Genomic DNA, 72089 nt, shown 5'->3' on the forward strand with positions numbered 1-72089 from the left:
AGTTCCCCCTTGGTCCAAGAATTTTGCCAACTGATGATCGTATTCTGACGTACAAATGCGAAAAATTCATTAAAGGCAATTAGTCTTTCATAAATATCTCCGTTTGTTGCGCCCACCTTAGCCAAAGAGTCCGCTTTCTCATTACCCGGTATCGAGCAGTGAGAAGGGACCCACGCTAAGGTAATCTGATACGATTTTTCGGATAAAGCACTCAGATGCTCCCGTATTTTCTCCAGGAAATACGGAGAGTGCTTAACATCTTTCATCGATCGGAGAGCCTCAATGGAACTGAGACTGTCCGTAAAGATGAAATAATGGTCCGTGGGCAATTTTTCGATAATCCCTAGGGTGTACAGAATTGCAGCTAATTCTGCGACGTAAACAGAAGCAGGATTATCGAGCTTATGGGAGACGGTTAAATTGTTATTGAAGATACCGAAGCCAGTGGACCCATCAAGAAGTGATCCGTCAGTGTAGTACATATTGTCGCAGTTGATGTTTCGATATTTATTGAAAAAAATCACAGGAGGGTTGTGTGCAAAGCCACGACCGCAAGGTTGAAGTAGAATACTTTTACAAGAAAGATAACCCGGCTGCTTGCGTGTCAGTCATTTTTTTTTTCTAGTAAATAATTGTTGACTAATCAAATCAATCGAATTTTGCGCTTCAACAAGGATTGACCATTTTCAATATAATAGTAAGTTGCTTGTCATGATTGGGGCTTGACATTTTTTAAATTTTGGTTGCGCGAAAAAATAATTTTTATGCAGATAATGAAAATTTTTTGGATGCTGTGCTCATGACTGAAGGAAAAGATAATTGAGTACGTCCTGTGATCAGAGTTGATATTTGTTGACACTCTTGAGTGAAAGTGAAAAAAAGCATCCATAAACGTTATTTTTTTACAATCCTTTCAGAGTTCTCCCTTCCCGCTTTTTGCATGGAAGTGAACTGTCAAAACACCTCATTATATTTCATGCGATGAAAGCAAGACAACAAAATCAGTTTATCAGTTAACGAAGATTGTCAAGGCATCGGTCAGTGTCAGTGAAAAAGTGTTTCGGTAAGGTTCATTTTGGTTGAGTGGACTGTTTGTTTTTCTTTTTCGCTTTGAAGTGAAGATCATTTGGTTGGATTTGTCGTCAAATTTTATTCCGTAATCATTGGAAGTGAAAATCGAAAATGATTGGCTATAATTTTCGAAGAATTTCGCTGGGGAAAATGACTTTTATCAGCACTGCCTGTGACACGGAGATAAAGTAAAATTTATAGCTATTACAAATTTGAAAATGTAAATTAACTCAAGAGAAAATATTAACTCTTCATGCGCTTTTTCTCATCCTGAAAAGGACAATTTGTTGTTCAATTCACTATCGGGTAAGATACCGATCACATCTTGGCGTTATCCCTGACAGTGCGAATTCAGTATTTCTTGTGATGAAATAAACAGTGAAAAGCAGATTTGACACTCAAAATTAGACGGCTCACGTATTGTCAAAATGAGTCAAATCTCCATAGAATGCATTTACTAGTGTCCGCTTTCGCACAGAGACTGTATTTCACTAAAGTGCCTCACTGCATCAGCTGCTATCGATGCTGATACCCGCTGCAACTGCTACGCTATCCGTAGCCATGCTACAGTTGTGGCCAGCGTTGCCAACCCTCCAGTTTTTCCTGGATATCTCCAGTTTTTTTTGAAGATCGCCAGCGAAACAGCTGAGGGTTGAATATTTCCAGTTTTTTGAAAATTGTTCCAGTTTTATCCAGGTTTCTGTTTATCACCACATTTTTTTAACCCATTCCCATTACATGTATGGTATTTTCAGTATTTTGTGCATTCATGCCTCTCAGTTGTGAGATTTTAATCGAAATCCACTCAATTTCAAGTACGCCAATGACTATAATCTCCATCAGTAAAAATTTTTCTTTCAGCCTTTTTGGTTACATACGGTGCAGCATTTTCGAACCGAAAATCAAATAAATGTCTGCAAAACCTTCAAATTTATGTATCAAGTTTTCTCCAGTTTTTTATTTTGAATTCTTCCTGCTTTTTATAAAAAATGGTTGGTATCACTGGTTGTGGCCGCTATACGCTACCATTAGTATCCGCTGTCCCTGCATCAGCTGGCCCAGCTGCTATCGATGCTGAGATCCGCTGCACCTAGTGCGCTATCCATTACTATGCCACAGCTGTGGCCGCTACCCGCTATTGCTGGTATCCACTGCACTGCTACTGCTGCTGCTAAGGGAGGACTGCTGTTGTCGCTATCTAGAACTATTATGGGCGGCTTCGGCTAAAACAAGCTCTTATATAGGTCAAATAGCATATTTTAAATTGCAAGGTATATGATTGTCAGTGTCAGTCATAAAACGGCTTTGAGAATTAAGTTCGATTAGCCTTTCAAAATTTTCAATCACGGGACGGTTCAAGACCTCACATTTGATAAGAATACGAGAAGACAGGCTCCAGAAGCGGGTTTTCAATGGTAGAACTCCAGCTAAGATCTCCAAACTCATCGTATGGGTCGATTGCATGCAACCCAAGGCGATACGCAAACAATGATATTGTATTCGCTCCAGTTTGATCAAATGTGTGTTTGCTGCGGAGCGGAAGCAGAAACACCCGTACTCAATAACAGACAGTATCGTTATTTGGTAAAGCCTTATAAGGTCTCCTGGGTGGGCTCCCCACCATTGTCCGGTTATTGTACGTAGAAAATTCACTCTTTGTTGACATTTTTTCATCAGATACCTCACGTGACAACCCCAGGTGCCTTTAGAGTCGAACCAGACACCAAGATATTTGTGTACCAAAACCTGAGAAATCGTTTTACCCATTAATTGTGTTTGAAGCTGAGCAGGTTCATGCTTCCTAGAAAAAACTACTATCTCAGTCTTCTCCGGAGAGAATTCGATACCTAGCTGTAAAGCCCAATAAGACAAATTGTCCAAGGTATCTTGCAATGGTCCTTGCAAATCGGCAGCTTTGGCTCCTGTAACAGAGATTACACTGTCGTCTGCAAGTTGTCTTATCGTGCATGAAATTGCCAGACATTCGTCGATGTCATTTACATAAAAATTGTAAAGAAGAGGACTTAAACATGAGCCCTGGGGAAGACCCATGTAGCTAATGCGAAAAGTTGCCAAATCGCCGTGCGTAAAATGCCTGTGCTTTTCGGACAACAAATTGTGCAAAAAATTGTTCAAAATTGGAGAAAATCTTTGTCGGTGAAGTTTACCCGAAAATATGTCAATAGAAACGGAATCAAAAGCCCCCTTAATGTCCAAGAACGCAGACGCCATTTGTTCTTTGCGAGCATACGCCAGCTGAATATCTGTTGAAAGCAACGCAAGACAATCATTCGTCCCTTTGGCACGGCGGAAGCCAAATTGAGTATCTGATAGTAGACCATTTGATTCGACCCAATGGTCTAAACGACGGAGTATCATTTTTCCATCAATTTCCGGATACAGGATAGCATTGCAATCGGCCTATAAGAGTTGTGATCAGAAGCTGGTTTCCCTGGTTTTTGGATGGCGATCACCTTCACTTGCCTCCAATCCTGCGGTACAATGTTTTGCTCCAGGAACTTATTGAACAAGTTCAACAAGCGCCTCTTGGCATTGCCGGGTAGATTCTAAAACAAGTTGAATTTGATTCTATCTAACCCAGGCGCGTTATTGTTACAGGACAGGAGGGCAACTGAAAATTCTGCCATCGTAAAAGGTGATTCTATCGCGTCGTGGCCCGGAGACGCATCGCGAACAGTGTTTTGCTCAGGAACAGAGTCCGGACATACTTTCCTGGCAAAATCAAATATCCACCGACTTGAAGACTCCTCGCTTTCGTTGACCGTTACGCGATTCCGCATTCTTCGGGCTGTGTTCCAAAGAGTGCTCATCGATGTCTCCCTCGACGTCTCGTTCACGAACCGATGCAAATATCCGCGTTTCTTTGCTTTAGCCAAACTTTTAAGCTTGGTATCAAGCTCCGAATACCGTAAATAGTCACCAGGTATACCTCCCTTCTGGAAGGCCAAAAACGCGTCGGATCTTTGCGTGTAGACATCGGAGCACTCTTGGTCCCACCACGGAGTGGGAGGCCGTTCTTTGATCGTTACGCCGGGATATTTCTTCGTTTGGGCTTGCAACGCGGCGTCGAGAATAAAGCCCGCGAGGAGGTTGTATTCTTCAAGTGGTGGATGATGTTGAACCGACTCGACCGCTTTTGAAATCATTTCCTCGTATAACTTCCAATCGTCATTCCGTGTGAGGTCATACGGAATGTCAACTGGTCGCATGCGAGTTGACCCGTTTGTAATTGAAATAAGAATAGGCAGATGGTCGCTACCGTGAGGATCGAGGATTACCTTCCATGTGCAATCCAACCGTAGCGACGTCGAACATAAGGACAGATCCAAAGCGCTTGGGCGCGCTGGAGGTTTCGGGATACGTGTCATTTCACCGTTGTTTAAAATAGTCATGTCGAAGTCATCGCAAAGGTTATAGATTAAAGAGGAGCGGTTATCATTGTAAGGGGAACCCCAAGCCACACAATGAGAGTTGAAGTCTCCCAAAATCAAACGTGGCGAGGGAAGATGTTCTATTAAATCAAAGAGCAGCCGTTGCCCAACCTGTGCTCTGGGAGGAACATATATTGAGGCAATACAAAGCTCTTTACCTTGTATTGTCATTTGACATGCGACAACTTCGATGCCTGGAATCGAGGGGAGGTTAATACGATAGAAAGAATAGCACTTTTTAATCCCTAAAAGTACTCCTCCATATGGGGTGTCTCGATCAAGGCGAATAATATTAAAATCATGGAAGTTGAGATCAATATTTGAAGTAAGCCAAGTTTCACAAAGGGAAAATGCATCGCATTTGTTTTTATTTATCAAAACTTTAAATTTTTGGTAAAATACTTCTACAATTCCACTGTAAGACAGAGATAGAATCCTTCATATACGCAGTTGAATTAGGCATCGAAGGATACAATCGCTGCAAGGAGGGGCCATTGGGCAGTCAACTGCTTCAAAAATGATCTAACTGTTGGGAGGAATGCTGTAAGAAAAATTTTAATTGGATCGGGTACATTGAAAGTTTCAAAAATCCAGTCCACAATGTCAGAAAATTTCACTAATCCAGAGTTTGTTTTATCAACTGGATGTGCAAAAGGACCAACTGGGGTTTTAGATGTTCCTGGCAGTGCTGGGAACTCCTTCTGGGACTTTAAATTTGCAAGCCCAGGAGGAGTTTGCTTCGGTTTTTCCGCAGCACTGTTTGGTTTGTTCGTACTTTTCATTACACTTTGGGAAATCTTAGGACCTTTACGGGGGAGTTTAGGAGAAGAAGCATTTTTCCTCTTCCTAGACTCCCCAGGATTGGCATAAGATGTTCCCGCTGGTGAATCGTCAGAATCGGTTTCATCAGAGGACAACAGATCAAAGGGGTTCGATGTTATGGTAGAAGTGGTCACGGTCTTCTTCAGTATCTCAGCGTAAGAACGCTTTGAACGCTCCTTAAGTGACCGCTTGATTTTATCTCTGCGCTGCATGTACACCGGGCATGTGGAGAGCTCATGCTGATTTTCCCCACAGTGAATACATTTTTCAGCATTAACACTGCAAGAATCTTTCGCATGAGTCTCCCCACACTTGCTACATCGTGCCTTATTGCAGCAGTAGGCGGCTGTGTGGCCTAACTGCTTGTAATTGGTGCAATTCATAACACGGGGTACATACAATCGCACAGGCAGACGAACCCGGTCGATCGAGACGTGGCTAGGGAGTGCAGATCCGGCAAACGTAACGCGAAACGAGTCTGACGGAGTGTAAACTTTTTTACCGCCGACGAGAGACATGGACCGCAATTGCTTACAATCCAAAATCTTCGCCTGTGTTTCGGTATTTTTGAAGCAACCGGTTGCGCTTTTTAGGATACACTCGACAGACAGACTCGAATCGGTTATGACACCGTTGATCTCCACGTCTCGTGCGGGTATGTAAACGCGATACTCGCGTGTGAAGAGCTCAGAGCAAGCGATAGCATTGGCCTGTGCCAGATCACTGACCACGACACGGAGCTTGTTAGGTCGGACCTTGGAAATTTCGGTCACGGTCTTGTACCCCTTCGTCAGGTCTTTAGAAATTTGCAGTATGTTTAATCGCTTTGAATTCACTCCTGCCTTTGGACGAAAATAAACAGTACAGCTGCCCTGTTGAGATCCGTCCGGGTGAAGCCTGTGGCGAGGGGGGACTCGAGAATGAACAGGGGAGGGGGTAACAGAAGGGTCAGGGTCAGGGGGGTTCGGGGATGGTGGCACGGGAGGCGAGGGATCTATATCCATCGCGCTAAATGTAGCGCACTAGCGCCGACAAGAACACGTACCTATTTACTTCTTCCTTCCAGCAGTGGTTGTCCGATCGTTCGAAGCTGCACCCAAAGCAGCCAGCAGCACCAGTACAGCAGCACCAATGCAGCCACCAGCAGTGAGCCGGGTGTGAGATCATTCAGCACAGCGACACGACTCGACTGTCAACTGATGGCCTTGAATTATTCACTGTGCACAGATCAATACTGCAGCTGGTATTTTGCACCAATACAGCCAAAGTTGCGAGCCGGGTACAGAACGTAGCGACACAACTCACAATCTAGTTGGCCTTTAGCGCGAATAATACACTCTTTTGTTTGGCTATTCGTACACACGGACCGGATTGTAATAGAACGACCACTTTGCACGTCCGTTTCTGTCGAGTGTTCGACGAGGAATGTGGGACGTTGTTCTTAGTATTCCTGGTTTCTGCTTCCCGTTGCTATTCTTAGTGTTTTTGTTCTAGGTACAAAGTGACCGACGTGAACAACATTATTGGAAATTAACCCTATACTGCCGAATAACAAAAGTTTTCGATTTGAAAACAATATATTTTAATGCAATCTATCATTTCTCATAAATTGTCACATACGCCATGAAAACCCAAGTTTTGTAAATGATCAGAAAAATATTTTTGATAGAGTGTTTGAAAATGTGGGTGAGACCAACCTCAGCGTGAAGTGTAATCGTACCCATATTTGGGTACTACCGCGCAAGCGGAGTGTTGCCAAATATCACCATTGATCGTTTACTCAAAGTAATAAAGACTGCAATTCTTCTCTAACAGAGGCGAACCGGGGTAGTAATACGCAGTTGGTGGTTGAAGCTCGATTATTTGTTTTGGTTTTCGAAAGAAGTGGCGGCGGTCATCGTGATTGTGGGATATTTACTTAGCGGCAAATCCATAGGTGTATGTTAGTGTACGTACGCGTTTTGCTAGCTCCGCTAAAAGTGTCGGCTTTCGTTCAAAAGTGTTCAGGTTTTAATCAATTGTTACGGATCACGAAAACACCGTAGCTCTCACAAATTGAATAAAAATTGAAGAACTGAAGACCACATCACACCGCAAGGTGGATCAATTTGTGTTTTTGTGACTGTTACAGATTGGACTTAAGCAAGGCATGGGTCCACAAAAATTGAGTAGAAGATTTACTAAAAATTGGTCATTCTTCACAATAATCGATCAGAAGGAGAGAAACAGAGTGCAAAGATCACTTCGTGTTTACATGGAAAGCTTCACATGCAAGCGTACGATTAGTAGGGTATCGAACGTCTTCGTCGGTGGTTTTCTTCGGCCCCCTTTTGCATAAGATTGCTGCAGCAAAACTGCCGAAGAAAACCACTGACGAAGACGTTCGATACCCTACGCAAAACGAATTTTTTTTTTCAAATGCCTTACATGGAGTGAGGGTCATCATGTGTAGATTATGGTAGGGTGATGGGGGTATTTTGGCCAGCTTTAGGAAGTGGTTGCACAATTTATTGAAAACAAACGGAATTTTTCAACATAAATACTTACTCTATTGTACCATTCTTAAGAGCTAAGTGTCTATTTTAACATACAATAATTTCAAAATTTCTACGAAAAACTGAAAACATATTTTGGTTCACAAAATTTTTATTTTGGCCCACCTCCATTTTAGAACCGTGTATGGAAATATGTCGGACTAATTTTATAAGATCATCATCGGTATTTTTAGAACAGAAAAAGTGGATTTGAGGAGGACATTCTCCGGCTGTAAGTATTTGGAAATTTTAGGAATCTAAAAGTTAAAAGATTGGGCTTATAGCGGTTTGACAGGCATTCCTAGCCAATTTCATATCGTTGAATGTGATAAATTAAGAAGTAATTACCTGTAAATTGTCACAAGCTGCTTCTTTGTTCAGCGCGCAACGGCCGAATGGTAAACAAAGAACTGTCAAAACTTGGCATGGCCAAAATATGTTCGCTTTAGAGAGAAACAAACATATTTCGGCCATGCCTTAAACTACTATTGAAACTTTTTCTAACTTGTTAGAGTATAAAAACTGTTTCTATGGTATTTTATTGATGTTACTTCAACAACGAATTGTTTCAAAAGCATTTCGATCAGAAGAGCATAACTAAAAAATTATAAAATTCTATCAACGTGAGATACAAATAACATATTTTGATACAATTTTGTATTTTTCCATATAATTTTGATAACAAAATTGAATCTGAATGAGTTATAATAACAAAACGTGGAATGAAATAGTTCTGAAACAAGTCAAACAAATTTTTCGTTTTTATCAAAACCTGTTGTTGCTAACAATGCACAGTGGTCCAGGAATGCAATCTAGCGGAACAAAATTAATAAATCCCGATCGTGTTGGTTTTTTGAGATAGTGTTTTCGGCAATGTTCATGAGAATCATCAAGGAATATTTTTGTATCAAAATATTTGTACTAAACGTGTACTAAACTAGTACTAAATTTTTTTTCTTCTTTTTCTCAATTTAGAAGAATGGTTTCTTTTACAAAGTTGTTTATTAGTCAGTAATATGAAACTTTTCCAAAGTCACAACTATTAAAGAAGCCATAGTGTATGAGATATTAATTGTTTTGCACAAAATGGACAAAAAACATTTATTTGTATGTTTTTTTTTTAATTTTTTTATTGTACCAACGAACTCTATGAGTTTCTAATTATAAATCTCCTAAACTTCGAACTTTGCCGAAGAAATAGGATGGCTATGACCTGTAGTTTTTGAGATATTAAAAAAACCAAAATTTCAATGATTTTTTATAATTGTCATATCTCTATTAGCGCACAAAAGCGCAACCTGAATCTCTCAGGGCTGAAAGAATATTCAACTAGGTGTTTTTTTTTTAAATAGTTGATTTGACACGGCACGATACAATTTATGTTTAACTGAGCCAAGTACATTTTTTTTAAATTCTAAATTAGCAGGGAAAAGAGGGAGGCCTTTTTTTATTCTCGCGGCCGACTACGAGCTAGTGTGGATTTAAGGTGAGAGGAGGGGTGTTACAATTTAGTTTTTAACTATTTTATATTACAGAATGTATTCATTTGTACGTGGCTAACCAGTGATGTTCTATTTGAGCAGTTTTGGTCTGAGGTGTCTGCGTAAACATAGAGATGCCGAGTCTTCGTTTTAGTGTCTCCAGCCGGGTGTATCTTTCTCTTTCAGTTTGTGACATAAATTGTATTCTAGCAAATAGATAAAAGAAATCAAATTTTAATGCCAGCATTTTTTATAAACCCGTATAGCTGTGTCATGTACTGGAGATCACCGCTTCCCAGAATGTCTCTAACGGGTACGTTCGGTTGTTTTCCTCGGGCCCGAAGGGAATCTATAAGCTCAGACCTAACACCACAGTATTCGGTACACGACCAAACAACATGCTCGATGTCATGGTAACCATCGCCACAAACGCAGTGATTACTGTCTACAAGCCCTATACGAAAGAGATGCGTGTTTAACGTGTAGTGATTGGACATTAGTCTGGACATCACGCGAATGAAGTCCCGACCTACATCCAACCCCTTGAACCATGCTTTCGTCGATACCTTAGGAAAAATGGAATGTAGCCACCGTCCCAGTTCATCTGAGTTCCATGATGATTGCCAACTGTTGAGTGTTCTCTGACGCAAAATGCTATAAAATTCATCATAAGCAATTGGTCTTACATAAATATCGCCATCAATAGCACCCACCTTAGCTAAAGCGTCAGCCTTTTCATTGCCCGGAATGGAACAATGAGAAGGGACCCACGCTAAGGTAACCCGGTAATTTTTATCTGTTAAAGCACTTAAAAACCGCCGTATTTTCCCCAGGAAATACGGGGTGTGCTTCACAGTCTTCATCGATCGCAGAGCCTCAATGGCACTGAGACTGTCTGTGAAGATGAAGTAGTGGTCTATGGGCAGGGTTTCGATGATCCCAAGAGAGTACTGAATGGCAGCAAGTTCTGCGACGTACACGGAAGCAGGAGCATCGAGTTTGTAGGAGGCGGTAAAATTTTCGTGAAAAACACCGAAGCCAGTGGACTCATCTAGATTAGATCCATCAGTGTAAAACCTTTTATCATAACTAACATGTTTAAACTTATTGGAAAAATTTTTAGGGATCTCTTGGGGTCGCAATTGATCCGGAATACCAGAAATGTCTTGTTTCATGGTGGTGTCGAAGAATGTAGCATTATTAGAAGTATCTAAAAGTGCGGCATTGGAGGAATCGTATGAAGAAGGATTAATATCTTGAGCCATATAGTCAAAATATAAAGTCATAAATCAGGACTGAGATTGAAGGTCGACCAACCTCTCGAAATTTTCAATTACTAATGAGTTCATAACTGTGCATCGAATTAGCAACCGGTAAGAGAGATTCCAAAAACGATGTTTCAATGGAAGAATACCCGCTAGTACTTCAAGACTCATCGTATGGGTCGACTGCATGCAAGCTAAGGCAATACGCAAACAACGATATTGTATTCGTTCTAGTTTGATCAAATGTGTGATTGCTGCGGAGCGGAAGCAGAAACACCCGTTCTCTATTACAGACAATATCGTTGTTTGGTAAAGCCTTAGAAGGTCTCCTGGGTGGGCTCCCCACCAGGCTCCGGTAATCGTACGAAGAAATTAATCCTCTGTTGGCATTTTCGTGTCAGATACCTAATATGGCAAGTCCAGGTGCATTTAGAGTCGAACCAGACCCCGAGATATTTAGCGACTAAAACCTGAGTGATTGTTTTACCCGTTAGTAGGAGCTGCAGCTGAGCTGGGTTATGCTTCTTAGAAAAAACGACCAGCTCAGTTTTCTCCGGAGAGAATTCGATACCCAGCTTAAGAGCCCATTCAGACAAATTGTCTAAGGTATCTTGCAATGGTCCTTGCAGATCGCTAGCTTCGCTACCAGTAATGGATACAACGCTATCGTCTGCAAGTTGCCGTAGCGTACATGAAGTTGGAAGACATTTATCGATGTCATTGACGTAAAAATTATATAAGAGAGGGCTTAAACATGAGCCCTGGGGAAGACCCATGTAACTAATTCGGGAAGTTGTCGAATCACCATGTGAGAAATACATATGCTTTTCTGACAACAAATTGAGCAAAAAATTATTCAAATTTGGTGAAAGTCCCTGCGAATGAAGTTTCTCGGCTAAAACTTCAACAGAGACAGAGTCAAAAGCCCCCTTAATGTCCAAGAATGCAGAAGCCATTTGCTCTTTTCGAGCAAAGGCGAGTTGAATTTCGGTAGAAAGCAACGCTAGGCAATCGTTCGTTCCTTTGCCCCGGCGAAAGCCAAATTGAGTATCTGAAAGTAAACCATTTGTTTCGACCCATTTGTCTAACCGTCATTTTCTCCATTAATTTCCGGAGGCAAGAGAGCATAGCAATCGTTCCATAAGAATTGTGATCAGAGGCGGGTTTTCCGGGTTTTTGAATAGCAATGACTTTTACCTCCCTCCAGTCGTGCGGAACAATGTTTAGCTCAAGGAACTTGTTGAACAAGTTCCACAAGCGTCTTTTTGCAGAGTCGGGTACATTCTTCAACAAGTTGAATTTAATTCTATCCAACCCTGGAGCTTTATTGTAGCACGAGAGGAGAGCCATTGAAAATTCCAACATCGAAAATGGAGGCTCTTCCGTAGCTACTAAAAACGCGTCGCGAAAGGTCTTCTGTTCGGGGACAGAGTCCGGACAGACCTTTTTGGCGAAATCGAGTATCCAGCGATCTGAATACTCCTCGGACTCATTCGAAACGTTACGATTCCGCATGCGCCTGGCGGTATCCCAAAGAGTGCTCATCGCTGTTTTCCTCGACAACGCGTTCACAAACCGCCGCCAGTATCCGCGTTTTTTTGCTTTTATCAAGCTCTTCATTTGTCTATCCAGTACATCGTACTTTCGGAGCAAATCGATAGTGCCTTGTTCTCGGAAGGCCAAATACACCGAGGACCTCCGCGCGTACAGGTCTGAGCACTCTTTGTCCCACCACTTGGAGGGAGGGCGCCGTCTAATCGTGACCCCGGGTATCGGTTTCGTCTGAGCTTGAGTCGCGGCGTCGATGATCAAGCCAGAAAGGAACGCGTATTTTTCCTCCGGAGGAAGTTCCACGTGGGACTGTGAGGTCATACGCAATATTGATTGGATCCGTTGGAGTTGACCCATTAGCAATTGAAATAACGATTGGTAGGTGATCACTACCGTGGGGATCATTGATTACTTTCCAATGGCAATCTAACGCTAGTGATGTCGAGCAAAGGGATAGGTCAAGCACGCTTTCACGTGCTGGAGGATTAGGTACACGTGTCGCTTCCCCAGTATTCAAAAGTGTCATGTTGAAGTCGTCGATTAAGTTACAGATTAAAGAAGATCGGTTGTCGTCGTACAGCGACCCCCATAGCGAACAGTGAGAATTAAAATCTCCCAATATCAAAAAAGGCGCGGGAAGCAACTCTGCTATATCAGTGAGATGCCTCTGTTCAATCCGCGCGGATGGAGGGATATATAACGAAACAAGGCATAGGTCTTTTCCATTCATATTCGTTTGAATGGCAACGACTTCAATATTCGAGATCGAGGGGAGGTCGATTCGGAAGAAGGAATAGCACTTTTTAATCCCTAAAAGTACCCCTCCACCGTGTGAGTCTCGATCTCGACGAATAATTTAAAATCGTGGAAATTGAGTTGATCGTTTGAATTGAGAAAGGTTTCACAGAGCGCAAATGCGTCACAATTGTATGTATTTATTAAATGAGAAAATAGATCGAATTTGAGGATGATACTTCTGCAATTCCACTGTAATACAGTGATAAAATTCCTAACCTCGTTCGCCGTATTAGTCATCGAAAGATATGATAGCTGAAATGAGGGGCCAAGTTGCTGCTAGTTGCCTCAAAATGGTTTTCACTGTAGGAAGAAGGGCAAGAAGAATATTTTGTAGGGGATCTGGTATGTTGAATGTTTTTAATATCCAGTCCACAATATCAGAAAATTTTATGAACCCTGTTTCTTTTTTATCTTCTGATCGAGAAATGGGTGCACGAGGGGTTTTTGGTGCCCCAGGAAGCGGTGGGTACTCCTGGTTTGATTTAAAATTAAAACCGGGAGGTACTTGCTTCGGTTTTTCTTCACCGCTTCCTTTTTGTGTTGGCTTATTGGTAATTCCACTAGGGGTTATCTTGCGACCTTTGCGAGAAAGATTAGGAGAGTTGATCATTCTCCTCTTCCTAGATCCTTCTGGCATGGCATAAGAACACCCTTCGACGGGATCGTCAGATGTACCCTCATCGGTTGGCAAAAAGGAAAAGATGTTTCCTGTCGAGGATGGCTCAGCACTCTTCAGCATTTCTGCGAAAGAGCGCTTTGTTCGTTCCTTGAGGGAACGCTTAATTTTTTCCTCGCGCTGTTTGTACGCGGGACACGCCGAAAGGTCATGCCGAGTTGTCTCGCAGTAAAGACACTTTTCAGTATTCTCACTGCAAGCGGTCTCAGCATGATTGCCTCCGCACTTGCTGCAGCGTGCCTTGTTGCAGCAGTAGGTGGCTGTATGACCTAACTGCTTGCAGTTTTGGCAATGCATGACCCGCGGTACGAACAGGCGTACAGGCAGACGAACCCTGTCCAAAGAGATGTAGTTCGGCAGTGCGGATCCGGCGAATGTTACACGGAAGGAATCCGAAGGGAAGAACTTCTTCTTCCCTTCTTCGATGGATACTGAATGCAATTGCTTGACATCCAGTATCTTTACATCTTGAATCAGGGGGTTCTTGAAGCAGCCAACCCCGTGACGCAAAATGTCATCGACCGTGAGGCTTCCTTCGGTAACCACACCGTCGATCTCCACGTCCTTGGCAGAGATGTACACGCGGTACTCTCTCGTGAAGAGCTCGTAGCTAGCAATTGCGTTTGCTTGCTTCAAGCTACTCACATTAACTCGCAGTTTGTTCGGTCTAACCTTTGTAATTTCGGTTACGTCCGAAAACTGTTTTGCCAGGTCCTTGCCGATTTGAATAATATTTAGAGGCTTCTTTATGGGCCTGAAGTAAACTACGAACGGACCTTTCGATCTGGGTAAGCTTTCACCCGTGTTGCCGGTACCCTTGTCACGGGGCTAGGTAGCGGGGAAGGTAGAGGGGAATTGATGGGGGAGATCTCAATCTCTTCCCCATTTGTTTCCACATCCAGGAATAGTTGCACCTGCATGTCGTCCATTTTGCGGGAGCGTTACGCTCTACCGCACACAAACGATGAATATTCGAATGTGGGGGGGGGGTCAAGTAGTTGATAATAAATTACAAAAACAATTTTTCAAACTACAATGGATCAAAATAAAAAAAAAGACAGTAATACTAATACTAATAACAATAGTAATAATAGTAATAATAATAATAATAATTATAACAATAATAATAATAATAATAATAATAATAATAATAATAATAATAATAATAATAATAATAATAATAATAATAATAATTATAATAATAACAATAATAATATTAAAAATAATGATAAAAATTCTAAAGTGAATACTTCACCGAACGTCTAAGTCACGACCTCACGGCTGATAGTTGGATTAATCGAGTGTCTCCGCAGAACAAACAATGACGATCCAGCTTCGTGTTGTGACACAGTGGCCGTATCTTACACTCGACCTTGTAGATGCCACTTGTGGTTGACTTCCACTCGCTCGATCGTATGATGGTCCGTGCTGCTAGCGGGGTAACAGCGGTGCGGGAGAATTATTCTTGCTGATATATCAGCTGCGTATCAGATCACTGGCGGGGTAGCCTGCCCCTACCAGTGTGCAGAAGATGTTTCTGCCGATAAACTGCAGGCTATTGTTATCGCGCAGCACAAGAACTAATCGACGAAAAAAAAACACCCGTACGATAACTTGTGTATTGTTATTTTGCGAACTCAAACGGAGATGAACAATTGGCGTCTATTCGAGATGAAAGCAAAACAACGAATGATTCAACTAGGTGTATCTATACAAAATTTCAGCCCGGAACTCCTTGGAGCTTTTATTCTGTTAGTATTTTTGTAAAATTCTACAAAATTAGGATAAACGTGCTATTTTTTATTCAATATTATGTCAAATGTCTACGGATATGTTAAAGAGAATTAAATATGAACTCTTTTAGTCTAAAAATATTTAGTTCAATATTCACAATGAACTATTTATGTCTTATGAAATGCTTTTGTTTTTCAAATAGGATACTTTTTAAGATGCAAATCAATAACGCATAATTGAGTTGTATTCCTTTTACCCGTTTTCACCGACAATTCACAGACTGTCAATGTACGGTCCATCTATCATCCGGCAATGTATTCTGCCTATTGGTATGATGTCAGAAGAAGTTCAAGAGGAATAAATCCGTCAAAAATTATCGAGAATTTCACTCAAGAAAATACAACTGCCTAGTGAACATCGAAGATGTTTTCAAATGCCTTTTACTCACATATGATCTAATAATTTCTTTGAAACATAGAATAAAAGACCATTTAATCAGATCAAATCAGATCAGTATCAGATATAATGCGTTAAATGTGGCGAGTAGGCCAAAATATGCAGGTGGGCCAAGAGACCTCCGTTACCTTATAACGGTTTGATAAAAAAAAAACAGACACGAGGTGAGGAAGCGTATTTTGCTTTAGAGCAGTGGTTCCCAACCGGGGGTTCGCGAACGGCAAGGGGCCGCGAAGCTCTTTTTAAATTTGACAGGTAGTTGAATTATCTTTCTAAGTATCTCTGTGAAAGCGGTTTTTCAAATTTCCTGTTTATTAAAACCGAGGCGTGAACAAACTACACTTGCAGGACGATATGAGGTTGGAAAACGTAGTCTGAAATTCTTTTGGGGGCCGCGAAGCTCGCTGTCCTTCGCAAAGGGGGCCGCGGGGCTCTTTGTGTTTAGCAAAAGGGGCCGCGAAGCCTAAAAGGTTTGGTACCACTGCTTTAGAGGGTGGGAAAGGAAACATCACTTAGAGAGAGCAAAAAACTTTTTCGTGTTTGTTGATAGATTGTTACTAACTAGGCAAATGAAAATGGCAAATTGGTATGTTTTAAGTTGTGAGTTACTTCTAAAATGAGTGAATATTGATAGCAAGGTATGTAGTAATACCATATTTATAATTTAAATGTATCGAAATAACATATTATAAAATGCGCTAAATTTGATGCTAAATGCCTCGAGTAATGTATTACTAATTTTTACTATGCGCATATATCACGCGCATATTACAGTTCTGACAACGTCGTAGGTATATCTATTCATATAGGGGTCATTCCATACGAAGTGACCACGAAAAAGCACAAACTTGAACACGACCATCACAGATTTTGCTCAAAGTTGGGAGAATTATTCATCTACTGTCACTTTGAAAAAATCCCAAATTTGGTGTCGATTGAAATACCCCCCGCTCTGTGTCACGCATTTTTTGTTCAAAATCTCTTTTTTCTTTTTCTTACAATTTATAGACTTAAGATATCCGGAAAATAGTGATAGGTGAATTTTGAAGAAAATAAACCAAGGAATCCAGAAAAAATATTATTTTTGACCGGAGGTGTCGCCAGATAGATCATTTTTGTATTTTAAAACTAAATTTGCATTTTTCGGCAAATGTTGCTAATTTCATTTTAAATTTGATGGTTTTATCGTATTTCTTGGAAAATTTTACGTAAGAAACATTTATCACCCCGTGATAATATGAGCCAATCTTGAGATATAGCATTTTTACGAAAATAGTTCTGAATTTCGTTATTTAGGATGCAATGATAATTCCCCCAACTTTGAGCAAAATCTGTGATGGTCGTGTCCAAGTGGCATATACACTTCGTATGGGATGACCCATAGGGCATTGGCTCTATTTTCGTCAGGTTTTACCTGTTATCGACCGGGAGGTAAATGATGTTCTAGAGCGTTATTTTCTTGCATGATGGTTCTTCATAATGCAGAGCATCTTCCTGCAACAGATTAGGTCTCTATGACTTCAATAACCCCCCGGACGATAATTGGACAAACCTGACGATAATAGAGCCGATACCCTAACACGATTTGGAAACGCATTTTGGTATAAGTATTGAAATTTCAATGCCGAGGCTACATTCGATAGACATGCGCAACAGATGGAATATTTTTTTTTTTTCAGTAAAGAAATGAAATAATTCAGAATTATAGATTTTCTCTTTTGGTGGTACAATGAAAAAGAAATCCTTTTGGCGTAAGCTGAACATATAATTTAATATTGTATTCACATACACATTAAAAAATCGAAAGCAATGTTGATTTTCGTCTATCAATTCAAATTTGTATATGTGAAGCTAAGCCTAGCTGCTAACATCCACTGACGGCACAGATTTTGAAGTAAGCTTCAAATATACAGGACATCTGCGGAACTAACCCTACGATCCTTACAATATCAGTTTCGTCCAAGTCGCGGTTCTAACTTATGATGTCTGGTTTGCTCCACCAGCATTAAAGCTCGAAACCAGCTGGGAGATTAAAAACTTTTCTTAGCGTTGCCAAATTATTCATTTATTCCAAACTCAGAGTCAATTTGTCATCAAGTGAACATGTAATACACCATATTAATTACTGTATAAAATTAAGCTTACTCATCATCTCAACCTAATTATATGAGAGCATCAAATTTTAGATCAAACGTATGAGAGAATGCGGTTCTACATAATAAGTAATTATGAAAAAACGGCGTTAAGAGAACGAACGCATGATCTAAATCTAATGCTCTTTCTTAGCAAGTACATGCACTCTGTTATTTCATTGATATTATAAATAAACACAATTGATAACTCTGAATTAGCTGGGTCATTTAGTTAACATGCATGAAGTTCTCTGAGTATCTCCAACGACAAACTCATTTCGAAGCACACCAATGAGCGAAGAAAATGCAAGGTCACCTTTCGGAGGATAATAGAAGAAAGCTTGTGTAAGAAATTAAAAAAAAAAAATTTATTTCGTTTCCTAAAAATAAACATTCAGTTCAGTAATGCAACATAACCAACTAAAATGAACGGCAGATATTGCAAGTGGCTACTAACTAAAGACATCACAATTATTCATTCTTTTCTCTACGTTTACTTGGCCGATGGCATTTTCGTGCAATATGTATATATTAATAGTCTCTTCTTTGTCTAAATGCCGGCCTTATCATACGAAACTACTCACAGATATATGACATTATTAATACTCTAACAGCTTTTTCGAGGTCATATGGCTCCAGCCGCTCGTTTTTGAGCGATTTTCGACTGTCTCAGTTCAATATTGCAAGTTTGTTTTTCTTACTTTTATTCAGCGTGAAGCTAATAAATACTCCAAACCACTACACATGTAGAAAATAAACGCATCGCCTCTAATTTGGGGAACAATAATTTTAACTAAGTCTCGTTGATTTGGTTAGGGTGCAGCAGAGGCCATGGAAATCTATCCCAGTACCATGGCAGTATCATTGCGCGGATCCAGCATATGAGCAGCTTGTGGCTCCGTCGGTTGATGCATGTGGTAAGGTACCGACGGTGTTTGGTAAGTGGGCAGGAAATACGCTGGTCCTGGCGGCTTGGCCATCGGTATCAACAGCGGATGTATTCCATAGGGAGCCCCATTAGATGCGGCAAGAGACGCGGCTGCCACTTGCTGCTGGTGGTGATGATGGGCGGCTGCAGCAGCTGCGGCTGCGTATTCATTGAAAGCGGCTTGTTGCTGAACCTGAATCTGATGACTGAGGTGAATGGATGCACGGAGTTGTTCCATATGTTGAGCATTTGGTGCATTTGCAACCGACGGAACTGAGTAGTCCTCTGAATCCGATGATGAGCACTCCTCCTTACTGTCCGAATCATCTGACCCGATCAAGCTTTCGATGGTAAACGACCGCTTTGGTTTGGAAACGTGCGCAGTTGTAATTCCTCCGTGACTCTGGAATCCACCTAATCCGGCAGGCTGGGATTGTTCAGGAGATTGGCTTGTAGCGCGCATTGCTTCCGGCGGTGATTGCGGTGGCGAAATGGGAGCATATAACATATTTGGGCTGATGTTTTCCGGCATTGCTGAGTAGTAGGGATCGTGGAACTGGTTACCATGCGACATGAAGAACCTGTTCATGTTGGCGAGGGCAATGAATTCCTCATTTAAACTTTCCTTGTCACTTTCATGCAGCTTGAACCGTTTGCGACGGCGCAACAGGCTACCATTCTGGAACATATCGAAAGCCTTAGGATGCAGCGTCCAGTATGCACCTTTGCCAGGTCGATCGGGACGTCGGGGAACCTTGATGAAGCAATCGTTGAAGCTGAGGTTGTGACGCAGCGAATTTTGCCAGCGCTGCGTGTTATTCCGATAGTACGGAAACCGGTCCGTAATATATTTGTAGATATCATTGAGGCACAGCATTTTTTCTGGTGAACTCCAGATTGCCATAGCAGTCAAGGAGATATAGGAAAACGGAGGCTTCTGGCCTCCCAACGATTCTCGCGATGGTCGAGGCATATTTGAATGCTCACTAATTATAAACTTATCACTTGCAGTTCTGATAGGCTGTCGGCCTTGAAGTAGTTTCAACACTTTATAGTTCAAGAGAGCAATATTAAACAGATGAATAACTTTCACTTTGGTTATTAAAACCAATAATTAGAGATTATCAATCGTTAACAAGATTCAATTAAAGAGCACGATCCGTTCGAAACACTTGCTCGGCTGAGACTGACCAAAAAAATCTCCGACCAACGAGAGAAATGCTTTGCTCGATCCGGAGAAGCTACGGACGCGAGGTGCGATAGCGTAATTTCCTTCTCCTTTCAACATGCAGCCATTAGCCGAACTGCCATGGGTACTAGCTTGAATGAACGACGAAAAGAGATAGCGCTGTTCAACAACGAGCGGTGCGCCGCAAGGCTTGGGCTTGCTGCATCGTCATTCACAAAGCCGCACATGCACACACACCAATGGACATAACTGTACCAGAGGCCGGTCAATGGAAAATGGATACTCGCGTATAGAATTTACTTGAAGCGGAATGAGACAAGCGGAAGAAAGTTAGAAGTGTCAGTGTATTGGTACTTGCCCGATGGTCTACCATTCGCGGAAGAGAGAAAACTTTGAGGGCGTGGTTTACAACCAGGAAACGTCTTTTCCAACCAACCACAGCCCATTTGCCGTCGCGTTCGACACTTGCGAAAGGTTAGATTAGTCGCCCTAGAAAAGATCAGGCCCACATTTATACCTACAAATATTTATCTTTGGTGTGATTGTGTGCATGAACAATGTACATAACAAGATGTCTTCTTGGCAGGATTCTTGCTCGCGCAACCGAACATGCATCGCGAGATCGGATTAGCGTTCTGACGGGTTGTTGTTTCTTTGCGGTTTTATGAAATGGAGAACCGGTTAGACGGCCTGTCCAGCAAGTGAAGGAAAATCGGTTAAATAAATTACATGATTAATTATGAATTTACGTTTTATCCGGGGATAATGATTTGTAGAAAATTTAATGATTTTCGGTGTCTACCGTGCGCGCGAGAAAGATGCCTTCTGACCGAATGGTTGGCTCTTGCGAGAGTTAGCCAGAAGTTGGTTGGTCGATCGACCTGGAGCTGATGCTCCACGCACGGGGGTTTGCTGGTGGGAACCGATGAAACTGGTTTCTGGTGTAATGCTGCTACACACTACGCGTACGGAGGAGGCTTTAACCTGGATGATCGTTACACGCAATGGCGTACGTTAGGATCGTTGGGCAAGCTTCTTTTTTTTTTGTTTGAATTATGTGGTAATTACCCATAAATTTTAAATCAATTAGCTTTTTTTTGAAGAGGAATCTATTTTCGCAATTTATTTTGGTGTTCTGTTTCTCGAGAATAGCGTATAACAATTTTTGGCCGATTGTAAAAGTTGCTTCTTAATGCCGATATGATATTTCGCGAACTAAAGCATGTATCGATTTCGTTGGTTTTTTCTGTTCGGTGATAAATTACTGATTTTTTAAAACTATTTTTTAATGATACCAATAAACAAGAGATGGAAGGGCCTCCATCAACCATGAATAATTTTGGGAACCGAAAGTTTACGGTTCGATTTTTCAAGTCGCCTCACTCAGCACAAGATTGAGAACAATTAAACGAAATGTGTGTTCCTTTAGTTCTTCTACTAAGCTAATGTTAACCGTTAAAGATTAGGAAAGCGAAACAGAAACGGTTTTATCAAAAGAATCAGAAAACATGTGTAAAACTCAAACCAATTCAAGATTGATGCTGTGAATATTGTGGGAGTTGTGTAACAAATTCAAGAAGTCCGAATGTCGTCTTAATAATCAGAACCATTTATATGCGAATGCATGTACGTAAGGATAAGTGTGTAACTCTAGACATATAATTCTTAAATTCGGTGAGGCACTCCTTATTTCCCTTTTTTTCCTTTTCCCAATTATATTGTTTATAATTGTCAAGATCTGCTGTAGAACATTTGCCAATACCTTTCAAAAATTGCAGTTATTTTGTTTGCTATATCAATAAGTTTTAAAACAATATCGCAACGATTTGACGATTCTGTTTCTTTTTTTTTTCAACTATAGTAGGTAGTGGTAAATACCTTGTCTACAACTTACAACATTGCTGTCGCTTTTGGTAATTCAGGTAGCTCGTAAGCATCAAACTAATTTTATCTCATTTCCACCATCGCAAGCTCAATCATTTGATCTCGCTTGAAGCGATAGCTGAGAAGTTAATGTTTACCCATCTAGTGTCAATTTGCTTAGAAGCAAATATATGGTGTCTAATATTGTTGTCTTTTTCAATTTGAGGAGGATATAACTAAAATTTAATTAAGAAAGCATAAAAAATATTGCAGACTGCTGATATTCCGAGGTTTAATTCAACCTTTCCGCAACGACTAAATACAAAACTCAGAAAATATATTATTATTACGAAGAATATTTCAGCATTCATTCATCTTTTTCGCGCAATTTACCTGTCATTTTCTACGGTGACGGCAGATTCCTGATTCCAAGTTCTTAGTAGCCTGCTTTACGATACACTCCCGAATTGATTTACTGTAAGCTGCTAATAGGAGTTGACCTAAAATTGACTTTTGGACATACAATGCCCTGGTGCTAAGTAGACCGTCATCCAAATCTACCTGAGTGCATGGTCTCTGCTTCTTCTGTTAAAGCCATAGTGACTGCAAGATAAACACTAAGGTGCAGGCAAAACGAATGCACTAACATCTGAGGCATTCTATAGCAAATTGAAACAAGATCGATTTTAGGAAGGAGTTGACCCTCAATTGACTATCGTCATACTCAATGGACATGTGCTAAGTACACACCATCGCAAAACTACCTGATCGTCTATGATTTGCTTTTGGAAGTCATGTTGTCTGCGGATACTAAGTTAGAGGTTAATGCACTTATTTGAGTCGGCATACTTCAACTGTGTAATGAGACACTTATTCGTCACGATCGAACTCTACCGTTACTTTTGCAAAAAACATCAAATAACAGTTCGACTACCATAAAAAAAAAGATAATGCATTGTTTTCTGATTTTGATTCTCAACTGTCCGCGCTAAAAATATAGCAAAAGCCTGACCCAAAATAATATTATATGACAATATGGGTTCGAAATTAAAACGGGGCCAAAACATATGTCACATACAAACCCAATGATATGAACGAATTTGAAATCGAAAATTGTGAATTACGTCTTCTTTAGCATCTTCTCATCTTTTTATTTGCATGCATGCACTCACACAAGTTGAAAACAGCAAATGATAAATTGATGTTTCTGTGTCTTTATGACTCTCAGCCAGTATTTGCTTCGTTCAAAGACAAAACTCACGGCTTTTGTTCCACATGAACCATAAACCACAGGGTGGTGAAATGATAGTAACTACAACTTGTTTTGCACGACCGATTTTGCTAATAATAATAAATAATTTTTCACTAGATTCGAAAAAATTTTTTGTACTCAATCTGAACTGTATACTATACATGTACTTAAGCATTATACGAATATCGAGTTTCTAGTACATTTGATTCACACAAGTATTTAGTTCATTAGTGCACTACATTTCCGATAGTCTCGAACAGATAACAAACATTATAAGAGCAGTGTTATCTAACAAGGGTATCTAACTCGTCGAATAGTAATGAGCTTACTTAAACTTTTAATACTTCTGGAACCTATTTACAACCCGTCCAGTTAGTAACCGTAAACCTCACTGGTATACTGAATATTTTGTCGAATCGTACAAAGAGGTATTCATATTACTAGCATAATTTCCTATTGGACAGAATCAATACAACAGAGAATAAACAGTAATGTACAATAAGATTGTTCACATCGAAATCAGCATGAAAAAAGCAAACAACCGTTTTGATTACCCATGTTCTTTTGAAATTCAGACAGCTGAAGTAGGTAAGCTAATGCCAAAAACTGTTAAGCAAAGAATAAATGAATCCCAATGCTTTTTGAACCGTTTGGCTGTGTTAACATAAGGAATATTGGAACTACTGATTTTGTTTGAAAATATGTCTACGATGCTATTATTCATAAATTTCAGGCGTTTTTCATATTGTTTTCCGTGTTGGGTATTTTCATCACTGTGACCAATTTTTTGATATTTTGTGACAATTTTTGAAGTTGATTTTTAACGATTTTTATTGCATAAAAACCATCGGTTCGATCAAATACAAAACAGCAAACTGTGATAGGGTAGAGCGGGGCTAGTTGGTTACGGGGTAAGTTGGTCAAGAGAATATCTTCGAATCTACGTATCTAAAATATCCTGTTATATGGATGATACGTAGTAGATAACCAGAGAAACTAGATGACAAAATGAAGTACAGTTTCAGTTAGGACGTATAATAAATACAGGTTGGTGCCAAACTGGCCATCATTTCTACTCGGTTTCCAAGTTGAATTTTTTTGTCTAAACAAAGCTAGCCAAATTGAAATGAACATTGATCAACGTATTATGAAATTCATTTTCGTTAGTTTTAAATTGTGTATAGCAAACTTTCGCCAAAATTTTATTTTCATATATTTCAAGTAATTTACATATTTAATACATGAGGGGCTAGTTGGTTATATGGACATCATAAATGAATTCAAGTAACCAAGTAAATGCAATTTAAGGAACAGTGCATTTCGTGATGCAAATTTAATCCAAGGGTAAACAGCATTTGCTTTGTTTAGCAAAACTATTTATATGAAGCGATAAACTCTTTGGTAAAAGTTATCTCCATTTCATCGTCATTTTGAAGAATATTTTATCGCACACTATAAATGCTAAGTCATTGATCTAAAATAACTATAACGTACACTAATGCATCGACAAATGCCTTCTACTTGATGAAAATTTTGGCGAAAGCAAACTTTCAACGAAAAAAAAAAACTAATGTAGCTATAGTTTTGTGCTTGTGATTGCAGATGCGAATCTAGAATTTGGATCCGGTTCTCAATTTAATCCTTGTTGTCTTTGATTTAGTTCCCAACCAAACTATTAGAGAGATTTCAACATATATTTCTCGTCATGTATGAAAGAGTGACAAGATTTTTTTCATGCAATTTTGAGTTACTTTTCTCATGGTTTGGGATTTTGGAAAGCAAATGTATTAAAAATAACTGAATGCGATTTGACCTCTGCTGAGACGCTACAGGCTGCCGCAAATGCAGTGAGGAAGGAAAACTGAATTTTCTCCGAAATATAAACGGTCAATTTACCACACACCCTGACCAACTTACCCCAACTGAGGGGCTAGTTGGCCAATTTGACATCCACTCAAAAAACATAGAATATCCGCAATATCATAAACTATTCTGTACAGTTTATATTTTTTCTAGATGCTATAGACTTAACACAACATTTCCATGTAATGAGTTTTTGCCATAATATATCCTACAGAAAGTTACGGAACATTTTGACCAAAAATGACCAACTAGCCCCGCTCTACCCTACGTAAAGCTTTTTTTTTCAATTTGTTCCCAGATTAGTTTTTAACATAAATAAAAATTAATATAACGATTTTCACTATTGTTTGCATTTTTTCTTCGAAGGCAATGTTGAGTCTCAATTATTTCAACAGGATATTACACGTTTTATTTTCAACAACATCCCACGACATCACGTCAAATGCAACTTTAGACTATGGGAACTGTGTAGGGTAAACTTGTATAAAACGCCCCGCCGGGGCATAACGCCCCAGTCCCTTTATTCGACAAACAATATCGCACGCTAGCCTGGGGGCTAATGCAGTCTCGATCAACTAGATTAGTTGAGAGAATTCGTTATCGATATTGTTTCCGGCACATTTTGCATGTTGTAGGGTAAGTACAACGATACACCGTGCCCCAGTGCTGAGTCGAGAAAATTTCCAGCTCAAAAAGTTCCTCGACCTGATCGGGAATCGAACCCGATATCACAACCGTGTGGGAGAGCTAGCCGACCGACATCGCTAACCACAGAATCACGGGGACCACTTTATTCGAAAACACACAAAAAATAAGATATGTGACTATTGGGAATCTGTAGCAGTTCATGGGACCAACCTTCTGTGAAAGTTTGATAATTATCACTAGCAGCACAAAATAAACAAAAATAATTTTTGATTTGAGCTGCTTCAGATCTAATTTCTTTTATACCTGTTTATCCTATAGAATGCCCAATCGGGGCAAAAGGTGCCATTGCAATAATACTCGATAAACATCCTTCTCAAAGATAGTCTTGATACCAATCGCTCTATTCGTCATTACCAATACGTGAGGATCATATTAGCTTTCTATACTGCGTAAATCTTACGAAAATTGAAAAGCAAGCCATTTTCTTGCATTTTATACAATTCGATGACATTACGTCACCAAAAACCATGTACTACGTACCTGTACAGTGCTTTTTCTATGAACCGCAGCTGTTAACGTAAAGTTACTTGATCGAATTATTATTTAAATCATTTGAACGATTTTTATAAAACTAGTCGAGGCGGGTCAGAATGCGCCATGAGAAGTTTAACAAAATGTTTGCAGAGTACCTAACCAATATTATTCCAATTTTTGTTATCGCATATCTTACAATGTTTTCTAGTTTTGCTAGTTTTAATGTCCAGGCAACGTTGAAACTATTTCAAAACAATTGAAGCGATTAAAACAGTTAATTTTGGAAGGTTGAATACTGTTTCAATCATAAATTTAATCTATACATATAAAAATAAAGTTCTGTCTGTCTATCTGAACCGACCGGAGTGAACATTTGTATTTAAAAGTTTTTTCGGCCGGAGAAGGTTCTGAAGATAGCTTGATACCCCTCCCTTGTAACAATATTGGTTTTATCAAAGTTTTATAGCGCTCAATACAGCCAAAACAGCGCTATTAAAAACTTTGATAAAACCAGTTTTGTTACTTGGGCTCTGTCCTCTGGAAGGGAGGGCTCCCATATAAATGAAATACAAATTTCTGTATAACTCGAGATTTAATCAAGCAAATGGAACAGAATTGGGTTGTGATGGTTTACGAGAGCAAGGAATATTTCTGTGGCAGGTTGACACCCCTCCCTCCCATACAAATGAAACACAAAGTTTGGCCTGGCTCGAGAACTAATCAATTAAATGTAACCAAATTTGATATGTGCTTGTTTTTGGGGACAAGATATGTTTGAATGATAATATGACACCACTTTCCCTCCCTATAGAAAAGACTGGGAGGGCTCTGTACAAATTTCTTCATAACTCAAGAACTAATCAAGAGACTGGAATCAAATTTGGCATGTGGAGGTTTTTGGGAGAAATATTTGGCGATTTGCTTCAATATGAGGCATAATTTGACTACCACATTTAGATAATAACGGGTTCCGATATTATTTTGCTTGCCAAAACTGTTTTCGTAGAATCACCGTTTTGAGCCTAGTTTTTGTCAGATTTAAAATCTGTTTCTGTTCAAGGTGGACAAGAAAATGCTATTATGTGGACAAACTCTTAGAATTTTGATACTTGGTCGTAAGGGGTCATATACCTTTTTAGTTTCCAAAATATCGAAAAAAATTTTATTGCATCATCTTGAATTACAACATCTTGAGAACATATTAACAAATTTTTATGAAGATCTGAGCAATAAGAAGAAAGTTAAAGCGGTTGCAGCGCGCCTCGCCACGACCGCAGAAGCTAAACTTGAAACTTTATACGCGTTTAACTCGGAATGGTGTTTCTCAAAAAATTACCTTACCGTGATCCTGATTACGGGAAAACTACTGAACCGATTTCCTTCATCTTTTTTTTAATTTTCGTTTTTAAATTTACCGGTCCTTGAACGATCTTTTTTTTGAAACATACAGTTACATTTCGCCTCAAAAAAATTTAGCGCTCAAAACGTTAATACTCAATACTCATGAAAGCGATCGTTCAAGGACACGGCACACTTCTAAACTAATGAAATAATATGAGTGTTTGCGCTCCTAGCTATAAACAACAACAAAGAACAAAGAAAGTTTGAATCGCCTTAAGAGAGAGATAAAAAAAATTGGTGCTGACGTTATCGATGCAGGGCGAAAACACTCTCGCTTGCGATTGCAGCAAATAGGGTTCTGTTCCTCTCCAATCAGAAGAGAATAGCTAAAAAATTACAAAATTCTATCAACAGGAGATACAAATAACACATTTTGATACAATTTTGTATTTTTCCATATACTTTTGATAACAAAACTGAATCTGAGTGAGTTACGATAACAAATCTTGAAATGAAGTTGTTCTGAAATAATTCCTGCAACCTTTTCGTCTCTATCAAAAGCAGTCGTTTCTAACAAGGGTTGTTATTATACTATTCTATATGCTATCTTATTTTGTTAGACAGTTGATACGCTAGTTACAAAGTTTGATATGGATTGGATACTAGTAGAATCATTTCTGTTAAAATATCTGTTATTCTAACACCTAACAGGATCAAATTGGAAACACAACCTTCATTTAAATCATTTCAAATCGCCTGGAAATACGCGAAAATTTAATCGACCATTTTTGATTTGAATGAAACTTTGCACACGTAGCAAACTGAGCATTTTTCACAGGTGGAGCGATTTTTTACACCCATGAGTCCCATTCTAAAAGGGCGTATGCCTTTTGGCATAGGTTTTATTCGAGGCATTGTAGCCCAGAAACTGTTGGTTGTATAGAAAAACTGTCTGAGAATGAGTTGTAGGGAATTAAAAATGCACCATAAAAAAAATATACACTGTACAAAAAAAATTTTTTTTGTCCAAAAAAAATTAAAAATAAACATTGAATTTGAATTTAAAAAAGAAGAGTTGAATTTTTTTTTATTTTTTTTTAAAGAAACTTGACGTTAATACGCAACTTTTTAAAAAAAAGTCCAGGATGGAGAAATGAAAAATAATTTTTTATGGTAGATTAATTTTTTTATAAAAATTCTAATTTAAACACTTTTCAAAATAATCATATTCTGATGATTTTAAAAGATGCAGAGAGTCATTTTGAATCAAAGAGCTCTTGATACTAAACATTCTAAAGGCATTGGTTTTCGAGTTATTTCTAATTCAAGCTCGAATAATTATAATGATTTAGGAAAATACACGTTTCTCTTAATTTGTCCATGGTTCTCCAGCAAAAACCATACGTTCATTGGAATGCTTGATCAAAAATACACAATTCACTCTTTGACAACAAAAAGATTGGGCGGTTCTCAAGAAAAGAGTTAAATGTTCTAAGAGATATAAATATATATAAGAATCAAATATTTATTTTCGAGTTTTATTATCTTAGGAACATATTTTTTTATGACATAGATACTTTACAGAACTAGTTTCACCTTATATTTTATATACATCATAAGTAAATGATTCGTCATCTTTTGAAAACAGCTTCGTTTGTATCTTATTTTCTGAAATCGGAACAAAAGAGTAATACTTTTGTGTGGCAGCTATTATTATAGATTTTTTGAAAATATTGCTCCATTCTGTTACTCCTTGTTCATACTCTTCATATGATACCCAACTAAATGACATTTTTGATGAATTTTTATTACTTTTCTGATTAGACCAATCATACAATTCTTTTGCGCTTGTAATGGGATGTTCATGTTCTTTAGCTCAACTTGCATTTCCTGCCATTCGTTTTAATATGCCACCAATTGCATCGCATGGGCCTTTACCATGAGAAGTCGCAAAAAAATGCCACTCTGCATCGACGTTATATATTGTTTTGAACTTGCAAAGACTTAAAAAGTTTTTTCTATTTTTATATTGTGAGGCAGCTCCATCAGACATTTATCAACTCTATTGATGTTTTCAAAAAACTCATTAATTTGGCAATGAACACCCGAACCGCAACAGGATCATGATGGAGTACTTCCGATATTATGATGAAGCTGATATTCTTAAGTGTTCCAGATTCTGAATATTAAAGAACGAAGAGATGAATGGTGGCTTGACTATCATTCCAATAACTACACGAATCACAAATTGATAAAGACGTATTAAAATGAGCTTGACTGTCCAATATTTTTAATTTTGCAATAACGTTTTCGTTTAATTTGCGTAAGCTTGATGAGCACTGATGATCAGGAAAGGATTTACAGCATTTGGGCTTGGTGTATTCCATTTTCACTTTATTCATCTTCACAAAATGCAAACTGTTACTAGCACATCTGGAGTAGTGCAATCGTATTTATATACGAAAACAGATATTATAGGTAACCCAGTAGTTATTGGTTGCGTACTTTACAAACAGTTTTTATTAGTAAACAAGTAGATAGTGTTGCACGACAAACATATTTTTTTATAAAACATTCGGCAAGGGGAAACGTGTAGATATGCTAAGGTTTAGCGCTTGAGTTATTTATCCAATCGTTTTGTTGCCAAAGAATGAATTGTATATTTTTGATCAAGCATTCCAATGAACGCATGGTTTTTGCTGGAGAACCATGGACAAATTAAGAAAAACGTGTATTTTCCGAAATATTAATAATTTTTCGAGCTTAAATTTAAAATAACTCGAAAACCGATGCCTTTAGAATGTTTACTATCAGTGCTTTTTGATTCAAAATGACTCTTTGCATCTTTTAAAATCATCAGAATACAAATATTTTGAAAAGTGTTTAAATTAGAATTTTTATAAAAAAACTAATCTACCATAAAAAAAATATTTTTCATTTCTCCATCCTGAACTTTTCTTTAAAAGTTGCGTATTAACGTCAACTTTCTTTAAAAAAAAAATAAAAAAATTCAACTCTTTTTTTTTAAATTGAAATTCAATGTTTATTTTTAATTTTTGGTCAAAAAATTTTTTTTTGTACAGTGTATATTTTTTCTATGGTTCATTTTTAATTCCCTACAACTCATTCTCAGACAGTTTTTCTATACTACCAACGGTTTCTGGGCTACAATGCTTCGAATAAAACCTATGCCAAAAGGCATACGCCCTTTTAGAATGTAACTCATGGGTGTAAAAAATCTCTCCATCTGTGAAAAATGCTCAGTTTGCTAAGCCAAATACGTGTGCAAAGTTTCATTCAAATCAAAAATGGTCGTTATTCGACCATAGGTCATTTGGCGCGATCTTGCTCATAACAAACTTACAACTTCTGTTACTTTTTTGTTTTTTCTTTCTGATCGGGAACACATTTGCCCATGCGCTTTGTTGCGGCGAATTCTGACCCTTTGTTGTGGGGCGTTTTGTACACACATATGCGCATTAGGGTGGGACAAAAAATAAGTACTAGCTCCAATGCACTTTTCGTGTTCCTTATGGGTCCTGTAACAACTGTGTAACTTTTCAGATCGATCGGTGGAACCCCTGATTTGCGCCCGATTTTTAAAGTTTTCATACGATTTTATATGGGAAAATCCACCTTTTAAAAACTTATCCTCTAGAAATTTCCAGTTGGCTCCTAAAAATATACCAATACATGATATTTGTAGGAAATTTTCCTGGGAATAATTCTTCTGAAGACTGTAAGGCGCTACAAAATTTGTAGAAAAAGTTATTCACCTTAAACTGATCGAATGTCTGACGAACGGCTCAACATTGAATTTTTCCAGCAACACTGCTGCAGCATGCTGCTGTTGCAAACTCAACAACGTGATGAGAAACAGTTTCGCGTAGAATTAAGCTTGAAAGCGTGATTTTTTGCTAATAGTATCTTCGGAGAAAATGCTTAGAATATCAATCCCTATATTTTGATAGTATTCGTTGTGTGATTCATACCCCTAAAAGTGAGAAATCAGCTTTCTAAACACCCCTACGTAGTGAAAAACATTTTCGTGTGGGATTAAGCTTGAAGGTATGATATTTTGCTCACGTTATCTTCATTATCGGAGAGCTTGCTTAAAATATTAATTATTAAGTTTTAATGTAGATTGATTACTCCCCCTAGAAGAGGGAAGTAAACTTTCTAAACACCCACGTCGTGTGACTCTGGTGTCTTTCAGAAAAGAGTTTGGTAGATACATAGCTACAATTTGTGCAAATACATGACTAGCAGGTCACTACGAACCACGGTAAATGAAGTCTATTGAAAAAGAGAAAAAGAGAGTATTGATCTTTGGGCGGGATGTTGGTTGAGCGGGCACCAAGGTGGGCCGCTGAAAGATCCGAAACAACTGGAAAAGGGTAGGTTTTCAAAGTTTTTCTTTAGCTCCCCGTGTTGATTGCAAACCGCTGTCTGTTGTAAATGGGAACATCTTTGGCTCCAACTTAATTTTTTATTACTGATAATTATTGCAATTTATATTGATTAAAACATATACAAAAATTCAACAAAAAAGTTATCACCTTTCAATATTTCAGAGGCTTTTGTTGTCTGTGGGATTCGACAACTTGTAGCAAATAATTCTGTTGATCGGGATCTTTTGTTATTTTGTTGTTGTAGTCGCTGACAAGCTTCACGGCCCTTTCTGCAAAATCATTCACTACTGCAATTGCCTTCACGCGTTCTTGTGCTTCCAGATATTGTTTATTTGATTGCCATTTTTCAGGTTTTTCTTTAAAAAAGTCCGTTGAGATTTTCATGAATTCGAAAAATCGTTTCGTTGCCTTTGTTACAAAGTTAGAAAGTGTAGAATTTTTCTGAATGTTATCAGCCTTTACTAAGACTTTAGCATTCTCAAGTTGTTTTGCCTTCTTAAGTTTTTTTTGCTTCTGTTTACCTTTTTTCGCTACTAGAACAGACGAATGTCTTCTTCTTCCTCACCTGTGTATACCTCATTGGTTCGTAGTGACCTGCTGGCCATGTATCTGCGCAAGTTGTAGCTATGTATCTACCAAACTCCTTTCTGAAAGACACCAGGGTATGATCTATTGAATTGGCACCAGAACCCAAGTTGTCACACGTGGTGGGTGTTTAGAAAGTTCACTTCCCTCTTTTAGGGGGAGTAATCAATCTACATTAAAACTTAATAATTAATATTTTAAGCAAGCTCTCCGATAATGAAGATAACGTGAGCAAAATATCATACCTTCAAGCTTAATCCCACACGAAAATGTTTTTCACTACGTAGGGGTGTTTAGAAAGCTGATTTCTCACTTCTAGGGGTATGAATCACACAACGAATACTATCAAATATAGGGATTGATATTCTAAGCATTTTCTCCGAAGATACTATGAGCAAAAAATCACGCTTTCAAGCTTGATTCTACGCGAAACTGTTTCTCATCACGTTGTTGATTTTGCAACAGCAGCATGCTGCAGCAGCGTTGCTGGAAAAATTCAATGTTGAGCCGTTCGTCAGACAGTTTAAGGTGAATAACTTTTTCTACAAATTTTGTAGCGCCTTACAGTCTTCAGAATAATTATTTCCAGAAAAATTCCCTACAAATATCATGTATTGGTATATTTTTAGGAGCTAACTGGGAATTTCTAGATGATAAGTTTTGAAAAAGTGGATTTTCCCATATAAAATCGTATGGAAACTTTAAAAATCGGGCGCAAATCAGGGGTTCCACCGATCGATCTGAAAAGTTACACAGTTGTTACAGGACCCATAAGGAACACGAAAAGTGCATTGGAGCGAAAAAATTACTCCAACGCTTTTTTTCCCATACAACTGTGTCCCAGTCTAATGCGCATACCCCTAACGGAATTGAAAACAAAATTTCGAAGTCTTTTTTGAAATTCACGATCTCAGCATACACATATTAATGTTTTTTATGCTTCAGAACAAGCAACTTCGCTAAAACACTATTTTAACTTCAATCAAAAGTGTTTCTCAGATTGCTTTTTGCATCAACGAGCACCTAATGCCAGGTTGTTTTTAACGTTGGCATATTGCCCCCAGTTCTCCTATTGGATAATTTTTATTCCACGTGAACTAGTTTTTGGTATTTTAGACCCCCTTCCTTTCCTGTGAACCCATTTCCTGTTGGACCCATTTCGCCTTAAGGGGCTACAATGGCGCTATTTTGCAATTTTGAGAAATCAGAAATTTTCGATTTTTTTCAACGTCATTTTGTTTTAAAGCCAAATATCAAAATTCTAAGAGTTTGTCCACATATTAGTAAATCGGACAAAAACTGAGCTACAAACGGGGATTCTACGAAAACGGTTTTGGCATGGTTTTTTGTATATATCATAAAGCAGAATAATAACGAGTATGTAGAGCATTAATGGTAATGCGCTAATCTTAAAATGGTAGTGAAATTATGTCTTATGTCGAGTAAAAAAGTCCTAGAAATCGATTGGTAGGAGTCCGATCCACGTGAAATGTCAGCAACATGTCGATTTTGCCCCAATTCCCCTGATTTTTGGCAAAGACCGGTTAAAACATAAAAATCTCGCTCCAGCTTTCAGACAGAATCATCGCGTCTTCGATAAAGTTGATTCATTTGGAATGAATTACTGATATTTCATTTGTCATTAATCGCAAAGTTGTCAATAAGCCATTTCGGCCAGGGCAAAAAAATTGTTACGCTGTTTGGTCTAAAAAAATGCATGACTCGTGGACATTTCCCATCATCAACTGTTTACGCGTAAAGTGATTCATTGCTTCTTTTATTTTTAAACTCATTCAAGTGGTTTTAGGTTTACGTTACGTAATAAATGAATGACCTCTCATATTCGTTAGAGGTTTTGAAACTGCTATTCAGTGATTATATCCTTAATCGTACTTCATTGCAGCCACTGTGTGAAGTGAACCGCCACAATCGGATTGGTGAAGCAAAATTATTAAAATTATTGAAAACTTTTTGTATGGATTTAATGTTATTTTTAGTATTATTATCATTATTATTTTCTATGAAACAGTTCAGCACTAGTGATCTGTATGCACTAAGATGGTGAATCAAATATGGTTGGTAGATTTCCTGTTGATCGAATAGCAATTCTCATTTCTCGAAAGTGTCGAAAACTAAACAATATTACTTGTCCTCTTCATTTCTATGCACTTTTATGCAAAATATTTTACCTGGCAAGAGCATCGGACCTTAAACACTTGTCTTTAATCGTTTTACAAGAGCATCAAACGAAATCAACTCACAGCTTCAATGATCCAAAAGTTCTGATCATTGACCATAAATTGCATTCAAGACATGTCCCTGTTGGTAGTCAAACTTCACATTCAGGTGTTTTTCGGATGTACGAGTGCTGTCTAATGTATTAATAAAGTTATGAATTCTCTACATGATTCTTTCGCTTATGCCGAAAATGATAGTCGTCTCAGACGCTGTAACTGAAAAGATGAAGAATCGCTTGTGGTATTTAAGCCCAGAATAAGTTGGATTGGCCTGATATCCCGTTTGAAATTAGACAAAAAATGATCAGGCGATTAAGAGCGAATGGTCCTTAAGGTGAAACGGTATTGAAACCACAAACAGCCAATTTCGAATCACCACTTCGAATTTTTAGAAGCACAAGACTCGGAAATAGATAATGCATTCCCTGTGATAACGCTATTTTATGTTTGCTCCGCCGCAGCAGGGCCTTTGAAAATTCAAAATGGTGACTGGAAGTCGGCCATTTTTGGTTTCAATACCTAATGTTAAATTCATGAAAAATTCTAACCGTGTTTCAACACATAATAAGACGAATTTCAGTTTATATTGCATGTTGTTGATTTATACCGAAAAAATACACACCTCATTTAAAATACAAACTTTTTAACTAATACCATAAGTTATAGATTTTTTTAAACTTAAATTAGGGTGATTATATTACTGTTTTATGAAAATAGAAGTGTATTTGAATAAGTTTATCGAGAGATATATGTTAAAAAAAGTAAAAACTCCATACAATTTTCATGTAAATCGTTTTCTCAAATATAAGTGCTTTGTGGGTCCATTGAATAAACTCCGATGAACTTCAAATTTTCATGGCTGATTGTAGAGGTCAAAAGGAAACTTTTTCAGCCCGGCACTCATTAAGATCGATAGTTTCAAAAACGGCCATATAAAATATGGCCACTCTAATGGGTAGTAGTACCCACTCGGAAAATATCCATGTGAATACTTACCCACACGGAACTATCGTACAAAACCAAAAAAAAAGTACTGTTGCGAGCGACAGATTTTTTGATGGATATCGTTGAGCGAGAGTTTATAACAGACTTATGTATAGTTGTAACGTTACTCAGAGAAAGGGGCTATTTTTTTTTTAATTGTTTCATTTACGATAGAGTTATGAATATTATTTACGATAGAGTTCTAATGTTTTCTTTTCTCGTTAAAATTTCCCATGCCAAATTTGAGCTCAATCGGAGTCTCAAAGCGGTCAAAGTTACAGTTTTTTGATCGATGAAAGAAATGTTTGAGCTAAGAGTGTCTCTTGTGTGTTCTGGTGTAGCTCGAGTCTCCCAACGCAAAAGTTTCCATGTCCCTGAAATTTAATTTTTGTTTTTAAAACAAATTTTTATGAAACAACATCAGTTCTCGACATTTCATGCATTACTAAGAGATTTGCTATAAAAAAATCGATTTCTGAAACTTCAAAAACTTCTCTTGTGCATTTTGAGGTTGGTAAAAAATGTAAGACTTTCACGACTGTAAGTGAAACCCTCTCAGAAGTTCGATTAAGCTCAAATTTTGGATGGAAAGCATAGCACTGAAAAAAAAATGCTCAGAAATGGCCGATTTTTCATGAGTTTACCTTTACACGCACTAACGAAACTACCCATGCAGCATCAATCATAGTAGCATGAGTCAGCAGGAAAAAAAATTACTCAAACTCTAACCATAATGGCGAAAACAGTGAAGCTACCCCGTTCAGAGGTGTGCGCGATCAAAGAACGTTACCCCGTCGCGTCGAAAACAGACATCGTACGGTAAAGGGACGCCGGTTACGCTTGTTCTGGTATCTACAACATCTTGGCACTGCTGGACTGCAATCAGAGTATCGAAAGAAAGACCGGTTCCGGACGGCCGACGACCCTGAGCGACAAGAAGCTCCAAAGAATGCTGAAGAGGAAAACCGAGGGGGAAATGGCTACATTGCTGAGTACGCTTGATCGGGAGGTCTGTTCAACCGGCCAAACAGTGGAAAAGTATCTGGCGAACATGGACATCAGAAAGCGGAAGTCCCGTTCATTGGTCTCGGAGTTGCTCGATGGTCGAGTCGATTTTCCCGACGAATCGCCACGTGATGATGGTGGTCCAAGCCGAGACCTATCTCACCCTGGATGACATCGACTGGCAGGGCACTCCATATTTTACTTTACTCACGAAGGAAGTGACCTCTGAGGTGAAATTCATTTCACACACCAAGTTCCCAAAGAAGGTGCTGCTGTAGCTGACAATCAGTGAGAAGCTTCGTACTGGCTGTGAACGGGGAAATTTATAGTACGAAGTGCCTGCCGGAAGTTGCGTCGTTTATCAAGAAATACCGTAGGGGCGAAGACGCGGTGCTCTGGCCGGATCTGGTGTCGGACCACTACTCGAAGCAATCGTTGGAGGAGATTGAGCGGCTGAAAATCTATGCGGTACCCAGGTCGGCCAACCCACCCTACGTTCCCCAGCTGCATCTCATCCAGAGTTTCTGGACAAACCAGAAGCGTGAGACTCACCTCAACAATCTTGACGCGAAAATTGAGGAGGAATTGATAAATAGAACGAAGAAAGAAATCGAAAACATGCCTACACGCATGTCCACCATGACGAATGTCCCGGTAAACTCTCGGAAGGCCACTCGCAAGGACGTGGAATTACTTTTGCAAATGAGCCTATATAATTGCCTTCCATAGAAAACATGACTTCTGAAAGAAATTCGGAAATCTATTTTCTCTTAAACATTCCATTGGCACCCTATTGTTGATGCACTGTCGACTTTTCGTAAAATTTTGTTCAGGTATCAGAAGGTATCAGCCGATCAGTGCGAGGATGTGTGAGTTGAGAATTAAGGGCCGGTTCTTCAACTACATCATCATCAACGTGCACTGCCCACACGAAGGAAGAGCCGACCATGAGAAAGAAGCGTTCTATGCGCAGCTGGAGCAGGTGTATTATAGCTGTCCGCAACGGGACGTTAAGATCGTCATCGGTGATATGAACGCTCAGATAGGACGGGAGGCAATGTACAGACCGGTGATAGGGCCGAATAGCCTGCACGCCGCATCAAATGATAACGGCCAACGATGTGTGAACTTTGCAGCCTCCTGCGGTATGGTAGTCAGAAGTACCTTCTTCCCCCGCAAAGACATCCACATGGCCACCTGGAGATCACCTGACTTACAAGTGGAGAACCGAATCGACAACGTTCTAATCGATGGTAAATTCTTCTCTGACGTCATCAGCGTTCGCACCTACCGCAGTGCGAATATTGATTCGGACCATTACCTTGTTGCAGTATGCATGCGCTCAAAGCTTTCGACGGTGCGAAACACGCGTCAAAGTCGCCCACCGCGACCAAACATCGAACAACTACGGGACGCCAAGGTTGCTCGGGAGTACGCGCAGCAGCTGGAAGCAGCATTACCAACGGAAGAGCAGCTTGGCGCAGCTACTCTTGAAGATAGCTGGAGGGACATTCGATCAGCCATAGGTAGTACTGCTGTAGTGGCGCTTGGTACTATGGCTCCGAACAGGAGAAACGACTGGTTTGACGACGAGTACAAACAGTTAGTAGAAGAGAAGAATGCAGCACGAGCGAGAATGCTGCAACATCAAACGAGGGCGAACGTGGAGCGCTACCGACGCGCACGGAACAAGCAAAACTCGGTCTTACAGAAGAAGAAGCGCCATGAGGAAGATCGAGATCGCGAGGCGATGGAGGAACTGTACCGTGCGAATGACACACGAAAGTTCTACGAGAAGCTGAACTGTTCCCGCAAAGGCTATGTGCCACAAGCCGACATGTACAGGGACCTGGGCGGCAACCTTCTCACGAACAAGTGTGAGGTGATTGACAGTGGAAGCAGTACTACGATGAGCACCTTAATGGCGATGTAGCAGAGGACGACGACGGAGTGGTAGTAGATCTCGGTGTACGCGCAGATGACGCCAGCATCCCAGCCCCTGACCTCCAGGAGGTTAGACAGGAGATCGGCCGGCTGAAAAACAATAAAGCCGCTGGAGCTGACCAACTCCCCAGCGAGCTGTTAAAACACGGTGGTGAATCACTGGCTAAGGCGCTACACTGGGTTATTGCCAAGATTTGGGAGGAGGAGGTAGTACCGGAGGAGTGGATAGAGGGTACAGTGTGCCCCATCTACAAAAAAGCGACAAGTTGGATTGCTGCAACTACCGCGCAATCACGTTGCTGAACGCCGCCTACAAGGCTCTCAAATTCTGTGCCGTCGACTATCACCGTTTGCAAGGGAATTCGTGGGGCAATACCAAGCGGGATTTATGGGTGCCCGCGCCACCACGGACCAAATATTCGCGGTCCGGCAGGTCCTACAGAAGTGCCGTGTGTATAACGTGCCCACACATCGCTTGTTCATCGATTTTAAATCGGCATACGACACAATCGTTCGAGACAAGCTATGGCAGATTATGCACGATTACGGCTTTCCGGATAAACTGACACGGTTGGTCAAGTCGACGATGGATCGGGTGATGTGCGTAGTTCGAGTTTCGGGGACACTCTCGAGTCCCTTCAAATCTCGAAGAGGGTTATGGCAAGGTGATGGATTATCGTGCTTGCTATTCAACATCGCTTTGGAAGGTGTGATACGTAGGGCTGGTATCGACACGAGTGGCACGATTTTTAGAAGGTCTGTTCAGCGTTTTGGCTTCGCTGATGACATTGAAATTGTAGCACGAACCCTTGAAAAGATGACAGAGACGTACATCAGACTGAAGGCTGAAGCCGGACGAATTGGACTGGCCATAAACGCATCGAAGACCAAGTACATGAGAGGAAGAGGTTCCAGAGAAGACAGTGTCAACCTCCCGCCACGAATTCATATTAGCGGTGATGAAATCGAGGTGGTAGACGAGCTCGTGTACCTGGGCTCACTGGTGACTGCTGACAACGACACCAGCAGAGAAATTCATCGACGCCTTATGGCAGGAAATCGTGCCTACTTTGGACTCCGGAGGACGCTCCGCTCGAATACAATCCGCCGCCGCACGAAGTTAACCATCTACAAAACACTGATCAGACCGGTAGTCCTCTACGGCCACGAAACCTGGACTATGCTCGTGGAGGACCAACGCGCCCTTGGGGTTTTCGAACGAAAGGTGTTGCGTACCATCTGTGGTGGAGTGCAGATGGAAGATGGATCATGGCGGAGGCGGATGAACTACGAGTTGCATCAGCTGCTGGGAGAACCACTCATCGTTCAAACGGTGAAAATCGGGAGACTACGGTGGACTGGGCATGTCGTTAGGAGTCGGATGACAACCCGGTGAAAATGGTTCTTGATAACAACCCGACTGGAACAAGGCGACGGGGCGCGCAGCGAGAAAGGTGGCTCGATCAAATGGAAGACGACTTGCGGGGCCTCCGCAGACGACATGGCTGGCGAGCTGCAGCCATGGACCGAGTTGAATGGAGACGACTTCTTCGAACAGCAAGGGACACTTCGGCCTAGAGCTAACTGCCCAAGTAACATTTTTGATTTTATGAGTAGCAGCAAGGGCATTCGAAAACCGTATTATTAAAACTCTGGTCAAGGCATTTTGGATTTTATTGCTTCCATCACAGCGTCATGCAAGCTAAAATCTGCCCAGTTGGCCCATTCTTGCAGAGGTTCTGCAAAGCATAGTTTTGAGGCACCACGAAAACCAAAGGGCATATATTGAATATATTGAAAACAATTTTAAAACCATATGCGGATATGCGGACCAAACCACTGGGAAAAAAGCAATAAGACACGCATAAAAACCTCTTGCGTGCCACTTACTCTAGACACTTGCCGAATCAACTAGAAAAAGCTTGCGTTCGAATAAAACAGGAATTGATAAATTCCGTTCAGTCACACTGAAGTTATTTCAGCAAATTGAATTGGACAAGATAAAACAAATCCAAGTCCCAGATTCCATTATCAAAATGAGATGTTTATTGCTAGTATAAGCAAAATATTTTCAAAGTTTACCTCCCGAGTTTCATGTGCCAGATTTAATTTATCGTGCAATATTTAAAAAAAGATATGATAAAACAAGTGCGCCCTCAAAAAAAGGTTCTTTAACTATTTCATTAGAAGAAAAAAATTATGTGATGATGACATTTTTTATCTATCTGCTTTAATCTGATTGCTTTTACATTCGTCACATATGGGCACTGATCAATTAATCAAAGAAAAGTGTAATCTCATAGTTATGCATTGATAAAAAGAGAATAAAAATCGCAGAAATCCCCAAGTTAATGAAAATAACATGGCGGTGTATTCTAAATTTACTTTTTTTTAAATGACTTTCATAAACTCATTAGTAAGAGCACAAAGTTTTGATAAGGCATTCATATAAGTAATTTAAAGGCTAAACTGTTATCGCTAAAGCCAATTCGTCATATTTAAGACCGTTTGCCTTATTGACAGCTAGATTTGTGCCCAAGCTACTGAAAGAAACCAAATTGACAGTTACAATAAACAGTGTAGTGTATTTCTAGTCAGTGATCCCGGTAATTTCGAAAAAAAAAACAGGAACGATGCCTTTCAAAGTTGTCCAAACTATAAAGAGAGGAGAAACTTGTTTGACGGTAGTTTCGTCTGGGTGGGAGTAAGACGGAATCCTCCACTGGCCAAGAAAAAACGCGGTAATGAAATTATCCTTTGATGAGTTTTCGGAGCCATCGCCGAAATGGGAGCGAATCAATTGTGTGAAACAAAGAGAATGCAGAACTTGGGCCGAAGCAGAAAGTGAACTGGAACGCATGGAGTCTGTTTCGGACACAGAGGCCGACGAAGTAACGCACACGGCGACCTTTCACCAAACAGATAAAACTGTTAAAGATTTCAACGAAGTTATATTGATCCCAGGTCAGGAGATTATTGATGATGGTGTTCAAAATCAGGTATTTAGCATGTTTAAAACTTCCGTAGCCCTCATACCATTCAACGTAGTCCTTTATATTACAGGCAAATGAATCCCCAACGGAAACAGTCATGCTGTTTAGCGCCGAGCCGAGTACTTCTGAACCAACAGCGTTGGTACTTTCTCCCGAAACAAATCGGAAAGATATTTTAGCAAATCAACAAATGATTTTGAATAACCAGCAAGTAATTGTTAACAACCAGGTAAAAATGATGCAAGCGATTGCTAAACTCCAAACAAGTTATGATTACTTAATCGAGAATAACATGTTTGGGGTTGGTCAGGCCAAAGAAACAAGCAAAATACTTTTGCAACCGGTAAATTCATTACAAGATTTAAATAACTTGGAGGAGAGTTTGAAAGATGCTGCCACCGTTGAAAAATATATAAATAACATGGGTTTCATCTGTGGAATGGACGGTAAAGCAACTGGGATAGACAGTTGCTATAAACTTATCGACTACTTCATTACGCGCGAATTCATGCATTCTTGCTCTTGGACCGGAAATACAAAATCTGCAAGCGAAAACGCACTAACCACAACACACCCGAAGGTTCCTCTGAAGTTTTACGTTCAGTTTCGTTCACTGTTTTTAAAACTAATTCGCCTGGCAGATAAGGACTTTAGTGAAGTGAAATGCGACGAGTTCTTCAAACGGGTTATGAAAAACAGCAAGGCTAGATTGCAGGCAAAATCATCTTCGAAACATAAGAACAGACCAAGTTACCTAAAATACAAGCCGCGTCAAGGAGAAATTGGGGGTAGTGATGAGCTGGAAGTAGTTGCCGGAGAAGGATCATCACAACCACCTCAGTAGTTTAAAAGTTATGTAACAATTTCAACAAGTAAATTTTATTAGCATGCTAAATGTACACTTGAAAAAATTTCCACGCTGATCCGAATTCACTGTCGTCCGTTCGTTGCTTTTTCATATTCATCCAACAAATATAGGAAGATCTAGCTGCAAATCGACGAAGATATATCCGCACTGCAAAAGAAATCTGCACACAAACGCATAAAGCCTTCGTTTTAGAGATAAACTGCACATCTGTGTCCCTGAAATTTACAGGGTAATATAATTTTGAACGTCTGCAGCTGCATTAAACTAATATACACATAATTAATAAAAAATACAAACACCATCTTGTTTCCATGGATTAGATCATTAGATCTTTTAACGGATAATTGCCAAATGATTCATTAACTGGTTGATTTCACTATTTTGTTCTAAAGTTGTTCAATAGAAATTAGCAATTCAAAAGGTTTTAAAATATTTTTCTACCACCAAATGGAGCATAGAGCACAGGACAAAACGTAACTAGAGTGCCTTTTAAAAGACAACAAGGTGTACACAGTTTTAGTAAATGTTACACCAGAACGGGAAGTGCGCACACAAAATCATACAGCACTTTCCGTTTTGATGTGACATTCACCATAACGGTGAGCATCTCGTCTCTCCACTGGCGTTCGTTTTTTTCGTTTTTACCTACTCATGACACCACCTCATGACACATTCCTATTTGTTGGCATGAAGCAGTGTTACCAAAAAAAGATATTAATAAAATTAATATTATTATCTAGAATATTTCCAAGTCATGTGTTTTAAAAATAATTAATACGTTTGATACTGGTTGTTCATCAAATTTTCTAAATTCATTTCAGTATACATTTTATAATTACTCGTACTATCTCTCAGATGGTCTCGAGGTACGATGCTGGCCTAACAAGCTAGTTGTCGTAGGTTCGAGTCTCGGCTTGGGAGAGACTGTTAGTGTCAGTAGGATCGTAGCGCTTGCCCCGCAATTGTCCTGTACACTCAGCAGTCGGCTGCGAAGTCTGTGTGTGAACAGTAGATCAAGTTCCGAATCGGAATGTAGCATCAAGGCTTTAATTACTCGTACTAGTTAGAATTTTAACCCCTTTTCTGGATTCCTCTTGCCTTTCAGAAATGAATCTGCAATCATATTGCGTAGTTTCGTAAACTTAACGTTTCGGATGTCGATTGTTTTATATGCTACATTATTTGGCGTTCGGAGAAGTTCCGAAAGATGGGATTTCGCACTTTTTCAATACAAAGATTCCATTTAATTTTATTTAAACAATCAAATCTTTATTCCAGATGAAGCTCATTTTTGCAACAACAACCAATACATTGAATCTTCATTTGACACAAAATTTTACATTAAATTGGAAATAATAAGATTTTTGAATCAATCGCACTTCGTAATCAAAACAAACCTTGCAAACTAAAAATCACAGATCGACTTGAACTGTCCTACAGTACGGTCGCATTTTACCAACAGCTCGAGGCTAAGTCTTAGACTACCGAGAGATATTGAAATTTTGTTTTTCGCTTTCAACAGGCAATCTTCTTGAAAGACTACCTGTTGAAACGCAAAGTAATAAATTTGTTTTTAACGTTAACGAGTGTTTAGTGAGTAAATTTGGTTTGAGATATTTCTACTTAAATTCTATAGTGAAGTGAAAGTGTAGTGAAGTTTTCCAGTTATGCCTGGAAAAAATAAAAAAGCTCGCTTTGATGCGGCTTCAAGGAAACGTGAGGCACCTCCTCCAAGTGACACTGAAATTTCGACTAACAGGTATGATATTCTTTCTTCCGTTGGGGATCAAGAAATTCAAACTTCTCATACTGAGCATAAAGCCGTTATGAAGAAGGTTTAAGTTCCACATATTGTGGTATTTGTAGCAAATTTTAAAGCATTTCGATCAGAGCTTTCATCGTTTCTGTCGGGTGTAAAAGTTAATTTTCAAATTGGCCGCCAAGGCGAAATTCGTATTTTGGCCGAATCTCTTGATGGCCATAAACATCTTTTACAGTATTTGACTGAAAACATGTAAAAATTTTATTCTTTTGGTGCCAAAAACGAGAGACCGTTAAAGGCTGTTTTGAAAGGTCTTTCAAATGACCAAACTATTGAAGAAATTAAAGAATATTTGTCAGAATCTCTTGGTTTTGCTCCCAACCAAGTAATTTTGATGAAACGAAAGGCAAATGCCAAAATTAATCAAACTGGAATACACCAGGAAAATTACTTAGTACATTTTGATCGTACCAAAGTGAATAATTTGAAATGTTTGGAAAAAGCACGTGTTTTATTTAACGTGCGAATAAAGTGGGAAAATTTCAAGAGACATGGAGAAATCCATAATCTTACTCAATGTCGGAATTGTCAAGCCTATGGTCATGGAACTCGAAACTGCCATATGGCAGCAAAATGTATGATTTGTGGTGACACTGGTCACACGAAAGATATCTGCCCCGTGAAAGAGACCACTAATAGTTTCAAATGTGTAAATTGTGGGGGAAATCACAAATCTAATTTCTTTAATTGTCCTGTAAGGTCAAAAATTATTGCTTCCAGACAACGTAGGAATTCTAAGCAACCTGTTGTCAATGTGGGTATACAAAAGACTTTCAATACTGTTCAGGCATCACCAGCACTTTTATTAGCAGGTGTGTCTGTAGGTAATAATTTAAATTCAGATAACAAATTTCAGACAAAAAATCCTGTTCAGGCAACACCAGGCTGTTCATATGCCAGTGTCCTTACAGGTAATATTTCAAATTCAAACAGTAACAAACCATTCGTGTTTGGTGCTGAAAAGTCAGCCAGTATTGATTTAGGTAGTCCAACTCCAGAAAAGATTGAATACCTACAACAATCCATGCTGCAGCTAATGTCCGTTTTGTTGAACTGTAACTCGATGTACGAGGCTGTTCAAGAAAGTATAAAATTTACAACTTTACAACTATTATGAAATTGAAATTCAGCAATGATTTTAAATAATGCTGTAAATTTTCTAAATTGGAATGCTCGTTCTTTAAAAGCGAAAGAGGATGAATTTTTCAATTTTTTAACAGTCCACGATGTGCATATTGCAGTTGTGACTGAAACGCTTTTAAAACCAAATATTAAACTAAAAAAGAACCCAAATTACATGGTTCATAGGTTTGATAGAATTGATGTTGCCGGTGGTGGAGTTGCAATAGTTATCCACCGTGGAATAAAACATCGTGTTTTACCTCATCTTGAAACCAAAGTTATCGAGAGTTTGGGAATTGAATTTGAAACAAGTATTGGCACTTTCGGAATAAATTTATTTCGTCAATCAATGTAGACTACAATTCTAATGTATACGTTAATCTTAAGCTATCGAGTTCTAGCACGTAATGCGCTTTTTAATGCGTTCCGGGACATGGTAACGTCTATAATCTCGCAGTGTTTGTTGTATACGTTCATGATGCTGTTAATTGGTCCATGTATGGCGTACAGTGACCGGTAATTATTGTTAGTAAAAATATTGCGCGTTCTTAAAGGACGAGAAGGAGCATAAAAGTTAAGAGTTTCCAGCAGATTTGGTGAATTAACACGTTGTGAGATCATATCGTTTACAAAGGTAATCATGGTTGTTTCTCGTCGTTTCTTCAGAGTTTCGATATTAATAAGCATGCAGCGAGATTCGTAAGAAGGGAGAGGATATGATGCCCAATTGAGTTTTCTTAATGCAAAAACCAGAAATTGTTTTTGAACTGATTCAATACGATTGATATGAACTTCTTGATATGGGGACCAAACTATACTGCACTACTCTAATATTGATCGAACATAGCTCACAAAAAGAGTTTTTATTGTGTATGGGTCCTTGAAATGATAACTGAAACGTTTAATAAAACCAAGCATACTGTTGGCTTTGTTGATTATTGTGTTATAATGATTCACGAAAGTGAGTTTCGAATCGAGGATCACTCCTAAGTCTCTCATTTTGGTACATCTCTCTACAACTTGTTGGCCTATGTAATAGTTCATAGTTTGCATTGAAAGTTTTCTTGTATATGATATGACATTACATTTCTTAATATTTATATCAAGTAAGCTTTTCAGACACCAAGTATAGAAAGTATTGATCTGCAACTGAAACAATTCGAGGTCAGACTGGTTTTTAATCTCCATATACAATTTCATATCGTCGGCATAGATTAAAATTTTGATCTGGTTAAGTAAAAGGGTTACATCATTAACGAACAAAATGAATAGTAAGGGTCCTAAATGTGATCCTTGCGGAACTCCAGATGTTACCTTCACTGGATCAGAGAGATGGCCTTTGAAACGGACAAATTGTGTTCTGTTCGTCAAATAAGATTCAATCCATTTCACGAGTTGGTTATCTAGTTCAATGCGTTTTATTTTGAAAACCAGTAATGTCATATCGACTCTATCGAAAGCTTTACTATAATCGGTATATAATGTTTCAACGTAGTTACCTCTATCCATTGCAGCGAGTGTGAAATTAACGAATTCTAATAGATTAGTAGCTGTGGACCTTCCTTTGAAAAAAACCATGTTGGTTGATTGTAATACTATTTTTCACCTGTTCGAAAATTCGTTTATTAACGATTGATTCAAATAGTTTCGGAATACAAGAGATGATTGCTATGCCGTGATAATTTTTTATATCAGAGCGTTTACCTGACTTAAAGATCGGGATGAGAAATGATTTTTTCCACATGGAAGGAAATTCATCTGTTTTGATTGAAAGATTGAAAAGCCAAAACAGTGGTTTTACAAAAGAAGAATTTATAGCCGCAGTGTATTTGCCTTTTCAATGCACTGGTGAGCGAAAAAATTATTTCAAGGGAGATTTGCAAAAAACTCACAAGAAATAAATCTAAATTTTTAATCATCGGTGATTTTGATGCGAAACATCGATCTTGGAATAATGCTCAAAGCAATTCCAATGGAAAAATATTGTTTAATGATTGCTCGGCTGGATTTTATTCAGTTTTATTTCCAAATGGTCCTACATGTTATTTTTCTATTAGGAATCCATCTACAATTGATTTGGTACTAACAAATCAAAGTCATTCATGCAGTGATTTACTAACTCATGCTGACTTTGATTCTGATCATCTTCCCATAACATTTTCTATTTCCCATGAAACTATTTTAAATCCCACTAGATCTGTGTTTAATTATCACAAGACTAATTGGGATAGATATCGTTCCACGATCGAAGAAAATTTGAATGATGATATTATTTTACAAAATAGTGCTGACATTGACAGAGCATTAGATAATTTTAGCAGCTTAATACTCAATGCCCGGAATTTATCAGTTCCTAAGGCTCGAGTGAAATTTAATGCACCAATTATTGACAGTGAACTTCAACTTCTTATACGTTTGAAGAACGTACGGAGACGTCAATACCAAAGATCTCGTGATCCTGCTTTGAAAATTATTGTTCAAGAATTGCAAAAGGAAATTAAACATAGATTCACTCTCTTGCGAAATGAGAATTTCATGAGAGAAGTTGAACAACTAAAACCTTATTCAAAACCTTTCTGGAAGCTTTCGAAGGTTCTAAAGAAACCTTCGAAACCCATTCGAGTCCTTAAAGATGGTGATTGCATTTTTCTAACGAATGAACAAAAATCTCAAAAACTTGCTCAGCAGTTTGAGAGCGTTCATAACTCCAATTTGAACGTAGTAAGTCCTATTGAAAATGAAGTTAACCAAAAGTATGATCAGATCACCACCCAGCGAAGGAAAAAAATCACCTCTAGCGATTAATGAATAGACATAAAACAAGCCTAAGATGCGTTGAAATCGTCGTCAGTATGCGAAAAACAAAGTATCGGTGCTGGTGCACTTTCTTTGCTTTCCTCTTTACGATATATTTCTATTCATTAGTGTACGCCACAATACGTGGTTTTCAATGTGCACAACTCGGTATATGAAGTTATTCGTCTCTGTTACAGAGAGCGATCAGAACTTGTTATATCCTTATTCTTTTGACTCATGAATATGATTTTTTGTCAGAAAAAGAAAGAAAATGACAGTGTATGCTCTCCTACTCTCGCTTAAACTCAACTGCTACCGAAGTAGTTTCTTCCCTCACACATTCCCTCTCACCGCACCACATCTCTGCTGTTGTTCAGGCGACATGATATTCTCCTGTTGCTATCCTTTCTTCCCCTAACTACCGGCCTATGGAGAGACAAACGCAACGATCGAATCGCTTCTCAGAGCTGATGTAGTCTAGTCATGTGTTTGTTTTCTCCCAGAAACCTATGCACCATATCATCATTTCATTATGGGTTGAAAGGATTCAAGTTTAGTCCCGGCCTGTACACTTTGTGAAGTGCACAAGTGATGAATAAACGACGATTGCATCATATTCGTTTCGTTTCCATCACTGTCACCACCCAAGAATTTTTTTCTGAAGAGGTATTGGAAACAAACTTGAATGAGGTGCGAACTATTCTCAAAAAATTCAAAAACATGAAAGTACCAGGAGATGATGGGATTTTCTATATCCTTATTAAAAGACTTCCCGAAAACTCTTTAAATTTCTTGATAAAAATTCTAAACAGATGCTTTGCACTAGCACGTTTTCCTACGAAATGGAAAAATGCCAAAGTCACTCCAATTTTAAAACCCGAGAAGAATCCAGCTCTAACTTTCCTCTATTAGCAAACTTTTTGAAAGAATAATTCTCAATAGAATGATAACACATATTAATGAGAACTCAATTTTTGCAAATGAGCAGTTTGGTTCTCGCCATGGGCATTCCACTACTCATCAGTTACTTAGAGTAACAAATATGATTCGAACTAATAAATCTGAAAGCTATTCAACTGGAGCAGTTCTACTAGATATAGAAAAGGCATTCGACAGTGTTTGGCATAAAGGTTTAATAGCTAAAATGTCAAATTTCAGTTTTCCGCTTTACCTTACAAAAATGATACAAAGTTATTTAACTGACCGCACTCTTCAGGTTAACTATTTAAATGGTAATAGATTGCCTGTTGGAGCTGGTGTGCCTCAGGGGAGTATCTTGGGCCCAATCTTATATAACATTTTTACTTCTGATCTTCCTGATTTACCACCAGGTTGTGAGAAATCTCTGTTTTGTGACGATACAAGCATTTCCGCAAAAGGAAAAAGCCTTCGTGTTATATGCAGTCGGCTACAAAAAAGTTTAGATATATTTTCTTCATACTTGCAGAAATGGAAGATTTCCCCTAATGCTTCTAAAACACAGTTAATTTTTTTTTCCTCATAAGCCAAGAGCTTCATTTCTCAAACCCACCCATAACCACGTTATTAAGATGAACGGTGTGGTCTTAAATTGGTCTGATCAAGTTAAATACTTAGGGCTAATTTATGATAAGAATCTTACTTTCAAGGAGCACATTGAAAATATCCAGTCAAAGTGCAATAAGTATATCAAATGTTTATATCCTCTTATCAACAGGAATTCTAGACTTTGTCTCAAGAATAAACTGCTAATTTACAAACAATTTTTTAGGCCAGCAATGTTATATGCAGTTCCCATCTGGACAAGTTGTTGTACAACCAGGAAGAAGACACTTCAATGGATTCAGAATAAACTTTTGAAAATGATTTTGAAGCGTCCTCCCTGGTTTAGCACGAACGAGCTACATAGGCTCACTAATGCAGAAACATTAGAAAATATGTCAAGCCAAATTATCAACAAATTCCGACAAAAATCGTTGCAATCCTCAATTGCAACGATTAGCTCCCTTTATAGTCAGTAAGATAGTTTTAAGTTTATTTTAAGTTTTGTTTTATTCCTCTTTTTTCCTTGCCAAGTAGGTTTAATAACTTTCCTACAAAAACATTAACTTAACTGCGAAAGCTAATAACATTCAATAATATAAAGAAGCGTACAAATATATATATATATATATATATATATATATATATATATATATATATATATATATATATATATATATATATATATATATATATATATATATATATATATATATATATTTATTTATATATATAATAGTGTTGAAATGTCACCATTTGTGGCAGAACACACAATACTTATTCTGAATAGATATTAGTACATAAATAAATCATTACAAACATCCCCCCCTATAAAAAAAAATCACAGGGAGGTTGTATGCAAAGCCACGACCGCTTACTAAAGGTTGAAGTGGAATACTTTTACATGAAAAATAACCCGGCTGCTTGCGTGTCAGTCATTTTTTCTAGTAAATAAACGTTGACCGTTCATTGGCAGTATTGTAATTACTCTTTGTTTGATATTTTGAATGAAGTTTATTGAATATTTTTTAATTTTTTGCAAATGAGAAGTTGAAGTGCTACCGAATTGTAATATGCACATTCAATACGACATCATTAAACGGACCGGAACAAAGGCTACGGTTTTGCAGAACGCGATTGACGGCGCGATGCGTTTGCCTTACCGTAGTGAAATGTACAGCTCTTTTTAAGGCGAAGTAGAGCTATACATTGCTACACATTCCATCTTGCCGAATCGCATCGCGCCGTTATTTGCGTTCTGCATAACCGTAGCCAAACACTAAGCGACGCAAACATGTAATAATAGTCAGAGTATGCAGGTAGATGAAGATAATTAACTTTGGATTATAGCGCAAAACGAGAAAATATTAACTCTTCAAATATTAATTTGTGTTCTTCAATCTTCAGTTGTTCAATTTAATATCCGATGAAATGTCTGTTTATTATCTGATGAAGGTTCTTATATAGGCCAAATGATGCATTCCCAATTTACTAGGTCCATAACTCTGCCGACCGTGCTTGGGAAAGCAATCGTATAACGACCAATCAGAGGTCGAACTTTGTGTTTTGACAAGGCTTAAGAATTTTCAATAGTACAATAGTTCGAATAATAAAATTGCAATTTCATGCATTTGGTAGGAATCTTAGAAGATTTTCTAATCGATTGCTGCAACGAAGGAAATCCATCGAAAACTAACTGATTTATTAGCATTTGAAATTGGTCATATTTCTCACTTTTTTCAGTTTTAGATTTTCATTTCACATCCCTATGTAGCCGAACTTCCTGAGAGAAGTATTCTACTTCAAAAGTATTTTGCGGTTCAAAATCGGTTGCTAATTACAACCTTTGAGCTGCCCTAACATTGGGGGAATTAAGATACACGGACAACATGCACTGTGGAAGCTATTTCACATTCAGTAAATTAGACGGGTGCGACAAATTTAAATTGTTAGGATGCAACACAGAATGCTTGCTTGCGTTGACAAAAATAATTAACTTTCAATGACTTGTTTATTTGCCTTCAAACAGGCATTTTGATTTCCAAAATTGGATTTCCTGATGGCAATCTTCATGCTGCCCCAACACGGGGGGAATAATGGCTGTCTGGCGACACACGCTGAGAGAAACCGCGCTGCTCCTGAGACGTGGTGACCAACCACAGGGCTAGTGCTGCTGCTAAGGAAGGACGACTGCTGTTGTCGCTGTACACACGCTGAGAAAAACCGCGCTGCTCCTGAGACGTGGTGACCAACCACAGGGCTAGTGCTGCTGCTAAGAAAGGACGACTGCTGTTGTCGCTGTCTAGAACTATTATGAGCGGCTCCGGCTGAAACAGGCTCTTATATAGGCCAAATAGCATGTTTTCAATTGCAAGGTATATGATTCTGTCGACCGTGCTTGGGAAGCAAGCATATAACGACCAATCAGAGGTCGAATTTTTCGTTTTGACAAGGCTTGACTATTTTCAATAGTACAATAGTGTGAATAATAAAATTATAATTATCTTATTTTGGGAAGAATCTTAGAAGATTTTCCAATCTATTGCTGCAAGAACGAAGGAAATCCATCATATACTAACCGATTTATTAGCTTTTGAAATTGGACATATTTTTCACTTTTTTTCGGTATTAGATTTTCATTTCACATCCCTATGTAGCCGAACTTCCTGAGAGAAGTATTCTACTTCAAAAAAAAGTGCAAACTAAATTTATCAACAGTTCTTGCAACACGCCCAACGGCATCCAAAATGATAAAATTGAACAGTGCGCCAAGCAAAATCAACCAATCAGAGAAGGCTTTGGTTCCTGTCATCACGTCCTGTCCTGTAAGCACACGACACATTTTTTCATCAGGGATCAAGGTTGCCATTACACCGGATGAATTTGTATTTCAGCAGATTGTTCATAACGCGACAGATAAAGATGCGATTCTCAAAATTTTACTGATATTTACCAAAGAGCCAGATTTTTTTCGTGTTGTTCCACAAAAAGGTCATCACGTGAAATTTTGTTAAACGTAATTATTGTCGGATTATCGTCAAACATTTATTTGCTTGGTCAGATTTTCTTTGAAACTGTCTGGCACCAGGGAAAGAAAAAAAGAAGAAGTCAGTTGTTCACCCATTCAGATTGCATAGACTGTACATTCAAGAGCAAACAAAATACTCATGGTTAATATCCAAGCCAAAACGAGTAGTTCAGAACTATACAACACTCCCCGTTTCGACGTGACATTTACACTCACGATCAGTGTCTTGTCTGCTCTGTAACATACAGTCACTGTAGTTCTGACCTGACAGTTCAGACAGGGCTGCCAAGTATACAGACTTTTCTGTATTATACAGATTTACTGACCACGATACAGAAATTATACAGAATACAGAATTCATACAGAATTTTGATTTATAATACAGATTTGTACAGAATTTTAGCAATCGAATTTTTTAAGTTTCCGTTAAAAATCGTGATGTTTCAAAAAAATGCTCGGGCAATGCAAAAAGAACTGCTACCTCTGCCTCACAAACATTTCATCCGAACATCAGTTCTCAGTTTTCCGTATGGGTTTTCCACATAGCCGCCAAACTGGCCGATTCGCTTAAGGTAATCCACGGGAGACGCTTCATTGCTTGTACGTTTGTTATTGCTGCTGTTTTTCAAGTTGCAAAACCAAAAATACAACCGAACACGAAATTTTTTAATGTCTGAGAAAAAAATCTCTAATCTTTCAGACAGGACGGGGAAATTTTTTTCTAAGTCTAAATCATTTAAATAAGTGCCCGTTTTCGCATCACATTTTTCGCTTCCTCGAAAAAATCACATACATTGTTGTTTGAAGGATTGCCATTTGCAATACTAGAGCAACCGATCGGACAACGTTTGTATTTCACGCTTCTCGATCCGGATTGCATCCAAGTTGCGATCACTTGAACCAACTTGAGGCTGATCGCAACTGTCTCGTGGATTACCTTATCCACAGTACGCAGTGTTGTTGCAAATAATTTTGTGTGAGAGAAAAAGAGAGTAATATTTTTGCTTTGTTTCCTCGGTTTTCACAAGCAGTCTGACTGTTTCGAATAAGAATTTTTATAGGTGCGAACGGGCCTTTTTCTTCGTCCAAAGTGGAATATTTGCAGCTGATTGTATTTATATTGTATTTGCGTTGACGACAATCAACGCTCTTCTTTTGCCGACAATCACGCTCTTCTTTGACCCTTTTATTGCTTCTGTTTGACTTCTGCTGGGCGTCTGGCATTTTACTAAGCGGAAAATTGCTTTTCCTTGATTTCTTCTGGACATCCGACATTTGGCTAAGTGGGAAAACTTCGGAACAAAAATACCTGATTCCATTGCTTCCATAGAAAAATAAAACCCGGCTATAAACAGAAGTTTTCTTTCAAGAATTTTACCCAACTTTTTACGATTTCAGGCGAGGTTTAAGGTCGAATTCCAAACCCAGTAACCCCAAACCCGAGCACTTCCAGGCACACGAATAAGATACAGTAAAATACAGATTTTTTTACGGGTACATACAGATTTTTCAAAATAAAATCTGGCAGCTCTGAGTTCAGATAACACTATATATTTTCGTTCAAGTTGTTTGGAAAGTTAATAATTAAAACCTGAAAATTAAAACTTACAGGAATTTAATGTGTGTGAAGCATAATGCAATATATCTAAGGTAAACCCCGTAAGCCCGATTATAATTTTTAAGTGCGACTTGTAATTGATGTAACGCGCTCAACTTCTATTCTTAGGCAATTGGGATTTTGAGACACGGTTGGCCCAGTGATATGCCGGCAGCATATTCACTAATCGCAAGAAAATTTCGCGAGAATTTCAAATATTCGAGTGATGGAATACGAACGACCTGGATCTACCATGCAAAGGGCTTTGGTATTATTTATCCGGAAGTTGCCTACTGGTTCTAACATTGATTTGTGTGTCTAATTTCGGCGAACGGTTTATAAATCATGATTTGAAAACGCAATGATGTATATGGTGACCAAAAATACCGTGATGGGACGGATGAAGTGTTAGTCTATTTGATTTGTTTTTTTTTTCTAGTTTATTACTGACCATATTTATTACAAAGGAATAATTCAACAAATACAATCCAAAAAATAAAATAGAGCCATGCTAAACATTATTTTAACTCAGATAATCGAATAATTATTTGTAGTCCTTGCTATTGTTTTAAATGGTAAAATTACACGGCAGTGTCACAAAACTTGGGCATGGGCCCGGATCAACTAGTAAGGGAGGCGTGTGTACGTATATTTGGTTGCGTGAATGCATGTTCGCAGGAGCATGTTCATTCGTTTGAAATGTTATTGGAGTTGGTCTTTTTCGGACTTTTTTTCGTATTCGAAAAGCACTTCATTTTGCATAATCTCTTGCACTGTGTGTGGTATAAAATTTATAATGGTTGCTAATTTAACCCTCGTAGTTCTCTTCTAGAGAGTATGGATTAGTGGTATGAAAACGGTCTCTTTGGACTGATGGATAGGAATAGCTACCATTTTACATTTGTTATCATCAGTTTTGCAGAATTGCGGTAAATTTTCATTGCAATCCGACATGTAGATGTTAAGACGAGTTGATAAAACGGGCTTTTTGAAAAAACAATCAATCTGTTGTAAACTGGCACCATAAATACCAATAGAATCGTTCTTTTTCTGCGCGTACTTCATTGCAAAAATTTTTCCAGACTTGGTTAAAAACCATTTGTTGACCTCATCGTTTCTCAATGAGTATTTGTCCAACTCAACCGCAGCGTATTCGGGAGGATTAGTATTTGAAGCTGAATTTTCTCGATATATTTCTCTCATTCATTTTGGGGCCGTGCACTTCGTTCTTGTATTGAGACCTGTACTTAGCATTAGTTCATCGATTTCCATTAGTCGTTTTGCAACTTGTGATAATGGCTTGTTCCCGGTTCTCAGAAGCATTTTGATTCGACATAGTTTGCTTTCAAATTCATATGCACTAAATTCAGATAAAATTCCAAACTTTTTTACATCGTTCACTAAGTGGTTCAAATTATGCACGTTGCTTGTGATGTAGTCTTCGCCGTACATTTTTTTAAACAGTTCTATATAATGTGTCAATAAATTGTTAGCCAAATCGAGTAAATCTTTATATATGTTTGATGAACAAATTGTTACAGCACAGTACTCTATAGCATTTGAATACACATTGTTTAGATTGGACCCTAGACCATAATGCCAGTATTGTCCACCTGCGATATCTAGGATTTGTACACTTTGTGGAGTTTTGACGACAGTACGGGGATCGCTTGGTAACGCATTGGACAGGCGAATGTTAAGAATGCTTAATAGTTCTTTAAGTGCATTTTGTTTAATGTTGAATGAAACAGCCCATGATCGCAGAGCATTTAGTAAGCGGAAGTTAGCTATCATGTCATTTTCTTCTTCGAATTCTGTTGCATCGTTGTTGGCATATTCTTCGTATTCGTCCCTTTGAGAAGCGTAAATTTCAATGTGTTGGTTACATGAACTTTCAGGAAATTGTTTCTGATCAGTAACCGGATTATTGAATCCAGCAGCTTCTTCGGTATCCTTTAAATCACACGATCTATCTGCCTCAATCGACAAAGCTGGAAGTGAAATGGTGCTAGTGGTTTCTTGTGGTTGATGGCAAAGGCTTTTGAATGGCTCCAATTGATGGGTAATTATATCACTGTTACGAATTTTCAAAAAAATTTGTCTAAGTTTTCGCTTAAATGCGCCACTTGTTTTAATTTTTCTCAGCCTGTTTCTTGCTGAATCCATCTTGCTTTGAAATAAATGAGAAGCATTCAAAAAAGCTTCCGAGGGCTCAGAACGTGTCAGTAAAAGCATTTTTCTCTTGCCCAACACCAAATGGTTTTCGAATGGCATTTGTAATAACAAAACGAATTTGGGGCATGCTATGTCACGACTACGATAAATTAACAATGTGTTGATTTTTTTCCGCTTTACCGCGTGGTTTTATAAAGGCAAAACTTGCCGCGATGATAATATTTTTTAAAGCCAGAACGTTTTCGCATTTATCGCAGAACTATAAAAGGACTTAAAAACATTCTCGAACAAAATTATAAGGCATTAATGCTTTGCTTCGTCAAAATCAATCTGTAGGCAAAATAGCATGAAACTTGTCATTATAAAACCCTTATAAATTAAATCAAATGCCAAAAGGCTGCGAAATTGTTACTTGGGTGGTAAGGTAAGGTAAGGTAAGTGCGCTTCATAAGCTAAACTTGAAATTTTATACGCGATTATCTCGGAGTGGTGTTTTTCGAGAAATGACTCTACCGTGTTTATGATTGCCGATTAACTCTTAACCGACTTTCTTCACCTTTTACTTTTCAATGTTGGTTATTGAAGTCGTCAGTTTTTGAACGATTATGTTTCGATACACCTTCGCCGAAAAAAAATTGTTATAATTTTAACACTCAAAAGTTGGATTTTTTTGGCAAATAAACGTTCTCGTTTGCAATAGAAACAAAATGCTTATAAAAACTTTTAAAAGGGAAACTACGTTTGCATTTTTTTTCTGCATTTAATCAAAAAACTTCCAGTTGTTTTTCTCGACAGAAGGCGTCTTTTCTTGAGGGATCACATTATTTACAGTAATTCTAAACAAAATCGTCGTAAAATCACCAAAATCTGAAATGAATATTTTAGATTCTGATGAAACTCTGTATATGTTTTTGACTAGCGGACGCCATTTATTTGGACCATTTGAACTCAAACGTTTTTGGAAGGACAAAATTCGGAAATAGATAATGCGTTCCTTGTAAAAAAGGCTACTTTATGTTTCCTTCATTGGTGGCGAACCAGCCTGTGGCTGAAAGCCACCTTAATAATGTAATAAAAAAAAGTTTCTTTCACCGCAGCAAACATAAAATAGCGTTCACACAGGTGGTGTATTAACTATTACTGAGTCTTGTGCCTTTCAAATTTCGAAGTAGTGGCTTGAAGCAGGCCATTTCTGGCTTATATGCCGTTTCGCCTCAAATAGCGCAATCCATTTAAAGTGCTTTTTTTAAGTTCGGTAGCTTAAGCTCGAATTAATTTTATCATTTTGTTTTAACCTGAAATAAAGTTCGTTGAAAATGAGCTTGTCGCACAGTAAAGCAAAAATTATTTTGTAATTTATCAGAAGAAAATTGTTTTGTATATTTTTTAAATTCAAATAAAAAAAAATTGACTAAATTTCCTACAACAAAACTATAAAGTATATTCTTGGTTTTCTTGAAAAATCTGAAAATTAGTACACTTAGGAATGTGTCTACTAAGAGCATTTAAGTTTGAAATTACATAACAAATAGTTATTTGCATTTGATACATACAGTCATGGAGAAAATAATGAATACACTTGCAGTTTTGGTTAATTTTCCATATTTGCGCACATTTGATTTAAGTTGTAATATGATGTTATGTTACGTCATTACGATTAGGGATGTTACAGATATCCGCATCTGCATCCGCAAATGCGGAACATCCGCATGAAAATTGACATCCGCATTCGCATCCGCATCCGCATCAAACCATGCGGATGTTGAGGTAAGATATCGCTTAATAAAATGTTGTAGAAAAATTTTCCTTGATGTATTTACTGCTCGCTTAAATAACTTTTCCACTGCGAGAGGACATGGTCATGCGAAATGAGCAAAACAAAACACAAGGGATGCTACGAATATCCGCATCCGCATCCGCATGAAAATTGACATCCGCATCTATATCTGCATTCATAATCACACATCCGCATCCGCATCCTGATTCGCATCTGCAGATGTCTAAAAAATTACATCCGTAACATCCCTGATTACGATCTGCAGATACTCTCTTTCTAAGCGGAACGGAGAAAAAACTGGAATTTTTCTGTTTCGGTGATTCCGAAAGTTTTTTGCGTGAGTTGGTATTTTTAAGAAATATATAAACTATTGAAATATATATACAAAACATCCCAAATAAGCTTTATTTCTCTACATATCGTTAGCAAAGTGAGCAAGTGAGTGTAACGTAAAAGTACAAAACTCACTTTCAATATTTTGTGGCTTGTCCTTTGTTTTGTAAAACCATATTCAATCTTTGTGGTATGTTTAACACCAGGTTTTCACGAGTAGAAGCTGGACCGACACAGAATAATTCCAATTATTTCTCCGTTCCTCTTTGAAAGAGAGTGTCTGCATGGGGAAGTCATGCGTTCTCTAGTCGGAAGCAAATAAAAATTTATATTCAAATCGAAAACACTCATGTTTTATCATTTGGGGTATCGGCTCCATCATCATCAGGTTTTACCTATTATCGTCAGCTGGTCTCGAGGTACGATGCTGGCCTAACAAGCCAGTCGTCGTAGGTTCGAGTCTCGGCTCGGGAGAGACTGTTAGTGTCAGTAGAATCGTAGCGCTAGCCCCGCAATTGTCCTGTACACTTAACAGTTGGCTGCGAAGTCTGTGTATAATAAACAGAAGGGCTACATTCCGATACGGAATGTAGCACCAAGGCTTTGCTTTTTTTTTCGTCAGGGAGGTAAATGATGCCCAAGATTCTCTCAATTTCTTGAATGACGGTTCCTTATAATGCAGAATACCACTCTGCAAAATATTAGTTCTCTATGACTTCATTAATCCTCCGGACGATAATTGGCAAAACCCGACGATAATAGAGCCGAAACCCTACCTATTTGACATCGAAATGCACTATAATATAAAATGTTTAATACAGTTTTGGTACAATTGACTTAGTGTTTTCAATAGCATTTGCACTCAATATTATCAAAATCATCATTATTGTGCATGTTTCTGGGAATACCAAAATTCTTGGTACAACACAGAAACATTATTATATTTTTATTGACTTGTACGATCAAAAAGACGGCAGAGTTTTTACATTTGCGCTTTACCTGACTACAATGTCCATAAGATTCAAACTGTCGTTGAACTCCCATCGAAATGTTGAAAATAGACGGCTCTGATGTTTGTTGAATTTGAAACTTTTACTTAAGCTACTTGCCAGACGTAACTTGTCAAATGGGGAAACCCGTCTAAAAACGGAAATTCGGGAACTCCTCTGTTTAGCTCGTCTTAGCCGTAAGCTGGGAATTCCATATCATTCAGGATGTTCGAACAAACGGTGTTAATGAATTGGAAGCGGTGGCAAGTAGTACCTGACCTACAAGTGTTTCGTATTGTATCTCAAAAGTCCACATTTACTTACCTGAAGGTAGGTGTGATCGCCTCTAACAAAGAGTGGGCTTAAGCCTAGCGCAGGCTTTTACTGGGTGATGATAGTTTTATGTGGCTATTGCGGGCTTGTGCTGCAACAGCTTCAACAAAAAAAAAACACATCTGCTGCCTTTTGCTAGGCGAGTTGACGCCTTCGAATTACAATTCGGGTGGACATAAATTTACTCACTGGGCTGATCCCAAATCGTTATGAATGAATGTGTAGCAGCAACAACAACAAAATCCAAAGTGGAATTTTTTCCTGTCCAGACAGGAAGAAGGCATTGCAAAATAAATATTTTCTTGATCTGAAATGGGCGGAATAATGTCTAGTTGTTAGAGCAATGCCAGACCGGGTCACGATGAATGGGCCGCTTTCGTTGCGCTTTGGCAAGGTGCACCCGACCAAGTAATAATGGCACTCATAATGCAGATTTTAGTGCTCCACTGAGACCGCTATAGAACCGTGTGGAAAGACACCAGAACAAAGCAACAGAGTGTTTTATGAGTTAGTTTTACCTCCCGGCGATCGAGAACAATAGTCTTGGAATTAATATGGATCATAAAATAAATTCCTGTAGAGGTTTTACCGGTCGGGTTCATTCAGAACCGAAACGGAAAGGACGCTCCGTGCATCATAATTGCTTGGCAAGGGGTGTGCGGAACTGTAGAAGTCAAAGAGAAGTGCTTTGCTGATAAATTTTTACACTGCATAATGTCCGGAAATATTTTACCGTCCTCACCGCGCAAAAGCAATCACCTCGCGTCAAAAATAAAATTCAATTCAACTTTTCGGTAGTTTACAGTTGAGAAAATATCGTCATGTCAGAGTGTTGTTTGTTGTTTCTGATGAAGGTATTGATGGTCAAAATCAGTTCACAGTCAGGGCGCTGCTGAGAGCCAATCATAATTAGGACATACTCGACTTTTCACAGCATTCAAAACTTGTTGCTCGATTTATGTTGCAAAAACTGATTTATTAATTGGTACATTAATTAAATTTAATTGAATTAAAGAATCCAAAAAATACTTTATAATTGAGCTTGAATTTTTTCAGTATTAAATAAGGTTCTCATTTCAAGTAACCGGAAATCGCGACCAGTATTAGCGTTGATGATTGCTAGTCAATGCGATTTTGTACACGTTAGCGGTTTTCTCAACACTCTAACTTCAATCAATGCAATCAAACGTAATTGGTGTTTAAATATGATGGAATGTCATTAATTCGCATTCTGCAATGCTCATTTATAAGGAATTTTATTGGCACCGGCTGACGAAGATATGTGGTACAAGTTGCAGATGGTGACAATTATCGATGCACCTGATAAATTTATAAAATATCTCTATAACTATCGACCCGATTCCTGGCTCAAGGGTATTAATTCGGATGGCATTATAAAGAAATAAGATTGGGTTCAATGCAGTTTTTTTGTAATTCAATAAATTTATTTGACACGGCACAATAATCAATGATTTTCAGGGAGCCAGGTTTTATTCTAAATTCTGTCTTCGGCCATCAACGTTGTCATGGCCTGTAGCATCTTAATAGGTTTAACGAGTGGTACTTTCTACTTGGAAGTCCATTTTATCATTTGATGTGTATATCGTAATCATGCTCAATAAGTGGGGTCCAAAGCCTGAATTCAAACGTGTTTATGCCGTTATTTTGGATGCATGCAAGAGGGAATGGGAGATTGTGAATTGATTTTAGGAAAATGAATACAGGACATGTTGGGTAGGTCAAAGCTCGCCAGAATTCACGAACATTGGAAAAGAATTGTGGATCTGCTCCACGCATAAATGACCCAGGATTCCACGAGTTTCTTCTATCATGGATGTTTCGGAAAACACCGAAAGACAAATAAAGTTAGTAAAATAAAATAATACTATTATTTCTATTTTTCACCAATAGAATAACACCTGTGATAATGTTGGCGCCATATCTGTTATTTTCATTTGGCTGAGTCAGCCTAACACTAACTCAAATAGACCTAAAATTATAGCGTCATGTATAACATTTTTCAGAACACATAGGCCAATCAATTTAAGCAACCTGCACGTAGCGAACACGATGCACAGCGGTAGCCGATATTGAATATTGTTTCTTCTTTCTTTGGGGGAAGGCAGGCATTTTATCAACGATTATTTTAAAACACACCCAAGTAACATTAAAAGTTTGTTTATACTCTCGACATCGCTGTAATGCTTGTGTTTCTAAATCTACTTTTAAGTTGGATAAATCTTAATGGCTATAATAAAACTATGAAAAAACTTTATTACAGCTACAAGGGCCCACACTACAAGAGGATGTTAAACCTATATTTTTAAACCAAATATATGAATATACGTTTTGGTTGGTAAGAATGTCTGTACAGTTTGAATGAGAACTTTAATGACATAAAAGAAAACTTAAGATGTCATTCAAAGGTTCGCTTGAGGTTATAGAAAAATTTGCGTTTGTAGGTAGTCACGAGCACAGACACAAAAAAAAAAAATGTGAATATAAATTGTATGAATACAATCTTTGGTACAACTTAAAACCATCATCAAACCATTTGAGTTCAATTCATGTACATTTATATGCTATATTCTCTTGCTTCCATGAAAGAATGTCATTTTTTCAATAATATTGAGCCCAAATGGGCATGCCCATACAATTCTTGGGTGATTTTTACTATAAAAGTACCAAATAGAACAACGTCCCAATATGGTGGAATTATATTAAATTTTTTATAAACAAAGTTGGCCAAGTACCAAGTGATTGACCTTTGTATCTTTTTATCTAGTACTAGGTTTGAACATCATCTACCACAATTAGCACTACGCCTCTTCTGGAATACGAACTTCTGGATTTTAGGGGAATATTACGTTAAATTTCGATTCTAGAATATAACATAGCGTACCGAGTCTTGGGGCAAGACGCTATTGATATATTGCGAAATATTCCCAATATTCAATATTACAAAGTATTTATTGTTGCATTTTTGGGCACCCCTCTCTTTATATCTTAGCTCATTGACGTTAACTTATCGTTGGAGGGTTGTCAATTGACAGATAAATGATAAATATCAAAATATGTCAACCTGACATTGTGGACTGGATTTTTGAAACTTTCAATGTACCCGATCCAATAAAAGATTTTCTTACAGCGTTCCTCCCAACAGTTAGAACATTTTTGAAGCAGTTGACTGCTCAATGGCCCCTCCTTGCAGCGATCGTATCCTTCGATGCCTAATTCATCTGCTTATGTGAAGGATTCTATCTCTGTCTTACAGTGGAATTGTAGAAGTATTTTACCAAAAATTGATTCGTTTAAAGTTTTGATAAATAAAAACAAATGCGATGCATTTTCCCTTTGTGAAACTTGGCTAACTTCGAATACTGATCTAAACTTCCATGATTTTAATATTATTCGCCTTGATCGAGACACCCCATATGGAGGAGTACTTCTAGGGATTAAGAAGTGCTATTCTTTCTATCGTATTAACCTCCCCTCGATTCCAGGCATCGAAGCTGTCGCATGTCAAATGACAATACAAGGTAAAGAGCTTTGTATTGCCTCAATATATATTCCTCCCAGAGCACAGGTTGGGCAACGGCTGCTCTTTGATTTAATAGAGCTTCTTCCCTCGCCACGCTTGATTTTGGGAGACTTTAATTTCATGGTGTGGCTTGGGGTTCCCCTTCTAATGATAACCGCTCCTCTTTATTTATAACCTTTGCGATAACTTCGACATGACTATTCTAAACAACGGTGAAATGACACGTGTCCCGAAACCTCCAGCGCGCCCAAGCGCTTTGGATCTCTCTTTATGTTCGACGTCGCTACGGTTGGATTGCACATGGAAGGTAATCCTCGATCCTCACGGTAGCGACCATTTCCCTATTCTCATTTCAATTACCAACGGGTCAACTCGCATGCGGCCAATTGACATTCCGTATGACCTCACACGGAATGTTGATTGGAAGTTATACGAGGAAATGGTTTCAGAAGCTGTCGAGTCGATTCAACATCATCCACCACTTGAAGAATACAACCTCTTCGCGGGCTTGATTCTCGACGCCGCGTTGCAAGCCCAAACGAAGAAATATCCCGGCGTAACGATCAAAGAACGGCCTCCCACTCCGTGGTGGGACCAAGAGTGCTCCGATGTCTACACGCAAAGATCCGACGCGTTTTTGGCCTATCAGAAGAAAGGTATACCTGGCGACTATATACGGTATTCGGAGCTTGATACTAAGCTTAAAAGCTTGGTCCGAGCAAAGAAACGCGGATATTGGCGTCGGTTCGTGAACGAGACGTCGAGGGAGACATCGATGAGCACTCTTTGGAACACAGCCCGAAGAATGCGGAATCGCGTAACGGTCAACGAAAGCGAAGAGTCTTCAAGTAGGTGGATATTTGATTTTGCCAGGAAAGTATGTCCGGACTCTGTTCCTGCGCAAAACTTTGTTCGCGATGCGTCTCCGGGCCACGACGCGATAGAATCACCTTTTACGATGGCAGAATTTTCAATTGCCCTCCTGTCCTGTAACAATAACGCGCCTGGGTTAGATAGAATCAAATTCAACTTGTTGAAGAATCTACCCGGCAATGCCAAGAGGTGCTTGTTGAACTTGTTTAATAAGTTCCTGGAGCAAAATATTGTACCGCAGGATTGGAGGCAAGTGAGGGTGATCGCCATCCAAAAACCGGGAAAACCAGCCTCTGATCACAACTCCTATAGGCCGATTGCAATGCTAACCTGTATCCGGAAATTGATGGAGAAAATGATACTCCGTCGTTTAGATCACTGGGTCGAATCAAATGGTCTATTGTCAGATACTCAATTCGGTTTCCGCCGTGCCAAAGGGACGAATGATTGTCTTGCGTTGCTTTCAACAGATATCCAGCTGGCGTATGCTCGCAAAGAACAAATGGCGTCTGCGTTCTTGGACATTAAGGGGGCTTTTGATTCCGTTTCTATTGACATTCTTTCGGGCAAACTTCACCGACAAGGATTTTCTCCAATTTTGAACAATTTTTTGCACAATTTGTTGTTCGAAAAGCACATGCATTTTGCGCATGGCGATTTGGCAACTTTTCGAATTAGCTACATGGGTCTTCCCCAGGGCTCATGTTTAAGCCCCCTTCTTTACAATTTCTATTTAAATGACATCGACGAATGTCTGGCAAATTCATGCACGATAAGACAACTTGCAGACGACAGCGTGGTTTCTGTAACAGGAGCCAAAGCTGCCGATTTGCAAGGACCATTGCAAGATACCTTGAACAATTTGTCTGCTTGGGCTCTACAGCTAGGTATCGAATTCTCTCCGGAGAAGACTGAGATAGTAGTTTTTTCTAGGAAGCATGAACCTGCTCAGCTTCAAACACAATTAATGGGTAAAACGATTTCTCAGGTTTTGGTACACAAGTATCTTGGTGTCTGGTTCGACTCTAAAGGCACCTGGGGTTGTCACGTGAGGTATCTGATGAAAAAAAGCCAACAAAGAGTGAATTTTCTTCGTACAATAACCGGATCATGGTGGGGAGCACACCCGGGAGACCTTATAAGGCTTTACCAAACAACCATATTGTCGGTAATTGAGTACGGGTGTTTCTGCTTCCGCTCAGCAGCAAACACACATTTGATCAAACTGGAGCGAATACAATATCGTTGTTTGCGTATCGCCTTAGGTTGCATGCAATCGACCCATACGATGAGTTTGGAGGTCTTAGCTAGAGTTCTACCATTGAAAAACCGCTTCTGGAGCCTGTCTTCTCGTATTCTTATCAAATGTGAGGTCTTGAACCGTCCTGTGATTGAAAATTTTGAAAAGTTAATCGAACTTAATTCTCAAACCCGTTTTATGACATTGTATTTCAATCACATGTCACAAAATATTAACCCTTCTCCGAATATTCCAAATCGTGTCAACTTATTAAATACTTCTGATTCTACTGTGTTTTTCGATACATCCATTATAGAAGAAACTCGTGGAATCCCGGATCATTTACGCGTGCAGCAGATCCCCAAAAATTTTTCCAATAAATATCGAAACATCAACTGCGACAATATGTTCTACACTGACGGATCACTTCTTGATGGGTCCACTGGCTTCGGTATTTTCAATAACAATTTAACCGTCTCCCATAAGCTCGATAATCCTGCTTCTGTTTACGTCGCAGAATTAGCTGCAATTCAGTACACCCTAGGGATCATCGAAAAAATGCCCACGGACCATTATTTCATCTTTACGGACAGTCTCAGTTCCATTGAGGCTCTCCGATCGATGAAAGATGTTAAGCACTCTCCGTATTTCCTGGGGAAAATACGGGAACATCTGAGTGCTTTATCCGAAAAATCTTTTCAGATTACCTTAGTGTGGGTCCCTTCTCACTGCTCGATACCGGGCAATGAGAAAGCGGACTCTTTGGCTAAGGTGGGCGCAACAAACGGCGAAATTTATGAAAGACCAATTGCTTTTAATGAATTTTTTGCATTTGTACGTCAGAATACGATCATCAGTTGGCAAAATTCTTGGACCAGAGGGGAACTGGGAAGGTGGTTACATTCCATTATACCCAAGGTAACGACGAACCCAAGGTATCGACGAGCTTATGTCCAATCACTATAGATTTGATGCGCATCTCCGTCGTATTGGGCTCGGAGAAAGCGGTATCTGTGCCTGTGGTGAAGGTTATCACGACATAGAGCACGTTGTTTGGTCATGCCCTGTCCACCGTGACGCCAGGTCTAAATTAGTAGCTTCCTTTCAGGCCGGAGGTAGACGGCCAGCTGTTCCTGTTCGTGATGTCTTGGCGAGCCGTGACATACCCTACATGACCCTTATATACATTTTCCTAAAATCCATCCATGCCCCAGTCTAGTCCCGTTCCCCTCCGTCTACACCCAACAAAACGACAAGAACACGTTAGAACCTTAAGCAGAGGTTTTGGAATCAACAACTGCACCCCACACGAATTCACCAGGACGTGAGAACCCGAGGCCTTCAGTGATATCTTGGCTCAGCGGCACATACCATAGGCCACTTGAACACCAGCGAACAACAACAACGAACCAATACCAGCAACTAGCCCCCGCACAATACCTTCAGGACCCGAGAATTACAAGCCCCTCTTCCAGCTCATGACATCGTGGCTCAGCAGAACAAATCCATACATGCTGCATATTCATGGCCATTCGAAGAGCATCAGACGACCATCAAACTACAAAACAGTGATTGAAAAATACATCCTAGTTTTAGGCTAGACTTAATTTCAGCTCGTAGTCGGCAGCTAGGATAAAAAATTTGATTTAAGATTTTAAGTCTTCAGATATAATTGGCGCCGTTAAACATTAAATTGTATTTGTGCCGTGTCAAATAAATGATATGAGAAAAAAAAATATGTCAACCAATATCGAATAATATTATCCAAATATTTTTCGTGAAAATAAAGTTGTCTAGCTCCTAGTACCGAGTAGTATTTCGGCGACTTACACATTTCCTGTTGATAATAGATTCTGCTGTGGTAAGTTCTTTAGGTCTCTCTAAAACTCTTTAAGCTCAAAAATGTATGCGTTGGTTTTATAACGGCCTCTCTAGAATATTTTCTCCATCACGATACCAGAACAAAACTGAAACCAGAAATACTACTCTTGATTTGCGCTTTATGTATTTTGAAAAACCAATAAGTTTTCTGGAAGCACGGCACAAGGTCAAATGCACTCTACAGCTTTGTGACCTGATGCTACTGTCAGAAACGCGAACAAAATCGTTCGGTATGCAACTTAAAGTGCTGGTTGTACTTTCTAAGTGAGATAATTGATTGAAGGTGATTAGTAAAGAGTGTGAATTTATTAAGTATTTTCAATGTTTCATCAAAATACTTTTTAGATACCATACAAGATTGAGCAGACCATCGAAAGCGGTCTCAGCTCTACAGCAGAGTCTATGATTATAATATAGAGTCGCACAAAGTTGAAACAAAAAAAAAAACAATTTAACGTCAAACAAGGGTACCGAGCAATGCAAATAAACAAAGTGATAATGTTAGGAATGAATGAAAAGTGTTGTAATCGAGCGTGATATATATTATGAGTTTTTCCGAAGTTTCAACCATGCTTGTCTTTTCTCCTCAGAAAACCTCTAGAGTGCAGGAGAACATCTTGCACTGCGAAAACAACTGTTCTCACACTGAAGAGCAAATCAACGCACATGCTAGAAGAGAACGACGGACGATTTTTATCTGGTGAGCTTCCTGAAAGCACCGCGGTGAAATCTGAAATCTCTCTCTCTTGCGAGACAATGAACTTTGGTGTACTTTCTCATACGTATATGGACATCACGCACAATAATTACACAGCAGAGCTATCTGCGGTGCGTTCAACAGCTTGTTTGTTGAGCATGGCAGAAGAGGAAAAGATATTGGGAGAAAAAAATAGACTGCGTTGCTCGTGCTGGCCGAGTTTACTCTGGTCGAATTCGTTTTCGCGATATAGCTACACGAGGACTACACTTTTGCCCGGTAGTTTTTTTTTTCACTTTCGGGACTACTCTGCTAGCTGGCATCGCGCCATGTTTCAAAGGCTAACATCTCAGCGTGTGTGTAAACGAGATAGCATATCACCGCCACTTTTCATACGCATAACATAGCATATGTCATTGGGGCCCGCAAATCGTGGATGCGCTACGATGTTAGCTGCGATGAAGCAAAGCAAATAAGATAGAGATGCCAGCTAGCTGGGAATACTCGCCAGTGGACACTGTGGTGTACTTCTGCGTTTTCTCTGTAGAGTGATTCTCCCCTCTTGTTTCTATCAGATATGGGGTTAGCTGGAAGTGTGTTTGTCTCTCAGGAAGTTGGTTGAGACACTTTGGAGTGGAGAAAGAAGCAGTGTGGTGGAAGCATTTGCTACATGACGCAGGCCCATACTGAAAGGGAAATGCGCGGTGAATTTTTTCTTCGCTCTTCCAACATACTGAGGAGAATGACAAGCATGGTTTCAATTACATATATGTAATTCAGCATAAACCTGTAAACTGGTTCAGTGACACTTAACAAAGCATTACCGGTGCAATCTTTTAAAACTGTATACCTTGTGAAGAATTTCAAAAAACGATACTCGCTTATACATGGTGAAAAACAGTACTGTATACTGTAGGGATGGGAAACCTATCGATAATTATCGATAGTTGCCAGCTATCGATAGAATGATTAGGCCTTCAGCGTTATCGAAAGTTATTGATATTTCCCACGCATTGGCATTCATACACCACAATGATGCCAGAGCTGAGAAAAATAAATTGGCCTTGCCAGTGTTGGAAGAGACTTCGATGATTGTTTGCTCTCACACGATATCCTCTTTAAAATTGTAAGAAAATTAAGAGATAATCATTTTCGCTCAATCTAACTCGTGCGAACAACGGCGAGATTTTGCATAAGTGCGAACGATGTGTGCGAATAATCTTCCTAATATTGTTCCTGCTCACAACGGAAGCAACATTTTGTTGTATTTCTGCATTCGCTTCTAACTGTCAGACTATCAATAATTATCGATAATTATCGACAGAACTGAAAAAATTTCGATAATTATCGACAGCGATTTTAGTCGATATTTCCCATCCCTGTGTTGCCGGAACGATAGATTTTCTCTTTGCGCGACTCTATATAAACATAGACTCTGCTCTAAAGCATCTTCAATGGCACTTGTGATGTTGTCATGCCATTGTTGCTATTGACAGAAGAAGATAGCATTGGGCGATACGACGGAGAGTATCGATACTTCAGTATCGATACCCCAAGAACCAAAAGTATCGAGATGCCCAAAATATCGGTCAAAAAGTATCGATACCAGATGTATCGATACAATAGCTGAGACAATTTTTTGAATTTTTGATAAATACATTTACTGAAAACCAGTAATCGATTCAGTGATTCGCGAAAATACAGCAAAACTATTTGCTGAACAGAAAACAGTAAATGAATGTTTGCTGGAATCCAGCAAAAGAATTGATGTCAAAAAATTTACGTCAAGCTGTCATTAGTAAAACGCGCCAAATCGCTGTGCAGCTGGTACGGGATCATCGCTAAGCTCCTGATAGCGAATATGGGACCATAGCTAAGTCCTTGTTGGGCTAGATGAATTTAAAAGTTCATACATCTCTAGTTCAACAGTAATTTGCCTATGATCCGATGGGCGGATGGAATCTGGTGCCTAACGGAAACATGGTTCCCTTGAACTAACTGGTTAACCAGCAAATTGATTTATGCTTTGCTGAATGAACAGCAAATTGTCATAGCTGACAACAAGCAAGTTGTATTTTGTTTTACTGAACATGCAGCGAACGACCTGTCACTTTTATGCAATTGAGCATTACTGAATAATTAGCAAATTTCATTTTGCTGAACAGATTGCTGGAAGCACAGCACACCAAAAATCAGCAAAATTTTGGTGGTTTCCAGCAATGAAAATGTGATGTGCCGACTTTTTGTTGTTTTTCTGGTATCTATCCGCATTCTCTAGAGCAGCATGAATCACAAACAAATACATACAGGTAATGCAGAAATTCTGAGCTTTGGCAAACAAATGAATTAAACAACTTATATCTTCAAGATTTGTATTCACTGGCCCAATGGGCTGTAAGCTCCCGTCTTATTTGTATAAATTATTGACACACTTCCATATTAATTGATGAGGAAGTTGATGACATAAAAAAGTTAGATATGTCAGCGAAAATAAGATAGTGAAGTCTACCGCTGAATTTTTCTAACTAATAAATATTGCAATTTTATTTTTCACTTGTACTCTAACTTGTGTCGACGGAAAGCATGAGTTAGTTTCCGCTTGCCAATATTCGATCTGATCAGTTTAACCAGAAAACTTATATTTGTTTTTAAAATACAGTCAAATTTCGCTCGTTGGGCTACGTTTTAATTGGGCTCCCGCTCGTTGGGTTATAGCTCAACTAAATCGAAGCCAACATCATTTCTGATAACGTTGAATTTTGTTTGCGGGGTTTGAATGAAGCTGAGTATAAATGTAAACAAACAATATTTTAATCAATTGTCAGAGAAACAATATAAGTTTTGTGGCTTAATAATGCAACGTAGCCTATTTTTGAAAGTATTTGAGAACACGTTATTATTGAGCACTCCTTTTTGGCTTTAAATGTGTGGCTTAAGTAAAACAAATTTCGAATTTGGCCCTATGCTGCGTTTGGCTCAGATTTTGACAGTTCGTTTTGCTCACAACATTCTCTCTATCTATTTCTTCATCTAAGTTTTGCTAGTGCAAATAGACTTGTGCGATATTTATACTGACAGTGGCAGCTTTTCAGTGGTTCCAGCTCGTATCAACCAGCTAGCTGGCATCTCTATCTTATTTGCATTGTTTCATCGCAGCTAACATCGCAGCGGATCCGCGATTTGCGGGCCCCATTGAAAGATGCTATGTTATGCGTATGGAAAGTGACGGTGATCTGCTATCTCGTTTACACACACGCTGAGATATAAGTCCTCGAAACATGGCGGGATGCCAGCTAGCCGGTATCAACTAGCTGGCATCTCTATCCGATTTGCTTTGCTTTATTGCAGCTAACATCGCAGCGGTTCTACGATGAGTGGGCTCCACTGACACTGACAGACAGCATAACATAGCGTATGAAAATCAGGTAACTCGTCAAATTTTAGCCATTTTCCTCTAATCTCCGCATTCTTTGGAAACCGGAGTAAACTTGTTTGTTTCTTTGTTCTTCGCCAATTGCTGTTACATTTGTTATAAACGCACTTCATTTTCACATCAAATGTTTACTTTCAAAGAAGTCATATGCAACATGAATTATATCCAGTGGTGTCAGGATTTTAATGTGTAAAAGTGGGTTGGCAGTTGCATGGTTCCCCACTCCGCCAGACTAGTAAAATACAGTGACTATAGTCCGTATGCATAAAAGAATATCGATACAAATATCGCGGTTTTCAGTATCGATACGGTC

The 72089-nt window shown here is 38.8% G+C and overlaps 1 protein-coding gene across 1 annotated transcript; it reads right to left on the reverse strand.

Annotated features, from left to right (window-relative positions):
* Positions 1-18044: 18044 nt before the first annotated feature.
* On the reverse strand, positions 18045-20076 carry LOC129729468 (fork head domain-containing protein FD4-like). Its single transcript, XM_055688063.1, has one exon. The coding sequence runs from the start codon at positions 19871-19873 to the stop codon at positions 18812-18814; it is 1062 nt and encodes a 353-aa protein (XP_055544038.1). The 5' UTR covers positions 19874-20076; the 3' UTR covers positions 18045-18811.
* Positions 20077-72089: the final 52013 nt, after the last annotated feature.

This window comes from Wyeomyia smithii, chromosome 1 (genome assembly GCF_029784165.1).
Source record: "Wyeomyia smithii strain HCP4-BCI-WySm-NY-G18 chromosome 1, ASM2978416v1, whole genome shotgun sequence".
Lineage (NCBI taxonomy): Eukaryota > Metazoa > Arthropoda > Insecta > Diptera > Culicidae > Wyeomyia > Wyeomyia smithii.

Bases quoted from the DNA above. Each gene is read 5' to 3' on its own strand.
- LOC129729468 (XM_055688063.1), bottom strand. From the start codon at position 19,873: ATGCCTCGACCATCGCGAGAATCGTTGGGAGGCCAGAAGCCTCCGTTT.